This window comes from Lygodium microphyllum, chromosome 14 (assembly GCF_053477565.2).
Source record: "Lygodium microphyllum isolate KBCC chromosome 14, Lygodium_microphyllum_v1.1.10, whole genome shotgun sequence".
NCBI classification, from domain to species: domain Eukaryota; kingdom Viridiplantae; phylum Streptophyta; class Polypodiopsida; order Schizaeales; family Lygodiaceae; genus Lygodium; species Lygodium microphyllum.
In genome coordinates, this window is record NC_141148.1 from 98,642,481 (window position 1) to 98,714,569 (window position 72,089).

Below are 72,089 nucleotides of genomic sequence, written 5' to 3' on the forward strand. Positions count from 1 at the left end.
TGTATAGATGATTAGCTAAGTTTGGGTGTTGACACTTGATGGCTTTAAGTACCAATGGATTGAGGCATTGACACTTAACATATTGACCATAGATGCATGACAAATTGACAATGGATGGCACCCATAGTTTTACTTGTCAAGTTGACAAGTTGAATATTTTCTTTGTTGAGAGGTTAACACTAATCTTGCTGATTGACAAGTTTTTGATGAATTGGCAATCAATAGATGAACTTCAAGTGGATGAGTGTGTGTCTCGAGTTGACAATGTTGTGTTTTAGTAAGTCAATATGTCATTTATCTTCCTTGGTGACAAGTTTGTTGGTAGATTGACAGGTTGACAAGCTAATAGATTCAAAAGTTGATGAATTGGTGGTTGCTTGTGCTAATGAGTTGCCAAGATTTCTTTGATGAGGTTTTCCTTGAAGATATTAAATTTCATTGATAGGTTCAATTTATGTGATGGTGAGTTGAGTAGTTTGTGTTGATGGATTGACAAGTTCGAGCATTGCCAAGCTGATGTGTTTCTCAATAGGTTGACCAACTTCCCAACAAGTTGATAAAATTTCCACTGATGAGTTGACAAGTTAGGTTTGGTAGGTTAAGTTTAACATGATGGGGTAGACAAGTCTAAATTGATAGTTCTAGCTTGATAATTTGGATCAACAAGTTTTGGGTCGAGAGGTTTAAGTTGATAGGTTTACGTTGACAAGTTCACATTGATGGGTTTACATTGATAATTTGTGGTTGAAAGTTTTAGGTTGATAGTTTTGGATTGACATGTTGGGATTGAGAGGTTGAGATTGATGAGCTTGGGATTGATAGGTTCACATTGATGGACTTTCATTGATGAGTTTGATCAACAAGTTTTAGGATAACAAGTTGGGGTTGACAAGTTTTCCTTGCCAAGTTGAGGTTGATAGGTTGGGGACGACAAGTTTTCGGTTTGACAATTTTTGATTGACGAGTTAGCATCAGTAGGTTTTGGTTTGACATTCTCAGTTTGATGGGTTTTAGTCCTTATATTGACAAGTTTGGATTCACAAGTTTTGGGTTGAGAGGATGGTTTGACAATTGTCATCAATAAGTTGAGATTGACAAGTTGAGATCAATAAGTTGAGATCAACAAGTTGAGATTGACAGTTGAGATCAACACTTGAGTATGCTGCATTGGTTGAAAATGACCATTGGCTGCAAATGGGGTTACAAAGTGAAATGAAAAGCAAATGGATCTTTGGAGAGATACAAAGCACTGGCGATTAGTAAAAGTTATCTACAGCAATATGGCCTTGGTTATGAGGAAACTTTTAGCCCACTTGCAATAATGGAAAACAATAAAATTTTCATTTCTTTGGCAACATCTGGGGGATGAAAATTTTGGCAAATGGATGTCAAAAATGCATTTTCAAATGGAGATCTGATTGAGGAAGTGCATATGGAACAAACAAAGGGTTATGTACATCTTGATTATCCTAATCATGTGTGTAGGTTGAAAAATACACTTTATGGTTTCTATTCAATATTGAGCATTCATTTGTGTTAATGTCCTTCATAGTTTGTGGATATGAAGAATAAGTTGTGATAAATCCGTAGGAGGCATTGTTTATGATGCTACCTAGAGAATCCATGTTCGAGTGTTCTTTTTCTTCATGTGGTTTCCTAAAAGCATGAAGAACAAGCTTGTTGGTGTGACCAGATAGATTTTTTTGTAGCATTTTTCCCATTTCTTTGGTATTCACTAGAGAGCTCCATGTTTGATGCACAACCGGGGAAGATTGCCATCAACAAGCACCTATAGAAGGCTAGAAATGAAGGAAACAATGTTGTTGAAGAGAAAAAGAAGCACAAAAGATTGTAAATTTCAAAGTAATACAAAAGAATTGGTACAATTCATGGAAAAATACACTTTCTTCAAGAGACTCATTCCCCAATGTCAAGAGCACAATGCTACCTTGATACACCTTGTGTGATGAACTATTCCCCCTACCCACAAAGCAATAGAGAAATACATTTTTGTGTCATCTATTTGGAAGAAAACTAAAGAAGCGAAAATAGAGAGAATGAACATCAATGGAAGGTTTGGCTTTCATTGAAGAGTTTCCAAATATTTTTGAGTGGGAGATTGTGAAGAAGCTCTAGAAGTCATGATCAATGGAGATCCACAAGAATAAGAAGAAAAAGAGCTGGGATTTGTTCATGGCTGCACAATAGCAAGTCACATGGGATGCCTAGTGCACTAACAACCTTCTACTTGTTTGATTGGCAACCCATGAGAAGCTAGTAGATAGATTATTTTTCACAACTTATGCCATTGAAACCCTCTGAAGTTGATACTACCAAAACGATGGCAACATGGAAATTCTCAAAAGAATGAATTTTGATACCTTCCCCTCCATAGCAATGGCATAAAAGCAAAATTCAGAGATTGTGAAAATAAAGAAGTGGAAGAAATATTGGCAAGAGAGTCTTCCAAAGACTAAATTCACTCTGTTTCCCCTCTGTGGAGCATAGCCAAATTGGAAGGAGCCAACTCTTTGATGAATGACGTGATAAAGAGACAAACACTAAAATGAATCCAAAGGTACGTGAGAAGAGAGAATGATAAAATCAAAGCTGAGGACAAGCTAGCAAAAGAAGCCTCCTTTGATGCCCTTTATGGAACTCTTCATAGAAGTCCCAATGGTGAATCAAGGTTCCCTTCCCAACCAGATCTATCCTAGAAATATTAATGGTAAGCTAGCGAATACAATGAAGACCCCAATCTTCATGTAGCCAAGTACATGATAACCTCTGTGGTCAACAATGCCAGAACCTGGATGCATTGGTTGAAGATATTTCCTGCCACTTTCAAAGGTGCAATGTTGATGTGGTATGAGAGACAAGTAGCCAAAACTTTCGACACATGCAATCAAGAACTAAAGGTGGCCTTTCTCACCAAATTTAAGTATGAAAATTTCTAATAGTGGATATGGGAGGAGTTCATGAATTTGAGCTAGTCCTCGAGAGAATAGGTAGAAGCATATGTCTCTAGAATGGAATCCATGCTAAAGAGATGGACCAGCCATAACTTGGACAAAGGCATCCAGAAGGGAGTTTTTCTAAGAAACCTATAACAAGAGATTCGAAAGTTCATGGAATTTGAGAAGAGCAACTAATTTGCAAACTATAGTGAAACATGCAAGACTATATGATGAAGTTGAAGCAAGATTGTCTATGAACTCCAAAAGAGGAGTCCTACCTCCTCCAATTCTGGGAATGGTATATCCACCAAATGCAATTCCAAGGATTGTTCTCTACCCCTACCCTCTGATGCACATAGTGCCACAATATGGTGCAATGAATCCATAGTGGTCGTAGACAGTACCTCAAATGATGGTTCCACCACCAAAGTAATGGCCTCAAAGAGTTCCCCCAATGGAAAACCAATAACAATAGTGGAACCCTACCAACTGGAATGAATAGCTAACAATCCAAATAGGAGCTTTAAATTAGAACTAAAACAAAGGCTCATGTACATTAGCCCCGCAACGGAACTTATCCGACCGTTCCCACTAGGATCGACCTGAAGTCCGGGTTCCTAGCAATCGAGTCTTCCTAACAGCCTTCTAGCATCGGTCTACAGCCGCTCCACTTTGCATAGATACAATTGGACCCAAGCAGACTCATACCGCACTTGGTTCAAAGAGAATGGGAAATGAGAGGGATGCATCGCTCGACCTCTCTACCCATAGAGCATAGTCCCATTCCGGTCCCCTAAAATGGTATGAATCAGGATTCTAACCAACATTGTCTAAGGTCATCGTCTGTCCTTCCCTAACATTCCTCTTTAACATTTCCTTTTGAGGAAAGCTCTCGGCTGACCGAGACCACCCTTTTGTAGGATAGACCCATTGGTCACATCCGTCATGCTTCGCTCAGGGGTTGTTTTAGTTATCTAATTACCTACCACGTTATGTTTGACACATAAAAGAAGCTTTCTTAATTAACCCATTAGACACAAGTTCCTTTACGTAATTTGGAACGCTGACACGAAGACAGGATAAGACAAGATCAAACACTTCCTTAACTTATCTTAAGACTAATGTTTGCCTCCTACCCATACAGGAGAATTAAGTGTTCCTTTCTGCCTCTGTAGAAAAATCCTTCCGTCTCTCGGCAATAAAACCCGAAGGTTTATCCACCCAAGATTCCACCTTGTAACTAGTATCAACGCCTCGAGATCCCATCTTGAGTCACGTAGAACACTTGTATAGGGCCTGGAGGCATTGGGATTTATGGCTAGAGCCCCCACTGGCACCGAAATGTCCTCCTACACCAAGTAATTTCCACGAAGAGACCTCTCGCGGCGAGTTCAGTCCACATTCCCGGCGCAGAATCACAACCCCCTTGGTTAGGGTTTGGCGGTTCACGGGGGGGGGGGGGGGTGTTAGCTAGTGCCATCTTTCCTTAATTATTCCTTTAAGGAATCAATCATAGCTGAAGCACCCATCTTACAAACAATTACTAAGGAAAACATCCCTTTCATTTCCAATCAAGAAAATATCATTTTCTACATCAAGCAATCACTTTGCTTATAAACCACTTGTCCTTAGTAGGATCCCTTTTCAAAACAACCAAGCATAAGCCTTGATCAACATTCCATTTAGAGTCAGCTTACTAGCCTAGCTTAAACCTGGAGGATATTCACTTCCAATAATCTAAGACAATATCCTTAAAAATAACTCACAAGCACGTGTGTTTAATCACTCAACTTCTTTTAAATCCCTCTTTCCCTTGGGTTTTACCCTAGGGTTCCAAGCTGTGAATCCTCGATTCTTTGCATGCCTTTTAACATACTTGGTAATCTTTAAAACACAATATATTGCAAGACTTATCATACATTCTTTCCATCCTCTCTTAGTGCGATGCTATGTAGAATTTTGCCATCAAACTCATCTTCCGTGCACAAGGGTCGTTTAATAAATTGACACAATCTACTATCCTTAACTCCCTTCACATTTAGTTGATGACTTTTTTTATCTTACTATGCATGTATTTGTGTGGCTTAACTACATGAAAGCCTAAATTTTCCATGCAACTGTGCATTTGCATGCTAAGAACGGGAGTTATCATTTCATGTGTTTATTGAAATCACGGCGCGATCCATGAATCCTAAATAACTGTTCATGAATTGGATTGGGTGAAAGCCTATTATTTTATGTGAAATATTTTAAAAAAACTATCATTTCATGTGTGTAAACCTGGCCTTGATTCGTGTGTGCTGCGTTGGTCGTTCTGCTCGTCCCTCCAGCATTACCAGTGGCTTAGACGCCTACGTTTCCCGCGACTTTCTTCTTAGGAGCCATTCGCCTCGCGGAGATTAGGCAGTCCATACCTTGACAGGGTTCGAGTTAATAGGTTTGATTGGGTAAGACCGCTGGACAGGGTTCGTTGGGTGACTTTTGGCGGTTACTTTCTTTCTCTCCCTTCTTCTTCTTTTTCTCCTCTCCTTCTTTCTTTCTCTCTCTCTTCTTCTTCTACCCTCCTTCTTTACTTCTCTTCTTCTCGCCACTTATTCTCCTACTTTCTCTCTTTCTCTCTCCCTCTCTTCATCTCCTCTTACTAACTCCTCTCCTTCTTCTTCTTCTTCTTCTTCTCTTGCTCCTCTTCTGTCCCTCTTCTCTCTCTTCCCTCTCCTTCCCCTTCCTCTTATTCTCCTTCCCTCTTCTCTCTTTTCTCTCTCTCCCTTCCTCTTCCCTTCTCTTCCTTCTCTTCTCCTCCTCTTCTCTCTCTTCTCTCTTACCCTTCTCCTTCTCCTTCTCTCCTTCTCCTTCTCTCCTACCCTTCTCTCTCCCTCTTCTTCCCCTTATTTCTCTCCCTTCTTCTCTTCTTCTCTCTCTCTCTCTTCTTCCTCTCCTTATTCTTTTCCTCTTCTTCTCCTTTTCTTCTCACGGCCAGTTGCCTAGCGGAATGGGGGGGGGGGTTTCGAATAACTGTCTAAGGGGGGGTTTCCCTGCCTAGACTTCCATGGGCACAGACGTTGCTACTGCTACGGGGCGTTCTGTTGTAGTGCAGTAGGGAGGGAAAATGCTTTGCAACAAAGGGGGGGACACTGCTACGTCAGTCAGAGGAGGCCAAGACTTGCAACAGAGGGGGGGAGGTTTATAGGTGGAGGGGGGAGGTGGCACGACGGTGCCACCTGCCACCTGGGGGGCTGCATGCTCCCCCATCTTCCACACATCACACACACACACACACTCTCTCTCTCTCTCTCCCCGCCATGCACACGACAGGGGGAGAGAGAGGGAGAGATAAAAAAATTTGTCAAAAATTAAAAAGGGGGGGAGGAGAAATATCACAATTCACTATTTTATTCTCCCTTAAAGATTCAAACAAAATTAAGACAAGTTACTCTCAAAGGAATGGAGGAGTCATTCTACATCATTCTAGTCTATCACCACTAGGTCAAAAAATAGCATGCCTAGATAGCAATTCATTTTAATTTACCCATTTAATGCAAGGTGAATCGAAGTTCATAACCCAATCCCACTTAGACTTTTACTCCACAAGGATATCTAAACTTTAGTTCATTGTTATAATTATATGATCTTTAGTGCAAAGCACACACATGAGTGACAACGGGGGTTTTTTCTATAACAATTTAATGTGTCTTTAGTAGCGCATTTGTGCATGCATATGTGACAATGATGGTTTATTTTTTATTTACAAAATTAGATGGAGTTTTAGTGCACTATGCTCATGCAATGATGGGGGTTTCTTTTACAAATTAATGGTCAAGTTGAATCTAATTAAAAAGTATGGGGTGTCTTGTATTCATTCTGTGGTGCATGTCGGGTTGATTTTATTTACAATTTAATTGTCTTTGAGGGTGCACATGGAGAAGGGGGAAAAAAGAACTCAGCAATGTATGGGGCATCTGCAAGCTCTAATTGGACAATGGTGGAAGGGATGTGATTCCTCGAATCTCATGACATCCAAAAAAATCCATGAAAAAATAAACAAATATGTGACTAACAACTAGTTAACCTCTTGTAAAATAATTAATAAATAACCTCAACTAATCATAATCATTCAAAATAGAAAATAATATAAACACGTATATTAATGTGTGGGTGAATTTTTTATTTTTTGGTTATTTTTATTTGATTTTGATTTTTAATATTTTTATGAGAATTTTGGTAGGGTTTTTTCAATTGTGTTATTAAATGAAAAAATAAACAAATATATGAAAAGATATTTTAGATTTTTTGAAATTTTAAGGATTTTTTTAGATTTTAATCAAATTCTTAATGATTATATTAAATATTTCAAAAAAAAGTAAAATTTTATCATTTTTTAATTTTGGAAAAATTTTATTCATATCATGAGTCTATTTGTGTGCATTTTTTTTAATGATTTTTTAAATTAAGATATTTTTTGTATTTTTAAATATTTTTTAACTTTGAAATTTGCATTTTTTTACAAATTTGGCCTTAATAAAGGTGTCTACTTAGACTAGTTACATGTGAGTAGTAGCTCCACAACACAAACAATATGAGACGTGTGTCCTCGTGTGTGAAGGGCAACAAGAAAGCCCCATGGATGTGGAGCATGAAAATCCAATGCCCGCACGTGAATAGGAGCAAACATACAAATAAGGCATAGCATGCATAGGTCTGCATGGAAACATATTCCGCAATATGTGTGTCTACAGGGTTCAATTGATTTGTTTTGCTGTCTATGTGTTATTTCTGGTGGTGAGAGGGTTTAAGTGCAAGAAAGGGGGCCTAACAAGGAGTTGGGGAAGGGGCACTTAGAAGGGAGGTTGGGAAAAGGGCTTAGGTTGCAATAAAGCTGCCATCTCATACAAGAAAATACACAAGATCTAACATCTAATGCTGACAATAACAGGAAATGCTACTGCCATAGCCAAGATCCATGTTCCATATGAGATGTACAAATGGGGAAATAGATGGTATGCTGATAATCAAGTGATGATAAGCTGCTGTAGAATACTCACCTTCTACAATGGTGGACAAGGATACTCACCTCCAAGTAGGGTGGACATGGATATGCACCTCCATGAATGGTGGGAGGATGTGACCCCAAGAGCTCCACAAGGAGTTGTATTTCAAAATGATAAAAAAGGTTCCCACATTTGGCCATACTCCACTATTTATAGCTAACCCTAATTAATGTGTCTAGCTCCTAAGCCTAGGTTAAATTTGCTTTATTACAAGCCATCCCGGCCTAAAGAAGCTTTGTCCTCAAAGCTTGAGAATATGGGAAAGAATACAATGGATGAAATAGTAGATCAAAGCATATGTGGCTGAAAAGATCCCATGATCGATGAAGCTCCACAAGAAATCTATAGTGAATTTCCTGCATGCTGGCATAACCGGGTTGCCATAGTAAAATAGGCATAACTTTCAGTAGACACATCCAAATTGGACAAATGATATGTCATATCAAATTATATGATGTAGACTACCCTCTCCAAGCAAAAATCCATGATTTTGACAAAGATAAATCATTTAATTCCATGATAGGAATTTAATACAACAAGCTGTATTTTGCAGAAAAATCCATCTTCTTCAGCCTTTCTCCCATATAAACCATGAAGAAACCATGAGAACAAAATATCATTAAGTTTTGTATGCAGGATGCCTTGCTGCAAATGACTTTCTCTTAGTATAAGACCACCCGGGTCATATGGAATACCGAGATAATAACCATCAAGAGAAGTAAGATTATCATGAACCATAAATGTCAAACCACCCAAGTCAAAAGGAAAGATAGAATCATCTCCATTATGACTACCCGGATCATAGGGAAAATATATCTCATCATCATCATAAGGCATGTCTTCATTGATACTCTCATCAAAAGTATATGCATCCCAAACATTTTTCTCATGTACATCTCCATATGCATTCCAATCAACATCTTCTAATATTGACTGTAACATACCAAAGTTGTCAATGGGCTGATAGAACCCATCACGTATTTCCTCAATATCTTCATGTGATGCCTCAATATCTTCATGACATATATGATCAACATAATCCTCTTCAACATCATCATGAAATATATGTTTGCTCTTCTTGTTGTACACTAATGTACTCTTGATCAACTTTGTCATGTGTATCCTCTTGCTCTTCATCTTCATCTTCATCTTCATCTTCATCTTCATCTTCATCTTCAGCTTTGTCTTCAGCTTCATCTTCATCTTCATGCAGTGAATGACCTTGCTGTCCATGTTCTCTTGAGATAGGAAATTTAGGACTGCTTCTACTCCATGAATTAGCACGTGGCTGAGCGGTTTCATTGACTCTAGAAGGACCAACATGTTCATAAGTCGATGGTATATGTTGATGAACTGTAGTAGATCTCACATTCCCCTGAATAAGTGGCACTTCTTCAACATGGGGTGGTGGTCTACTTTGGAATCTATCTCCCAAATTGCTGAATATAGTGATCAACTGATCAAACTTGGTATCCAATCTACTACTTTGTTGCTCCATATGAAAAATCATCTTGTCAAATTTATCATCCATGGAGTGGGTAAGCTGAAGTAAACCATCATTCATGTTGCCAAGTTGCTTAGACATTTGTTGGAAGTCGTTCGAATCACATGAGATGTTTACTTCATTCCCCTGATCTATGACATGAGGGTTCTTTGGCCATTGCACTTTGTCATTGGTCGTACTAACTCCCATATATTTCTCATTTGCATAAGGTTGATGCTGCCCATCAGTCTCATGAAAATAACCATGATTATGATCATATGAATGCTGCCCCATATGGTAATTCCCTGCATACTCTTGCTGACCATAAGGAGAATACCTATGAGATCTATCATCATAAGAACAATGCCCTTCATGCACTTGATGTCTATAGGAATGCTGATGATTGGGTTGTTGCCTTTGATTGAGCATAGGTCTCACACTTACATGTCTGTACCCCCTGTTATACATGCTGTCCATAATGACCTGCTGGTACAAAATCAGCCCTATCTTGAAAAATATAAGTCCAAATAAGGTGTATGATAGCTTGACTCGAAGCTTAAGATGTCTAGTATCAAGTAGAAATCCTGGTTTGAATTTATGAGTAGCAATACCCCTCTCTATTTAAGAATTTCCAGAACGGTCCACAGTGAGCTGCCGGTACTAAATAGGCTCTAGCTTGAGAAATATGTGTCCAAATGAAGCATTTGATAGCTCCACTCGAAGCTTGTGATTTCTAGTATCAATTCCAATTGTTCCTTTGTCGTTAGAATGATGCTACTAATTTCTGTAGCAACTTTCCCAAATCTGTCCCTATTTGGACTGCACCCTGTTTAGCACTGTAATGACCCTATTTTGCCTCATAATCATTACCTTTCATCTAGGGAAAGTTGTAAGGCACTTAAGATCAGTAAGAACACTGATTAGACATACACAAACCCTGCAAATACATCCTTGATACATCCAAGAATTGCTCTATAAATAGCCCAATTGATCCTTACTACATACTCTCAACCACTTGATCAAGCAAAAACCATAAGCATTGAGAACTCCAATAGGTTGCTTCAAGATTGAGCTAACCAAGAAACAAACTCCAATATAGCTTGAATTGGTTGCAAGCTTCAAAGTACCCAATGAATTGAATCATACCAAGTAGATTCAAAGGTAAGAAGATACCCAATTACTTGAGCTTGCTTGATGAACTCCTCAAAGCCAATCTTGTACTAAAATGCTAAAGAAACATTTATCTTTGCAAAATTATTGTGATTGCTGACATTGAAGAGCTCAAATGCATGCAAAGAATTCAAGATTTGAAGAAGAAATTCCAAGCTTAATATGTATAGTCAACCTTACTATCAATAGTTGACTAAGAGAAGAAGAGTACTACAAATCCCAACAAATGCTTGCATCTTCCAAAGAGATTGAACATAGAGGCATCATTGATTTACCTTGAACCAAAATAGTAGTATATCCCAGCATCATACTCTACTCAATAATGCTCCAATGGTTCTCCATGAGCCATAGCTTGTTGAAGAAGAACCAAATGGCACAAGACTTTGTTGAATCTTCAAGAGAAGTGTTGATGAGCCTTCCAAGAGCATAAATGGATCCAGGATTTGAAGAAGAGCCCCAAATAATTTAAGCTCTAGGCAATACCTATGGTGTCCAAGACTTCCAACCTTCAAGAAATGGTCTAATACCTTCAATGTTGATGAAGATCCTTCAAATATTGGTGACTCTTTCAACATATCTGTTTCCTACTTGCATTTCACTATCAAACTAGCAAATTCTCTCAAGGACTAGAGGCTTTCCCCAAGAAGGCTTCACACAACTTCTTTCCCACAAGACCTTTGTCCAAGACAGAGCTCTCCCGTCCCTGGTCTATGAAAAGATTGCCAAGACAGTTCTTGCAAAGCCACAAATTGGGACTTTTGCAGAAGGATTGCAAACTTCTCGGCCTTTGACAGGAAAGAACCCCATTAGCTACAATGCTTCTGCATTTCAAGACTGCAATATCGTACAAAGGTGGAAACCACAGAGCATGTTGCATCACCAAGAACCTGGGGCATCTTTTCGATGGCTGCTGAAGAAAAATAAGTGTGAAATTAAGATATGATTTGTCTTCTAATCTGTAGATTGTTCCATACTTGACCTAATGAATGAATTCGGTGAATAAGACTTTGCTTCAATGTCACTCTCTGGTCATCCAGACTGAGTATTCAATTAATGCATCAAGGTTCACACACCTCACTGTCCACAGGCTCAGACTTTGCTTCAATGTTACTCTCTGGTACCCATAATTCTCTGAAACATCTTCTTCGTGCATAACATGCTCAGCTTTTCCTGATGTAATCAATGCTTTTGCAGGCACAATTCATGATCTGTTCCCAATCTCCAAGAAAGGGTAGATGATGGCGATCATAATGAATCTCATTGGGGTTAGAGTTGACTAGAGCGGTGGATGGCTGCTCGTCCATGGGAGACTGCTTATCTGAATGAGGATGAAGAAAATCAACATGACAGCATGAGGAAATATGTCAGCCTATCACTCAGATGCTGAGACTCTTGAGCTAGGGAAAGAGAATTCTCGCCAACATCCTCATGTGCCACAAGTTGAGGTCCCTTCACAGGATCCTGGTTCTGTGAACCAGCAAGCCCATGGGTTGCCACCTGCTGCTGAATCTCTTCAGTGGACTAGTGGTGCCATGTCCCCAAGTCCACAAGCAGAGAAATCGCTTTTGTTTCAACCACCTGTTATGACTCCACCTCCCCGGTCCCTAGTAAAAGTGCAAGTCTCTTCAGCACCTGTTCAATCTAAGTCTAGCTCTTCAAGAGGAAGTGCCACTCACAATGGTGTAGCTGAAGCTAATGGCGATTCTGCTTTTCATCATAGGATTATGAAAAATGATGGCCAACTATACGCGCTCAGGGCCTCACTTGCAACTCTACTGTTTGACCAAAATGGAAGCCCTACGGAGTGAGAAACGCATTCAAACAAGGAATCTTTGAGGGGCTTCAAAGTACTAGATGTCCTCATAGATCACTCGCCATTGCTTGCCGCAACTCCCTCAACAACCCTGGCCTCTCCAAGTCATAAGTCGAGCTTGCGAGACCAGATCTTTTCCCCTTCTGATAGAGAAAACTTGTCCCCCGCCTAGCTATGGGGCTTGCTTTCACCAAGCTCTTTCAATAGCAGCTCTCTCTCGTGCCTCTACAGCTACTCATGGCGTCTGTGTTGGGATTACATGGTTTACTAATAGGGGTCACATTGCTCGTGCAGTCTTGGAGAGCATGTGCTTTCAGGCAAAGGAGAGGTGCTTAAAGCCATGCATTTAGATGCAAACAATTCCTTTGAACTTGATGATTTTCTACTGAGGGTTGATGGAGGAGCTACGGTCAACAACCTCCTCATGCAACTACGGGCTGATCTGCTAGGGTCACCAGTGCTGAGGCCTGCAAACATTGAGACGACGGCTTTGGGGGCGGCATATGCTGTCGGTTTGGCTGTAAAAGTCTGGACGGAGGAGGAAATATTTCATATTGTAGTGCAAGAAGAAGCAGCAGTGGTGGAGACTGTATTCCACCCTGCCATCAACCATCAAGAAAGGCAGTGTCGATATCATTCTTGGTGCCTGGTTGTGATTCTCTCAACAGCAACTAGCGGATCTTTCCCTGGCTTCTGCTGCTGCTTTGATGGTCTGCAAGTCCACAGGAGGCAAGGCCCCCCTGCAAGCCACCAAGGCTGCCTGCAAGTCTGCCCCTTCCATGCTTTGATCTTTACTGCCTTACGTTGAGGATCCGCCACCTGCTATCTTGCAAAATGGTGCTCCCTTTGCTCGTTGAGATGCAAGAAATGATGCTTTGTAGGTCATAGAGAGAGATTAGGTCACGAAGAGAAGATCATGTCAAAGAAAAACTCCATGGAAGCTTCAGCAATGAGGAGAAAGGAAAGTGAAAGACCCTGAGTCTCAGAAAAAAAAACTAATATCGTTGTCTCGAACTCCAATCCCCTTCTCTTTTGACAAGAAAGGCTCCAAACATGGCTTTAATTTGATGTTGACTTGTTTAAAATAGCAAGAAGACCACCATTCTTTTGCCAAGAACCTCCATAATGTCTTCAACTATAGCTATGGATAACTGTGGACGTCTTGCAATTAGACTTGACACAGCAAGCAAGATCAATGTAACCAGATCTTCCATGAAAATGACTTTTTCCATGGATCAGAAATCCATGCTCTGATACCAATGTAATAAAGCTGCCATCTCATACAAGAAAATACACAAGATCTAACATCTAATGCTGACAATAACAAGAAACGCTACTGCCATAGCCAAGATCCATGTTCCATATGAGATGTACAAACGGGGAAATAGATGATATGCTGAGAATCAAGCGATGATAAGCTGTTGTCGAATACTCGCCTTCTACAATGGTGGACAAGGATACCCACTTCCAAGTAGGGTGGACATGGATATGCACCTCCATGATGTTGAGATATCGAGCTCCACTCGTGATACGCCAGGGTGACTGTTGTGTATTTATGTCACCGACTTGTCAGTTGCAGACACAGTTGGTACACCGCCCATGAATAATAGCTACATGATAGCTATCCTTATCTACTCTAGTTTGTGGCTCAGTTAGTATGCCACCTTAGTTAGTTGAGTTTGGTTTTGAGACCCATACATAGGGTTCTTCTATTTCTTTGTACTTGAGTTCTTTTGGCTTACACAACTAAGAAGAGGAAAACTGTTTTCAGCCTCCACCTCTGTGTGTATTCCCCCATTGTGCAAGCAAGAAAGCTACAAGTGAGACTCCTTCCTTCTCTCCCACATTCTTGACATGGTATCAGAGCCTTGTTCATGGTAAGGAGCTCAAGAAAGCAAGCCAAGCTCGCGATGTTCTGGTAAGAGGAGCAGTGTTGCTTTCATTTTCTGTTTTGGGAGCAGATCTCTGCAAGTAGCACAGTCAGAAAGTGCAGGAGTGCATTGTCTCAGGTTGAGACGCCCTTCGCGGTGAAGCAAGAGGGCAGTATATGCACTCAGGGCGACCCTGTTTTTTTTATTTGAGGCCATTTCGGGGCTTGTTTTGGAGGCGGAAGTTTTCTGCACGCACTCAGGAAAAGGCTCAGTTTTATGCTGTGCAGCCACTGTTCTACAGGTCGGTGAAAAGTTACTATAGAAATTGCATCATATGCTTGTGCGCAGAGACATTGGGAGTTACAGAATCATCCCTATTGCCTGTTGATGCAAAATCGTCACTAGGAAGTGACTGTGTGGTCAAATACCACTTTCGTCAATTTTGCAGATTTGCCTTTGTGAGGCTGAAGCTGTGTTCTTTGCAGTGACTGAATTTTTTACAGTGTTCTGTAATGGCATCTGACTCTCTCTCACAGATTGTCATTGAAAAGCTTGACAATAACAACTTCCAAGCATGGAAGTTTAGAATGACGAATTTCCTTATGGGAAAAGGATATTGGGAATTTGTTGCAGGAAATGAAGAAGAACCAGTTCTTCCTGATGTTCCCAATCAACAGCAAATGCAAGCATTTAAAGCATGGCATGAGAGAGCCAGGAAAGTTATGTACTGGCTGTCTATCAACATTTCAGACTCTATGATTGTGCATATTCAGGATGTAAGTACGCCAAAGGAGGCATGGGATACTTTGTCAAAAATGTATAGCACAAATATGCAAGCCAGGAAAATGCAGCTCAAGCAAGAGTTGCATAATGTGAAAAGAGAAAATATGAGCATCAATGACTACCACATGAAGGTGAAGAAGATTGCAGATTCACTTGCTTCCATTGGGTCACCAGTGGAAGATGATGATTTAGTTTCTGTGACCTTGAATGGTCTAGGAAAGGATTATGCATAGTTCTGAACATCCATTTCCATCCGTGAAAGATTTCCTGATTTTGAGGAGTTGATTGCTCTTCTAATTTCTGAGGAGCAGAGAAATGGTGGTGCATCTTCTTCAGGAGGAACTTTAAAAGAAGCTATCTTCTACTCAAATGCTGGAAGAGGTAGAGGCAGAGGTAGAGGAGGCCGATATGGAGGCCGTGGTAGAAATCAGAATACGCAGCAAACTCAAGAAAACCAGTCCTATGGAGGAGGACGTGGCAACTCTAGAGGCAGGGGGAGCCAAAGAGGTCGTGGTGGATGGCAAAGAGGCCAAAATGCAAACAGTAATGTTGAATGCTACTACTATGGTAAAATGGGTCATATGGCTAAAGACTACTATAAAAAGCAAAATGACATCATGAACGGAAAACTGCAACAAGGGAATTATGCATCTTCTATAGACAGGGTGATGACAGAAATGAGCACTTGTTTATGGTGCAACACATGAACAATTCTGTGACAAGTGCAGAAGAAAGCAATGATGTATGGTATATTGACTCAGGTGCATCAAACCACATGACAGGTCATGCAGAATGGATGGAGGATGCAAGAAAAATGGAAAAACCAGGATTTGTGGAGACTGGTGATGATACTGCACATCCTATTGTGCAGATTGGAAAAATTCCTTTGTCTATGCAGGATGGGAAAAAGAAATACCTGTCCGATGTATTTCATGTCCCGAATATCACCAAGAATCTGGTTTCTGTTGGTCAAATGGTTGAGCAGGGCTTGCAGGTCAGATTTAATCCTCATGGATGCTTTGTTGAGGATATGAAAAATAAAGGTCGCTTGATAGCAAAAGGAAAGAAGAAGGGCAAAATGTTTACATTGGATGCAGACATGTCTGAATTGAGTGCAACAATGTTTGCACATGGGACCGGTGTAGCTGCAGATATTGATATCTGGCATAAACGCATTGGTCATGTTAATGTACAGCAACTTAAATCAATGCAGGCCCAAAATATTGTTGCAGGTTTGCCTAAATTCAAGGTTGCAGAAATGCATAAGGTATGTGAAGCCTGTCAGTTTGGAAAACAGGCAAGGAAACCATTTCCTAGACATGCTCAAGAGAGTGAGAAGCCATTGGAATTAATCCACTCTGATGTGTGGACTACTAAAGCTGCATCTCTTGGAGGCTGTCATTATTTTGTCACTTTTATTGATGACTATAGCAGAAAAGTTTGGGTGTATTTTATGAAAAAGAAAAGTGAAGTTTTTGAGCATTTCAAAACCCTTAAAGCTATGGTTGAAAAAGAAACAGGCCTGCAAATAAAATGCCTAAGGTCAGATGGAGGGGGAGAGTACCTCTCAAATGAGTTTGCAAGGTTCCTGCAGGAGCATGGCATAAAGCAGCAATATTCATGCAGTCATACCCCACAACAAAATGGAATTGCAAAAAGGAAAAACAGGCATATTGGAGAGGTATCTCGTGCCATGCTCAATGAAAAAGACTTGCCAGATTTTTATTGGGCTAAAGCAGTTGCTACAGCAGTCTACGTAATGAACAGGACTCCCACTGCAGCAATACATGGAATGACTCTAGAGGAGAGGTATACTGGTAGGAAACAGATATTTCTCATTTGAAAATTTTTGGTTGCATTGCCTATGTACATGTGCCAGATGAGTTGAGATCCAAGTTGGATCCAAAAGCTGAGAAGTGCATCTTTATTGGTTACTCTCTGCAGCAAAAAGGGTATAGATGCTATAACCCTTCTACTCGTAAGTTTACAATAAGCAGAGATGTTGTTTTTTATGAGATAAGTAGTTGGTATAAACTAGTAAATGTGATTGATGATGTAGATGCACAAAATGGTAATGCTGCACAGAATTCACAGCAGCAGTCACAAAATATTAGTGGACCTGGAGCGTCCTTTAGCAATGGTTCACATTATTTGCCATGGACAGGCAGATTGAGATCAGGAGAATCTTCTCAAAGTAATGCAGATAGTGGTATGCAGGTATCACGAAAAGGAAAAGAGAAGGTTGATCAGTCCATGTTTGATGTGAATGCAGGTCACTCTTATGTGGATGGTGAATCCAGTGGCTCAGAACAGAGCATTGATGATGAGTTGGGTATTCCTTCTATTGTTACACCTGGAGTAAGGAAGACCAGGGATGTTTTGAGAGCATCTGGGAGTGAACCTACTTTGCGCAGGTCTACGAGAGCTAGGTATCCTGTGGATAGGCTGAAATATGATGGATTTACAGCCATTCATTATGCATATATGGTTAAAGTGATACAGGAACCAGAACCCACTTCTTTTGAGGAAGCCATGGGAAAAGAAAAATGGGAGAAAGCCATGGATGAAGAAATGGATGCCTTGGAAGCAAATGCTACATGGGAATTGGTACCTTTGCCTAAAGGTAAAAATGCAATTGGCTATAAGTGGGTTTATAAGGTGAAGCACAATGCAGATGGTTCTGTGAACAGATACAAGGCAAGATTAGTAGTCAAGGGGTATGCACAAACATATGGCATTGACTATGAAGAAACATTCAGTCCGGTTGCAAGGATGGCAACCGTAAGAGCAGTCATTGCTATGGCTGCATCAAAGGGATGGTCTTTATATCAGATGGATGTAAAGAATGCCTTCTTGCATGGTGATTTGCAAGAAGAGGTCTATATGGAGCAGCCACCAGGTTATGTGCATGATGTTCATCCTGAGTTTGTTTGCAGGTTGAAGACAGCCTTGTATGGCTTGAAGCAAGCACCTAGAGCACAGTCTGACAAGATAGGACAGTATCTTGTCACTATTGGCTTTCAGATTTCCAAGGCAGATTTCTCACTTTATGTGAGAAAAACAGAGAAAGGTATTATGCTACTTATCATTTATGTTGATGATTTTATTATGACAGGTGACAGTGATGAAGATATCCTTCATGTGAAAATGCTATTGAAGCAGAAGTTTGAGATGAAGGATTTGGGAGAGCTGCATTACTTCTTGGGCATTGAGGTGATTATATCACCAAGTAGGATACAGCTCTTGCAGAGGCAGTATGGATTGGACATGTTGTCCAAGTATGGGATGACAAGCTGTAAGCCTATTTCAGCTCCTTTGGAGCAGAATGTGAAGCTGAGCATAGATGCAGGTGAGCTTCTAGAAGACCCTACTATCTACAGACGCATAGTAGGAAGTTTGATTTATATGACTATTACCAGGCTAGATTTGAGCTATGCTGTTGGATTGGTAAGCCAGTTTATGCAGGCTCCAAGGAAACCACATTTGGATGCAGCTAGACGCATACTCAGGTATGTGAAGTCCACATTGCAGTATGGACTATTTTATGAGACTGGGGTTCAGATACAGTTGCATGGATACACTGATGCTGATTGGACTGGTAGTATTTCTGATAGACGATCTACTAGTGGATATGTGTTCTCTTTTGGGAGTGTTGCAGTCACTTGGAGCAGCAAGAAATAGCGTACAGTTGCCTTGTTGAGCACAGAGGCTGAGTACAGGGGTGCAACAATGGCTGCATGTGAGGTAGCTTGGTTGCATAAGCTACTTTATGATATGCATCAGTCTACAGATGGGCCAGTTGTCATTTATTGTGACAACATGAGTAGTATACACTTGGCAAATAACCCAGTCTATCATGCTAGAACAAAGCACATTGAGGTGCATTATCACTATGTGCGAGAGAGGGTTTTACTAGGTCTTATTGATCTAGTTTATGTCAGCACAGAGGATCAGGTAGCTGACATATTCACGAAGGCATTGGGCGCAGAGAAGCTGCGCAAGTTCAGAGACCTGCTTGGTGTGCAGGAATTGGGATTGAGCTCGAGGGGGAGTGTTGAGATATCAAGCTCCAACAGTGATACGCCAGGGTGACCGTTGTGTATTTATGTCACCGACTTGTCAGTTGCAAACGCGGTTGGTACACCGCCCATGAATAATAGCTATATGATAGCTATCCTTATCCACTCTAGTTCGTGGCTCAGTTAGTATGCCACCTTAGTTAGTTGAGTTTGGTTTTGAGACCCATACATAGGGTTCTTCTATTTCTTTGTACTTGAGTTCTTTTGGCTTACACAACTAAGAAGAGGAAAACTGTTTTCAGCCTCCACCTCTGTGTGTATTCCCCCATTGTGCAAGCAAGAAAGCTACAAGTGAGACTCCTTCCTTCTCTCCCACATTCTTGACACATGAATGGTGGGAGGATGTGACCTCAAGAGCTCCACAATGAGTTATATTTCAAAATGATCAAAAACATTCCCACATTTGGCCATACTCCACTATTTATAGCTAACCCTAATTAATGTATCTAGCTCCTAAGCCTAGGTTAAATTTGCTTTATTACATAGATAGGGGTAGGTTAGGGGATAGGTGTGGGGATGGAATGAAGCAATTTAAAAAAGGAAAAAATACAACAAAATGGGCTCCTCCCTGCATCACGCGGCCCAAGTAGGGATAGGTGCAGGGAAAGGGATCAAAATATGAGGATGAAAGGAATGTTTGAGGCACGTGTCAAACCACACAAGCTGTAATATTTTCACACAATTAAAAATTAGTTGGTTAGTTCGAAAGTTGTTAGTAACATTAATCATTAAGGATTTTAAATTTAATTAAAAACATATGTTGAAAAAATCAAGAGTCGTAAATTTGATATTTTTCTCGGATTGACAAGGACCATAGCTACCCTTCACGGAAGTTACAACATGAATGAGACTTATGAGCTATATTAATCACTAGTATTAATGTGTATAGTTTGGATGGTCCAAAAATATTAAATTTTAGGTAAAACTAGCATCTTCTAAATATTTTAGATATTATCCTAAAAAGATATGGAGATTTCTAGAACTGGATGTCATTTAAAAGAAAAGACAAGTGATGTTTTAGTTAGTTTTGGAGATTTTATAAAAAGAAAAAATAAAGAGAGGGATTTGCAAAATCGTGCATGCTACAATTGCAGTCTACAGACACAAAATGCACATCGAATAGAGAAAAGAAGAAGGAGTGAACTGAGAGCTTTCTAAGCAAGTGTCTTGAGGTTTTACCCCCCTTTCAGAGCCAATGGAACCATCAGATTTATGATCTAAGCATCAGATCAACCCCCCTCCACAAAAAGCTCCTCTTCTTAGCCACAAGCCTCTTCTCTAATTCACTATAGATATGAGGCATGGGGAAGTACAAGCAGCATAAGAAGACCTCGAGAGGCTGCAAGAGAGAGGTAGAGAGAAGGATACCCCTCCAAGAGATTACGAGAAGGAGCTAGAGAGAGAGAGAGAGAGAGAGAGAGAGAGAGAGAGGTAGGTTATCCCAAGAGGTTGCAAGGGAGACAGTTGGTTCAATTTTTCCCTATCCCGATCTTCAACTAAGCCATGTTCTCTTACGCTCTCCTATCTCGAATCTATTTTTCCTTCTTTATTTCTCGAATCTACTTGTGGACGATGGCCCCCAAGCGAAGAGTGTTGCGTGCTGATGGCAATCCCATAACCAACAATGAAGCTTTGGACGAAGGCATCACTGTCAATCCAACTGCAGTACTGGTCATAAGTAATGTAATTCCAAATTGATAGATGCTTGTTTTGATTCTTGTATGAGATACGTTAGGCCCCATACTATGATGCACGAGTATAGGTCATTAGAAGGGATAAATTTCATCTCACATATTCAAAAGATCGAGCTTGCAAAGTGCATGTATCAAGGGAAGTTAATTACACCTAGTTGCATATGGCTTATTTGTTGATAGAGCAATTACAAAGAAGAATTAGTTAGGGGTTATGAATGACATAATCATGACATTAAAAATTGTGCATACAAGTGTTAAGTAAAATTTTCATAGAATCACTCTTTGATCCCAAGGGGGAGAGCAGATATGGGATGGAAATGTCATCGCGACTATTCTTGCATTGTTTGGAAAGAATACAATTGGTTTTTTGTTGGTTGATCAAACAACATCCTAAATGCTTTTACATTCCACTAGTTGTTAGTTTGTTGTTTGGATGATTGTTCCAAGTGCTTGTGATTTATGGTAAATGCATGGTAAGGGTCTGTGATGACAAGTTGCCATGGGGATAAAGGAATGTTTTCTTGGAAAATGATATTAGGGCTGAATGCCTTGTTGTGCTGGATTCCTAAAGGATTTAATTAAGGAAGCATATATTGCACGGGTGGATCACCTCCATGATCGCATCGCGGATCAACCCAAAGAGGGCACTACTCGATACATGGGCCGAAGGTCGAGTGGTGAAAAGGCCAACCATGGGAATGATGTTTCGCTCCTAGACAACTTGCGGGTCAGGTGGAGCTCTGGATACCCCTTGCTAGGTCTAGAATGGAGTTGAAGACCTCCATGGCTCCCAACATCTGGGCATTGTTGGGATATCCTATTCTAGATAAAGGATAGAATTGTGGTGCCATGTGATTTGGACAAGTTACTTCTGTTGGACAGAAGTGGTACATAATTTCTCTTGTATGGGCAGGAGACAAAGATTAACGTGAAGATAAGTTAAGGAAATTTTTTGAACTTGTTTTGCTTGCTCTATTTTCGTGCCTGTGATGTAAGTTATGTGAACAAACCCTGTTCTTTAAAAGGCTTAATTAGCGAAGTTGACTTTAAGTGTCACACATAAATGTGGTAGGACCTGATTAGAAAACTAAAGCTATTGAGGGAAACGAGTGGGCGGAACCCCCCATGGGTCTGTCAACAGAGAACTGGGAGGCTTCTCACAAGGTTTTACCATCTTTGACCTTAGAAATTGTTAGGATAGAATCCCGATTCATTCCGTTTTAGGGGACTAGAATGGGACTATTCCCTACGGGCAGAGAGGTCGAGCAATGCACCCCTCTCGTTTCCCTTTCTCTTTGAACCAAGTGCGGCATGAGTCTACTTTGGCTTGGGTATCTCTGCATAAAGTAGGATGTCCAAGATCCGACGCTAGAATGTTGTTAGGAGACCTTGGCCACTAGGAGCCCAAATTTCAAGTTGATCCTAGTGGGTTTGACTGTAACGTTCCATTGTGAGGCGGATTTGGGAAACTCTAGGCGACAAAACCAGGAATATTCCATGGGAGTGCTGGGCAGCTATGATTAGATTCGTTTCTTGATAGATAGCTAAAAGCGGGCCTAGACAGTGCGATGGGTGGGCACCTTACACAAGCGTGTGATGGAATGCATCACAAGATGATAAAGATCATTAAAAAATGTGTAAATCCTTTAAAAATTAATAAGAAATGAATCATAACCCAGAATAGGGGGTTGTAAAAGGAAAAACTAATTGGTTCAAAGTGATGAATAGACTCGTGATATCTTATTCCAATTTTGGTGAAGCAAGGATGCGTTCACATGGAAGGATTGAATAATAAAAAACCATTGAAATAAGAAAGGGGACATCCTAGAGGTAGGGTGCAATAGGATGGGTGGGTAGGGAAAGGACCCCAATAGGGCACAAAAAATAAATAACGGCCATCAAAGATCCATAAAAAGCATTGGTATGAGTTTAAACAAAATAGACGTGCAGGGACGCATCCCCACACTTAAAACCTTAACATACTGGTTTAGTAAAAGGTGAGAAGGATCGAAGCTTGCTTGGAAGAGCTATGGGCGGGAGAGCAAAAGCAAGAAAGAGAGAGACACAAAATGGGAACTTCAATAGTCACAATGTGTAACTGGGCCTTCCTTTATTCAAACTATCACTAAAAGAATAAAGAATAAAGTGACGGTGACGGGTGCCCACCACCTATAGTGTGCAGTGGCAGGTACTATTAGTGTAGTAATACACGGGTGGCTAGACAAAGGTGCCTTTACCCCCAACAACCTCCCACTTAAAGGTGAATCTGCCCTAGTGAGGAGTGAAAAGAAAAAAGAAAAGACAGTACTATGTACACATGTACAACAGGATGAGAGAAAACGTCATCTCATCCAACACCCATCAATCTCCTGAGGAAGGCAAAGGCAAAGCACTCAGTAGTGAGGCTTTTGTGAGCAGATCTACAAGATTTTTGTCAGTTGAAATCTTGACAAGGTCAACAGACCTGTCCTACATGACCCCATGTATGAATAGATACCTCACCTCAATGTGTTTCATCTTCGCATGGAAAACTGGATTCTTGGCTAGCTAAATAGCACTCATAGAATCCGAATGCAACATAGGTATAGTATCAATCCCAAGGTCATGAACCAAACGGCCCAAGCATATAGCCTCCTTGCAAGCCTCAGTGGCTACAACATACTTGGCCTTAATGGTAAAGAGAGCCGTATACTTTTGAACCCTGGACATCCAAGAGACATCACCTCCAACATAGGTGAATATATAGCTAGAAGTGGACTTTCTACTATTTGCATGTCCTGCGTAATCGGAGTCTGAGTATCCCACAACTCCTGTATCCTAGGTGCCATAGAAAATACACATATTTGCTATGCCTTTCACTTATCTCATGATACCCTTCACGGCATCCCAATGTTTCTTGCCAAGTGTAGCCATATAGCGTGCCACAACACCAACTACAAAGGCAATATCTGGACAAGTGGCTATCATGGCATGCATCAAACTGCCCACGACTGATGCATAAGGGATCTTGGCCATCTTGGTCCTCTTCTCATCTATCTGCAGACAATCGGCCTGTGAGACCTTCACAGAAGGTAATGGACAACCAATAGGCTTCATGTCCTACATGCAGAAACACTCAAGGACTTTATAAATGCACTCCCTCTATGAGAGGTAGAGTAGTCCCTGATGCATGTCGCGCTTAATGGGCATACCAAGAATGTGAGAGGCTTGTCCCAAATCCTTCATCTCAAAGCTCTTCTTTAGTTGAGATTTAAGAGCATCCAGCTCATCATGAGCTTTTCCTGCTATCAACATATCATCCACATAAAGTATTAAAATAAGCAATGAGCCATCACGGGCTTACTTCGAGTAAAGGCACGGATCCATAGCACTCCTATTGTAGCCTTGTGATTGCATAAATGCATCAAACTTATGATACCACTCCCTAGGTGCCTACTTCAAGCCATAAAGACTTTTCTTCAACTTGCACACTAGGTGCTCTCTGCCAGGTTTTGCAAAGCCCTTAGGCTACTCCATGTAAATCTCATCATACAAATCCACATGCAAGAATGCAGTCTTGACATCCATCTAATACATGTCCAAGTCAAGTTGCGTGACTAAGGCCAAAACCAAGTGTAGGGTGGTCATCTTGACCATAGAAGAAAAGACTTCATCAAAGTCAACTCCATGCTCCTGTTTAAAACCCTTAGCAACAAGTCTTGCCTTATAAGCCTGCTTGGGGTGCCCAGGGATACTTTTCAGCTTGTACAACCATTTGCATCGCAAAGCCTTCTTGCCCTTAGGCAATGAAACCAAATCCCAAGTCATATTCTTATGCAGGGAGTCCATCTCAGACTGCATAGCCCTCTCCCAGGAGTGATTGTCACCCTTATGCATAGCCTCATCATAGGTGACAAGCTCTCATGCATCTGTAACCAAGACATAATGCATCAGGGGCTCAAATCTATCAAGCGGACATCTATCTCTAGTAGACCATCTCACTGCACGCTCTATTGCATGTCCAACATCCTGTCCATGGATACTACTGCTATAAGTTGTCCAACTAGCTGCGCAGGCTATACTGGAGCACGTGGCTTCTCTTGGAATATAACCATGTGTATCTCTACCACCGTCTTATGTTGCCTATGCATCTTGTCTTCATGGAAGACTACATCATGGCTATGGCATGGATCCCAGAGGCGGTAACCCATCTTGCATGCATCTCCATAGCCAAGGAAAATGCATTTGACACTCTTAGGATTCAACTTAGTGTGCTTGTCCTTGGGCACATGGCAAAATGCCTCATATCCAAAGACACGTAAATGCACATAAGACGAAGGTTTCCCAATCCATACCTCCTCTGCAACCTAGAATTCCGAACCACTGGAAGGTGATCTATTTATGATATGCACAGCTGTACTGACTGCCTCAGTCCAAAAGCTCTATGGAAGACCTGCATGGCTAAGCATACTATGTACACGCTCCTAGATGGTTCTATTCATCTGCTCAGTCAAACCATTCTGGGGTGGGGTATAGGGGGCGGTCAATTGATGCTTAATACACCTCTCATCACATAGCTGCTCAAAGGCATGTGACACATATTCTCCCCCATTATCAGTCCTAAGACATTTCAGCCTATGTCCAGTCTGGTTCTCAACAACTGGTTCTCGACCAATACAAGACATCTTTGAAACACAACCAAGACATTTGACTTAAGCTTAATGGGATAAGCCTAGACTTTACGTAAAAAATCATCAATAAACATCGCAAAATACTTTGCACCACCCATAGACCAACATGGCATGGGCCCATAGACATCCGAATGTACCAATGCCAAGGGCTCACTCATGTGTGCCCTACCAGACTTCTTATGCGTATTCCTAGTCTATATGTCATAAAGACAATGCTCACATGAATCAAAACATGCATAGTCAAGGGGCGGTAAGTACTGCAAACCAGAAAGCATTTTCATTCCCTTCAAGGACATAGGACTCAAATGTGCATGTCAAGCAAATACATGTGGGATGGAACCTACTGACAAAACATGGTCAACAGAGGACCCATCAACTACAAGAGGATAGAGGCTACCAACCTTGGCACCGCTAGCAAGCACAAGTCTACCAGGTGTGATCTTCTAGGCAGAATCCCCAAAAGAGACATAAAACCTAGCATCATCAAGATGCCATGTAGACATAAGACTACGTGTTAGCGTAGGTACATGACGTACATAATAGAAAAGTACTGCCAGTAGAGAACTGCAACCGTACATCCCCAATGCCAACAATAGGAAGTGACCTATCATCACCCAAGCAAACTGAACTAGAGACAATGTGGTAGGAATGGAACCACTCACAACATGGTGTAACATGAAATGAAGCACTAGAATGTAAAGCTAGCACTTTGATTACATAGAGTGAACCTAGTCAACAACATAGCATCACAAGAACTAGCTGCAAGTATGTACTCCCCATCGAAGTCCTCAGTTTGCATGACATTTATCTCCTTTATTTTCACACTAGATTTCACAGGCACCATGCTGCAATTTGAGGAATTTTCTTGTACTTTATCTTCCCCCTTCTCTTTGCACTTCTCATTGCGCAACTCATGACAGTGTGGGCATATATGGGCCTTCTTACTGCAATGATGACATGTCACATTAGCATTTCTTCCACAAGACTTGTTGCATGACTTACCACGTGACTTAGACCTAGACTTCTGGGAGTCTCTGCCTCGTCCATTCCCACGGCTATTCTTTCCAGTATCATCTCTGCCTCTAACAATCAAAGCATACGGCACACCAGAGGCATCCAAGTTCTTATGGTTGATCTCTTCCTATAGAAGAGCACTCTCTACATCATGCAAGTTCAAAGTAGTAGCAAGAGTACATAAGGCAATGCGGAATACATCCCATGACCCACTTAGAGTCCCAAGCAAAAACAATGGAGTAACCTCATCATTGAAGGTAATGCCATGTGAAGTCAAGTTCTTGAGAATAGCATGGAACTGGCTCAAATGAGCAAACATTGTCATATTCTCCTTCATGCGCAGGTCCATAAGTTGCTTCAGCCAATAAATCTGACTTGCTAGACTTTTCTTGTCATAGAGGTTCTTAATCTAATCCCAAAGCTACCAAGCACTCTGTGCTTCCTCAACCACATTGTAATGTACTTGTTCAGTGAGAGACAAGATGAGGGTGGACTTGCATAACTCATCAAGCTCCATCCATTCGTCATCAATCATAGTTTCAGGCTGCACGCCACCCATCCTTAGTGGCTTTATCTACGAATTCTGCACCAATACCTACCAACTTTGCTCTTCTGAAAGGAGTAATTTGTACCATCAAGCTTAGTGATGTTGTTGTCAGTAGAAGAAGATGCCATACTGCACTCCAAAACGGTGCAGACAATTCAAAATTGTTTGCTATTTTTTAATGTGTAGATAACCAAATTACCACCAAAACCAAGGCAAAATGACCATGAACTGATAGCTAATGATGCTGCCTACCAAATACGATCAAAAGTATAAAAAGCCAGGATGATTCAACATGAAAAATACATCATAGTCTATGCATAATTTCTTGCTATAATAAATTATAGCCAGGTACAATGAGAGAAAACTGTTGGCAAAATGAATGCACCAAGTCAACCACTAAATGTCAAAGCATAACCGACATCAAGTGGGCATAAATCAACAAGTGACAATCATACAGACATCGAGCAAACACCCAAGCATGTCAAATGAATCCTTCAGTAAGCCGACACACCCCTTGTGTAATAGGGAAAAGCGCACACAACACTGATAATACCTAATACAAATAGGTGTATGCTCAAGGAGTGCAAAGCCCAAATCAACCCAAATAGATCTATGAGGACCATGGCATATCAACCATGCAACATCAAAGTGAAGATCCCAATCTCAAGTGTTTGAATGCTCAAGTAGCATAACCCACTTGCTCTGTGTCTGTCAAGCGTATCAAGATGCTCCCACTGGCACAAAAGCTATAAATGTCAAGCAAGAAAGCTCGAATAAAGCATGTAAGAGTGCACTAGTGACAAGTGTCCAAGATCAAGCATCAATGAGACATCCCGAGTATATAGAATCCATAGCATCCATACATAGCACTTGTAGACATCAAGTATATCCAAACTATAACTCTGGCAAGGCAAGAAATAGCCAAGCCCATGCGATCAAATGTTAAGCCCAAGTAAGCCATAGTAGCAATCAATTCCAAGACAATGTAACTAGCATGTATAGAGATGGCATAAGCCAAGCATGTCAAGACCGGTCAGACATAAGTGAGGTACATGCCAAAGTACATCCCAAGATGAAGATTCAAGTGCTACAAAGAGGAGCTCAAGCTCAGCCAATGATCCAAAGCAATATCAAGCTCACAGTGGATCCCCCATGATCAATACATCAAAGTACATCTCCCAAGGATGTCTTAATTGCAAGAGGCAGAGGGAAACATGAAGTAACAGGCTTTGGCCCACTATTGTACAACTGTGATTTACTATTGAAAACTGTGATTTCTTAGCCCAAAAATCAGTCCAAGATCATGGCAAAACATATGCCTTGCATCCCCCAAAAATCGGTCATCAATAGGCATCAAACTGCTTAATTAAGAAGCTCCAAACAAGCATAGGCATTAACTGCTAGTGTAGCATTGACATTTAGTGTCTGTAAGCTGGTTCAAAACTGTGCTACAGGGCCTCACATCAATATTCAAGGCTTGGGAGGCTTCAAAGCATGTCAAGCATCATTGCCAAGGTTGCCACAATGATTAGGAAGTATACCAGGATCATCAACAAGTTGAAGATGTGCTGTCCACACGGGCTACCAACAATCGATGCAAATTCATGCTACCTGGCTGGAGGATTTGCTACTTCAACTAATCTGATTCAGGGTGCTCCAGGCTTTACCATGTGTCAAGGGAGGCACACAAGTAGCCTCACGTAGCCACAAGAGGTCTATGATGAGATATGAAGCACATGAGCTTCAATGTTGATGCCCCCTTTCTCTTCTCAGACTTGTAGACCTGTGAACTCAATGAAACGATGAAACAAATGAAAAAGTACCTCTAATGCAATGCCTTAAGGGTGCCCAAAGGGGCCGGGTAGGTGCTTGAGAAGCCAAGGCGTGACAGGAGCTTGAGCAATCACAATGTGTGATCGGGCCATAATTAAAATTGTCACTAAAAGAATAAAGAATAAAGTAACGATGACATGTGCCCACCACCTCCAGTGTGCAATGGCGGGTACTGTCAGTGTAGTAATACATGGGCAGCTAGATGGAGGTGTCTTTATCCCCAACAGTTAGGACGATCAACAAGAGGCTGCATACTAATACATGATCTAACCCTTGCATCTCCACGCTTATGACATGACATACATACATACAACCACAAGGAGAGTTAGAAACACTTGGCCCATTCAGCAATTTGTCGTGGTTGAAATCATTAATGTACTAGATGTTGGAGTTGCTCATTGTCGCTTGAGGGGTCGATGTTGACTGTAGGGCGCACCACAACTCATCAAAACATACATCAGCACGATCAAGACCATGTAGCAACACCTAGGAAGGTACCCGTATAGGTGAATATCGCCAAGTTATTATCTACGAAGCATGTAACTCTCAATCTCACGAATCACTCAAGTTAAGGATGATAGAACACTCACCCATATACAAACATCACTCAAAGAGAGATGTTAGGAACCCATAACTCACACCCAGAGTAGAAATCATCAAGATTGAGGGCGTAAAGAGAGAGTATACTAGCATGCACAATTGATGGTGCATCAATGTATCCCACTCGATTTGGCATAGGCGTAAGAAGAATGGCCATGAAGCCTTGTAATGCCATGCGTAGAAGAGAGTGACATGTCATGTTATGGTTGCAGAGGCCCAGCTCATGTGTGCAAAGGGAAACAAGAACATATACGATCGCCAATTTTCATAATGTCCCTCAAACCTCACCTCTCAGTTTGTTGAATTAGAAGATTTTTTCCAATTAGCCTCTCCCTCTGTCTTACACTCTATTGATAAATATAGGAGGAAAGCCCAAATCTTGACATCCATTGATGTAATCCTCATTGTTACTTATGTGAAGATTATATGCCTTTTCACAATTGATGATGCAATTGTGCATTTCGCCATGTACTGGCATATTGTGCAAAAAGGCAAGAGCCTTATAGTATCGTGCATAGAACAAATCATGCTTTGTGCATTTAGAGGGCCCAACCCATGCATGTAACACTCCATTCACATAGCCCACCTCTCCATTAAATCAAAGAGAAATGGACCGGTCACTCATCCCACCCTTTGTCTCATGCTTTGTTGATGAATATAGAGGGCAACCCATACTCACATCCCTATCCTCTTAGGATGAAAGCTCGTATCACCCTCAATGGTCGTCGATGAAGATCAGCTTCAGTTTACTGACGACATTGAGTATCTATTGATGGGGAGGCATACCCAAGGAGGTAGCCGATAAATTAGAAACGTGGACTCGATAAAGATCTTCTCTCTATTGTACAAGTCAAATGGTCTCTGAAAGCACAGGGACACGATGCACCAAGGGAGGGTGCTTCAGAACTATATCCTAGAAGGACCAACAAAAGGTTCAATTGATTTGGACTATGGGGTGTCACCACCTTTTCCACAACTAGCTTTCTATCCAAGGGTGTTTGCCACCTTCTCTTGGAGTGAGGCCTGTTATAGAAGGAAATTTCTTAACATGTATGTAGATGCTTAACCACAAGGACAACACATAAATCAAAAGGTAAATTGTAGTAAAGGACAAGAAGTAAATGATAGACTTGTGGCGAGCAACTCAAAGGATTGAGGGTCATGAACCCTAAAAAGGGTCATAAATCTTTAAAATAACAAAAACACGAGTAGACACTTGGAAATACACACAACACAAGACTCAACAAAGAGCAAAAGATAGCTCGAAGGTCTTTAAAAAACAAAGACCCCAAAGCATATAACAAAAATTCAACCTTGTAGGAGAAGATAAAGAGATCTATTCAACCATTGAGAGCCTAACAGTGATGCACTTATGTGCAACCAATGGGACTTGTCATATATAGCTCTTTTGAGATGGTTTTGGCCGACCCACTTCTGTACCCATAGAGTTCTTGATAAAACACTAGCAACAAAAAAACCTAGGTCCTAACAAACCCCCCACTTGACCCTAAGGCTGCCCAAGGGAGTGATACTAGATCAAGGTTTAGAGATCATGCATATTGAATGCCCTTGTCCATCTAAGGATCCACTGTGACCAACATATACTATAGGACATTCAAATCATCCTCCAAATCATTACAACCTACACTAGGCCAAGTCACAACTCTGAATAAGTCAATCAAGGTGCTTTGTCGTGAATCGCTTACATACCTTTATTGGGACTAAAAGAGGTGATCTTTAAGTAAATGTAGGTACAAAATGAAGACCTTGAATAATGGTTTGAATCTCTCTCGAATAGACACGGCGGAAGCACCCTCTAATCTCATAGCACACTGGGCACCCGTATATGTAGTGCTCCTCGGTCTTTGACTCCAGTTGGTAGATCCGGTCCTAGAGGGGAAGGGAATATGCTCCATAGTGACTTGTCTCTATCTATAATTGATGTGAGGATGTGTGGATTTGACCAATGGTGCACTATACCCTATGATACATGTTTATATGCTTTTGGTAGAAAGCCATCTTTGTTCCCAGATCCTAGGTAGGTGCCAAACAAGTTGTGGTTATATGTTATTGAATATTGTCCATTCTAATCTTCTTGTTGAGTTGCCCTCAATTGAGGTCTAAGAAAGGGGAATCCAAGCTATGTTGTAGAGGTGGAAGGTGATCCATATGTAGCCCATGTGGTTGCAAGCATGTGTTTTTTTAAAAGCATACTATCACACAGTCTTGGTACAATTGATCGATAATGGGACACCAGATGGAATCTTGTTCTTTATGTGTAGATGGGTGATGATTCATGCCACAATTTTACACATTGAAAAAGTTTCCTTGTTCTTACTTGATGGTCGACAAATAGACTATTATATATATTACATGTGCCATCCATAATTGATGCCAGGAGGCATATTCCACGGTGGATTCCGTGAGGTTTTACGGTGGATTTCGTAAACTTTGATGACCGGGGCTCATACACAAAGTGGATTCTTTGTGCGAGAAGTTGATGGGGACGCCTGTCCTTTTCGGGCGTTTCATTAATTTAGTGTGTACATGGGTGATTCCATAGCGGGTGATTCCGCAAAATGCATATTAAATTAATGAATATTTATGAGTTTTGAGTGCGCACTCGTAATAAATTAAGGTTAGGATTTATTTCTAACCAGTTGATTTATTTATGTAGCTGAAGACTGCTAGGTATTCACTTTTGTTAGTTTAATTTTTTTATTTTACTAACGATTGTGAATGCTTCAATTGATGTGTAGAGATAGCAGCAGTGGCGGAGGAAAGCATTGGAGTCTAGCGAGTATTCGACTTATAGATTATATTTTGATAGGCGCCACGCCTATATTTTGTTATGTCTATTGAGGCATCGAGTATTTATTATTATTTTGTATGCGCCTATGTGCACGGATATGTTATCTCTATTTGGACGTTGTGTTGGGCGTGCCAGATTCTATGGGCACCGTCCATTAGCTTTATTTCCTATTTTTGTAAAAGCAAACTCAAAAGCTAAAAGCTTGTCATATTTTTGTAAATTGGGCTATTATTGAGCATGAAGATGGAAATATACATAAAATACATGCTTTGTGAAGCGCTCACACAAGGCATGGGGGGAGATTGAACCCAATTGGTCTCTTGCTTTTGTCGTTCATGTTTTGTTATTTGTGCAAAAAGGTAGAGTTCATTGTTCTTGGGGACCTTCCGGGATTCACTACGTGAGCATACAGCGACTGATCTGCGCACCAGTGGTATCAGAGCGGAGTTGAGATCAAGAGCTTCCAATCGCTACCCATCTCGTGCGAAGGCGGAGCTCCTGGAATGATCGGGCTCTACGATCAATCTCGTCGCGTACCGTCAATACAGGCAGACTTCTGGCGATCAAGAACCCCTGTTTCTACTCTCAGATGGCGAAGGACCAGGCTGTACAGGCGGAGGACCACGCAATCATCTCCTTCACCAAAGTCGTGAATATACTATGAGAAAACTTCATATCTCTTCTCTCTCCAAAGTTTAAGCTTGACTTAAGCTTTAGAAGAAGCTTAATTACTTCAGAAACTCATCGCGTGGTATAAGAGGACCTTCCGAAAATTTTGCGCCGTGCAGAAAACTCCCCCCCCCCCCCCCACGAAATTCAACGATTAAGCCCAAGGCTTAATCCACTAAAGCTAAGCTTACTTACCTAAGTCAGACAAGACAAATCTCCACTCTGCAAGTCAGCAACTCCAGGTCCTGCACTCCAGAAATCAAGTCCTGCAAATCAACTGTGATCAAGTTCTGCAAGTTCACTAAGTCGGCTAAGTCTGCAACTCTGCAAGTCGGCTAAGTCTGCAATTCTGCAAGTCAGACTAGTCAACTGGAGTCAGAACTGACTAGTGCTCAAAACTCCTAGAAGGGTTGTTCCTGCGCAGAAACTCTGAACTGCAAAGTTGTTCGTGGCAAGGTATTCTACCCATACGCAGGTCCGCTGAAGTATTTTCAGCATACGAAGAAGGAAATATTGCAGATTTTCTAAAAATTGAGAAAGAAAGAAATACCCAAAAACACATTGCAGATTTTGAGTGAGAAAGGTCTTTTGATTTTTACAGGATGACAGAACCACATATGGATGATCCTATGGCTGAAGACGACTTACCTGAGCCTACCATGGAACAAAAGCTAGATCTAATTATGATGCAATTGGAAGAAGAACGAAGGGCTAGGCAAGCATTGCAAGCGCAATTGACAAAATTACAAAGAGCATCTACCGACAAAGAAGAACCTCAAGCTGAAGATTTGATTCGACGTACCATAGACGCCACTCTTGAAGCTCAAACCATTCGCAAGGAATCAAAGATAAGTAAACGAAGTTTCAAATTTCGCACTTTCAATGGCATACGAGAAGGAAAGACTGTTTTATCATTCATTAGTCAGTTTGATGACTATTTCCATGAGGAAACCTATCCAGAAAAAGATAAAATCAAGTGTGTTACTAATCATTTGGTAGACAGAGCATCACTTTGGTGGACTGTAGTACACAAGAGCATAGAATGTCCTGCTACTTGGGAAGATTTCAAGAAGAAGTTCATGCAGAATTTCTTACCACCGCAATTTCATGAGAAGGCTATCAAGCAATGGGATCTACTCCAACAACGGGATCATGAGCCTATACCACAGTATACAGAGCGTTTTTGGAATGCACTCCTACAACTATGCATGCTTGAAGACGTACCAGAGACGACACATAAGCGAAAGTATATGTCTGGACTTCTTGGACATTACTATGCTGAAGTGAACATGTTCAAGCCTGCTACCCTTGAAGATGCCATCTCACTAGCTCGTGACACTGAAGATAAGTTACGCGGTAGAGACAGACGACCATAGCAATTCCAAGCCAATGGTAATTATGGATCTAAACAATTCAATTCCAATTTTAGAAGGTTTAATCCAGGTCGTTTCTCTTCACCATCTTTCCGCAAGAATTGGGCTAAACCACTTGCATTACCATCCAATGTCAATCCAAATCCTAAGCCTATTCCACAAGCAAATCCAAATGTACCCAGACTTCCAGCCATTGCAAATAATGTAACCAAAGCCAAGCCAATAGTATGCTATAAATGTCACCAGCCTGGACATCTCGCAGCAAAAGATTCATTCAAAGAAGCCACCATCACATATCAACTATCTTGGAGCCATGGACGAAGACGAACATGAGGATATGCCTGATTTCACTGAAGATGAGGACAACACTACTACTACTTCCGACACTTTACCAGGTATGCCTACTCCACATTCATTATTGACTATGAAATGTTTGGTGCATGGAAAGGAAAAGACTATCTTGCATGATGACGGTAGTACTCATGACTTTATTTCAGCAAAATTGGTAAAGGAATTGAAATTACAGACTGTACCTACGCATTATCGCATAAAAGCTGCACTTTTAGGCACTAGGTATAATGGTACACAAGAAGTACAAGATTTAGAGATTCAAATTGGTTCATACACTGAAAGACGAAATTTCTTAGTTCTTCCATTACAGTCGAGTGACATTATTTTAGGAATGCCTTGGCGACACCAGCATAATCCAAATATAGATTATTCCACACACACAATGAATATTACTTTTCAAGGAAAATCTATTACATTATATGGTATGCATGCATCTAATGTTTTTCCACTGCTTTCGCATACTCAAGCAAAACGTGCATTACGCAAGAGTAGTAAATCATATCTCATTTGGGTGAATGAATTGCAAGCAAAGGAAAATCATATGCACCCTAGGCATAAGGAATTTCTTGCATATTTTAAGGATTGTTTTGCAGAAGACCTACCACCAGGTTTACCACCTTCACGTCTAGAAGACCATAAGATTGATTTGATCCCTGGCACCCAACCACCTTGCAAAGCACCATATAGGCACAACCAGATAGAGCAAAAAGAAATTCAGAGTCAAGTTGAAGAATTACTAAATAGAGGATTGATTCGACCTAGCAGTTCTCCATTCGGTGCACCTGTATTGTTAGTCAAGAAAAAGAATAATACCTATCATATGTGTATTGACTACCGAGCTTTAAATAAGATCACTGTAAAGAATAAGTATCCTATTCCTAGAGTTGATGACCTTATGGACAAACTGCAAGGATATTCTATATTTAGTAAAATTGACCTTAAGTCTGGATATCATCAGGTGAGGCTAGATAAATCTGACATATTTAAGACTGCTTTCAGAACACAGTTTGGCCATTACGAATTCTTAGTCATGCCATTCGGATTGACTAATGCACCTGCCACTTTCAGTAGAATGATGAACCGTATCTTTTTAAAATATCAGTACTGTGTGATTGTTTTCTTTGATGATATTTTGGTATTTAGTCAAAATGAGAAAGAGCATTATGAGAATTTGTCATTAGTTTTTCAGTTATTGAAAGAAAATCAATTGTTTGCAAATCCTGACAAGAGTGAATTCTTTAAGACTGAAATTGAGTATTTTGTGAAGGAATTAAAGTTGATCCTAAGAAAATTGATGCAATATTGAATTGGCATGTTCCTAAAAACGTGCATGAATTACGCTCATTCCTTGGTCTTGCTAGTTTCTATAGGAAGTTTGTACGTAATTTTTCATTACTTGCTTTACCATTAACCAAACTTCTCAAGAAAGGAATTGTTTATCAATGGACCAAAAATCAGCAGAAATCCTTTGACTTACTGAAACATGCATTAACCAATGCCCCTGTTCTACAGTTGCCTGACTTTAATAGACCATTCTTTCTAGTTGTGACTGATGCTAGCGGACCAGGAATAGGAGCCGTATTAATGCAAGACAATCATCCAATAGCATATTCTAGTTCTAAGCTGAAACCCTCTGAGCTGAAATATTCCACATATGACAAAGAACTATTAGCAGTTGTACAAGCAGTTGTACAAGCATTAAGACTGACCAGCAAAGTATTAGACATTTACTTAGCCAACCTCAAATTTCTGACCGACATATCAAATGGGCTTCCTTTATTCAAAGTTTTCATCCTATCCTTCAATACCAACCTGGAAAAGAAAATGTAGTTGCTGATGCATTTAGTAGAAGACCTGCAATTCATAATATTTCTGTCATATCTTTTGATTCTTTGATTGCTATGAAAGATACATATCACCAGGATATTACTTTTCAATCTGATTGGAATAAATTAGTTCAAAATAATTTCATTCCTATTGATTCATTGTCATATAATGATGGATTTATGTTTTATGAAAAGAGATTGTGTGTTACTATTCCATTCCGATCTTTTGTTTTAAATGAAATTCATTGTCCCCCATATCAAGGTCATAGAGGTATCATATCTACCTTACGTATGTTAACTAAAGATTTTTATTGGCCGCATATGAATGCAGATGTATCTAATTTCGTTTCTGAATGTTTGATTTGTCAAAGAATTAAGAGACATCATGGTAAACAGTATGGATTACTAATGCCTTTGTCTATTCCATCTAAACCTTGGGAACATATTTCTATGGATTTCATTACTGGTTTACCAAATACTAAATCTAACCATGATATGATTTGGACAGTTGCAGATAGATTTAGTAAGCAAGCTTATTTCATTCCATGTAAGAAAACTTTAACAGCATCACAAGCAGCACAGTTATTTTTTAAAACTGTTTTTACTAACCATGGATTGCCAAAAGTTATCATTTCAGATCGTGATTCTAGATTTTGTAACAATTTTTGGATTACCATGTTTGCTAATCTAGGCACAAAGATTGATTTCTCATCTGCATTTCATCCAAAAACAAATGGACAAACAGAAGCCACAAATAGCACCATTCTAGATCTTTTACGTGCATATACTATCTCTAAACCTCAGACATGGGACACTTATTTGCATTTATTACAGTTTGCATATAACAATACACCGCACACATCTACAAAGAAAGCACCTTTTGAAGTCATTTATGGATATAGATTATCTACACCTGTTGCATCTTTGTCTAATAGAATTCAAAGTGCTGATGATATTGCTAGTATGCATAATAGTATTTTTGATGAGGTTAAAGATATGATTGCTAAAGCCCAGCAATCATATACCAAACAAGCCAACAAGAAAAGACAAGCTATGAATTTCAAAGTCGATGATTATGTTTGGCTGAGAATAGAAAAACGTAGACTGCAACGTGTAGATAGACATCCAGTTGTCAAACTAGCTCCTAGATTCTATGGACCATTTAGAATCATTCATAAAATTAATGATAATGCATTCAAGTTAGAATTACCATCTCATTGGAAAATTCACAATACATTTCACATTAGCTTATTGAGACCATTTAGAGGGCAATTAGCTGTCCACCCTGTTTATGAAAACCCACCTTTATTAGAGGAAGAGACTGAAATACTTGAACCAGAAGCTATCATAGACATTGATTATATGACCACTAGAACTGGCCTAAGGTATTCTAGATATCTAGTAAAATTTAAGAACCATCCTGTAGAGGAAGCACAATGGATGCACGCTACAGACTTAAATGCTTTCCCCACTCTGTTAGCTCCACATTGAGCTAATAGCAATTGAGTTCAATTGCTATCCCACCCCGGGGGTATGATGCCAGGAGGCATATTCCACGGTGGATTCCGTAAGGTTTTACAGTGGATTCCGTAAACTTTGATGACCGGGGCTCATACACAAAGTGGATTCTTTGTGCGAGAAGTTGATGGGGACGCCTGTCCTTTTCGGGCGTTTCATTAATTTAGTGTGTACATGGGTGATTCCATAGCGGGTGATTCCGCAAAATGCATATTAAATAAATGAACGTTTATGAGTTTTGAGTGCGCACTCGTAATAAATTAAGGTTAGGATTTATTTATAACCAGTTGATTTATTTATGTAGCTGAAGACTGCTAGGTATTCACTTTTGTCGGTTTAATTTTTTATTTTACTAACGATTGTGAATGCTTCAGTTGATGTGTAGAGATAGCAGCAGTGGCGGAGGAAAGCATTGGAGTCTAGCGAGTATTCGAGGATATGTTATCTCTATTTGGACATTGTGTTGGGCGTGCTAGATTCTATGGGCACCGTCCATTAACTTTATTTCCTATTTTTGTAAAAGCAAACTCAAAAGCTAAAAGCTTGTCATATTTTTGTAAATTGGGCTATTATTGAGCATGAAGATGGAAATATACATAAAATACATGCTTTGTGAAGCGCTCACACAAGGCATGGGGGGAGATTGAACCCAATTGGTCTCTTGCTCTTGTCATTCATGTTTTTTACATTGTTTTTTGTGTAAAAAGGTTAAGTTCATTGTTCTTGGCGACCTTCCGGGATTCACTACGTGAGCATATAGCGACTGATCTGCGCACCAATAATAAAGAATTTAGTATCTATTGATCAAATGGTAGAGAAAGGGCTATAGGTTTGATTTAATGAAAAATGTTATTTTATGAAAGACTTTAATGGTAAGTATAGGTTGTTGGTTGCATATTCACTTTAGATGGTGGTATTCTTACTATGAATGTTGCTATATATGCTAAAAGAAAAGGAGTGGTTACAAATATTGAAATATGACACAAGCATATTGCACATGTAAATGTACAAAGGTTGAAATTAATGCAACCCAAAGGGTTGGTTATAGGGTTACCCGCTTTTAGAGTTGAAGAATTTCATAAAGTATGTGAAGCATGTCAGTTTGATAAAGTAGACTCTTGACAACCTTTTTCTTAATGATAGAGATATGAGCATGAATATACTTGATTTATACATATAGATGTTTGGAGACCTACAAAAATCATATCTCTTAGTGAAAAAACATATTTTATCACATTTATTGATGATTGTTCAAGAAAGCTATGGGTATATTTCATAAAGGAAAAGAGCGCTTGTTGACACAACCATCTCTGACATAGTTGACCCACATTTCAATCTCCAAGCCATTCACTCTCTCCTCACAATCCCAATGCAAGCGAGAAAAAAAACGGCTCAAGAGTTTCTAATAGGCTTACGTTCTTACCTTCATGCATTGTAGTTTCAATGCCTCAGTGGGTTTATCATTGGCCTTACGATTCAAGTGGTGATTCTCAATGCGCTTCCACTACTCTAAATTTGATCCAATCCACAAGCACTCCATCAAAAATATGAAAAGGAAAGAAGGAGGAGTGGAAATCTCAACCTTAAACTCTACCTCTCACACTCCAAGATATGAAAGAAGGGGAAGAACAGACGAATGAAAAAGAGAAGAGCACTTTATTTTCCAAGTCCTTCACTCACTCCACTTTTACTCTCACTTTCTCACTCTTCATCTGTCTCCACAAGGTGCTCAAGAGGCTATGATGAAAGTCAAGAGAAGGCTTATTTTCATGGAAGAATGAGCTCTTTCATTTACATTTTTGGCTTTTATTATACCTTTGGATTAGGGTTAGGATTTCCACCAATGACTTGGGCATCTTACCCACTTTCGTGGCTTTTCATTGGCTCTTTTTCTTGAAGTGAATGCAAATTATTTTGCCCATAACCTAACATATTTATCGAAAGTGAATGCAACTTTTTTTGCCCATAATCTAACCTCCATTGCAGGTCTTCCTAACTCATTTTGTGATATGTTACAATTTTCACGAGAGTGAGCATGGCTCTCAAATAATGTCACAAAAATAAATATGCAACCACAAGAATTAGTTATTGGAATACATTATATTGCACATTGCGATAACATTATCCAACTCAAAAAGAAAATCCTTGTCGGACTAATTTAGACACTAATTGGCATGCTTCTTTACTCTTTGAGGTTAACAGTATTCCGCCTTCTATATGAGTGATAGTGCGTCAATACTCACAATTATTGAAATCATGCTTCAACTTGCTTCATAGGTGTGGAATGCTAGGAATAGTGGTTTTAGAATGGGGGATGGTAGCTACTAATGATGAAGGATGCTTATTGGTACTCACTACTTGGCGTCGTTGGTGGTGACAAGGCTTGGCGTCGTTGGTGGTGACAAGGCTATATTGAAAATTGTTGGTGTATGCTTGACTGAGAGTCCCTTTTTGTTGGATAAAACTTGAAAGTCTATTGAATTGGATATTGCAAAAGTTAGAAGAGTCATTGTTGATGGTTGAATAGGTAGTGGTTCAGATTTCTTTGCAACTTCTATACCTGTAATGAAAGCTTCACATGATTTGCTTTGTAGGGGGGGCAATAGTCTTCCATTTTCGTGCACATGACATATATTGTTGGCTTGGTAAAGGCTTTGATCTCGAAGAGAGCTAGGAGTATTGTCCTACAATTGAGGACCTAAACCATAAGAAAATGTTATTGTGAAAATACTATGTGGGTCCATTTGCATGCTTAAGTAATTACTTAGTTAGAAGACGTCTCTCCATTGGTTGTTACTGACAAAGTTGATAAAACAAGGAAATTTAGTCAATCAAAATGGAAAGGATTGTCCTTGATGAATGGAGAAAGTTCCTGAAGAGGATAATAAGGAGATCTTATTAGTAGGTCGATTAAAAGTGTTGAATTCAACTCACTACTTTTTGAAGGATCAGGTCTCTAGTGATTTCAGTAGTGAGTGTTAATTCAGATAATTGGACTTTTTCTTACGTCTCTTTTCTACCTTGCTTTTGTGGTTAGCTCGACAGCATTAAGGTGAATGAAAAAGAGAGAGAAGTGCAAGTGACTCAGGGAAACATGTCTAGCCATAGGTGAGTCGAGCTCCCTAGGTACATATCTTGTAGTGCTTGTAACAATGTCAATTGTGTTTCTTATACTAAAACGAGTCATTACTAATAAGTGGTTTTTTCTTTTTATTTTGAGCTTTACTCGAGCACGTTTTTGCTCTTCTCACATCATGCGTAGAAGAGAGTGACATGTCATGTTATGGTTGCAGAGGCCCATCTCATGTGTGCATAGGGAAACAAGAACATATATGATCACCAATTTTCATAATGTCCCTCAAACCTCACCTCTCAGTTTGTTGAATTAGAAGATTTGTTACAATTAGCCTCTCCCTCTGTCTTACACTCTATTGATAAATATAGGAGGAAAGCCCAAATCTTGACATCCATTGATGTAATCCTCATTGTTACTTATGTGAAGATTATATGCCTTTGCACAATTAATGGTGCAATTGTGCATTCCGCCGTGTATTGGCATATAGTGCAAAAAGGCAAGAACCTTATAGCATCATGCATAGAACAGATCATGCTTTGTGCATTTAGAGGCCCAACCCATGCATGTAACACTCCATTCACATATCCCACCTCTCCATTAAATCAAAGAGAAATGGACTGGTCACTCATCCCACCCTTTGTCTCATGCTTTGTTGATGAATATAGAGGGCAACCCATACTCACATCCCTATCCTCTTAGGATGAAAGCTCGTATCACCCTCAATGGTCGTCGATGAAGATCAGCTTCAGTTCACTAACGACATTGAGTATCTATTGATGAGGAGGCATACCCAAGGAGGTAGCCGATAAATTAGAAACGTGGACTCGATAAAGATCTTCTCTCTATTATACAAGTCAAATGTTCTCTGAAAGCACAGGGACACGATGCACCAAGGGAGGGTGCTTCAGAACTATACCCTAGAAGGACCAACAAAAGGTTCAATTGATTTGGACTATGGGGTGTCGCCACCTTTTCCACAACTAGCTTCCTATCCAAGGGGTGTTTGCCACCTTCTCTTGGAGTGAGGCCTGTTATAGAAGGAAATTTCTTAACATGTGTGTAGATGCTTAACCACAAGGACAACACATAAAACAAAAGGTAAATTGTAGTAAAGGACAAGAAGTAAATGATAGACTTGCGGCAAGCAACTCAAAGGATTGAGGGGCATGAACCCTAAAAAGGGTCATAAATCTTTAAAATAACAAAAACACGAGTAGACACTTGGAAATACACACAACACAAGACTCAACAAAGAGCAAAAGATAGCTCGAAGGTCTTTAAAAAACAAAGACCCCAAAGCATATAACAAAAATTCAACCTTGTAGGAGAAGATAAAGAGATCTATTCAACCATTGAGAGCCTAACAGTTGATGCACTTATGTGCAACCAATGGGACTTGTCATATATAGCTCTTTTGAGATGGTTTTGGCCGACCCACTTCTGTACCCATAGAGTTCTTGATAAAACACTAGCAAAAAAAAAAAACCTAAGTCCTAACAAACCCCCCACTTGACCCTAAGGCTGCCCAAGGGGGTGATACTAGATCAAGGTTTAGAGATCATGCATATTGAATACCCTTGTCCATCTGAGGATCCATCGTGACCAACATATGATATAGGACATTCAAATCATCCTCCAAATCATTACAACTTGCACTAGGCCAAGTCACAACTCTGAAAAAGTCAATCAAGGTGCTTTGTCGTGAATCGCTTACATACCTTTAATGGGACTAAAAGAGGTGATGTTTAAGTAAGTGTAGGTACAAAACGAAGACCTTGAATAATGGTTTGAATCTCTCTCGAAGTAAACACGGTGGAAGCACCCTCTAATCTCATAGCACAATGGGCACCTGTATATGTAGTGCTCCTCGGTCTTTGACTCCAATTGGTAGATCCGATCCTAGAGGGGAAGGGAATATGCTCCATAGTGACTTGTCTCTATCTATAATTGATGTGAGGATGTGTGGATTTGACCAATGGTGCACTATACCCTATGATACATGTATATATGCTTTTGGTAGAAAGCCATCTTTGTTCCCAGATCCTAGGTAGATGCCAAACAAGTTGTGGTTATATGTAATTGAATACTGTCCATTCTAATCATCTTGTGCAATCAAGCAGATAAGTGAACTGGGTGAGGCTAAATGTAAGGTTTGCAGTAGTGGACCTAGAGTGGGTGGGGGTGTGGATACTTGTGTGCTCAAGGGTACTCAAGTTCACATGCATGTGTCTATGCCAATGCTAGTGCCAATGCACATTTCTGCACACGAATGCATGCTAAAATTGATCACAAGCCCAATTCATAATGGGTGCCTAAAATCATGTGTGTGCACAATGTTGTGCGATGATGGCTACACAATTTTCAAATGATCACATTACAATGCAAGTGCACATGCACATAGTGCACATAGAATGCATGTTAGTATAAGTGTAAGTACTATAGTGTACACATTCTAGCTTGATGTTGTGCACTGTGTAGTGCTCTTAAAGACAGGACACAAAATTTAAATGAATTCTACTCATAGCTTGGAAACTCGATCATAGTTTGATCTTCATTAATGCCATACATGTAGTGCACCATTATCTTCCACTATTACTCAGAAGCATAAATTTAATGAAATATTGCCTCTGTTGTTGGCTTTGCCTCCCTCTGGCTCTGCACTTGGTGGCTCTTCCCTCCTTGTGGTAGCTACTTCTCATGGCTTGGTGGTTCTTCTTTCTTCCCAATTGCTTCTCTTTGTCTTGAAGCTTCTCACATAGCTCTCTAACCAAGCTCTGACACTCCTTGCAAGGTGGATGAAGAAGGGAGCAATGAACAAAGTTGTAGGTGTTCTAAGGCTAGTTCATGGCAACCATGGTTAATAATCTTGCAACAATAAATCTTGTGTTTAGTATCTTTGCTCTGCTTTAATCTTTGCTTCTTCTCCATATTATGTGGACTATGCTTCTTATGCTCATTTAGCACCCAATAGATCAATCAACTGAAGGAGAATCGATGACGGGCTGAATATGCTCTAGATGTGGGCTCTTATGGATAGGTTTGGGATAGCAAACAAAATGCGAAATTCACACCTACTTATTGTCTATTCTTGCATGTCTCCTTCCCTGTGGTGGTTGGCTTGCCTTGTGGGTAGCAAGGTCTTGCTTGTTATTGCCTTGAATCGATCCTTTCCGAGGGTGCAAAGAGATTAGTGATTGGTAGGTAGAGGGCTAAAAATAGGTGCCTACTACTGCCCATGTGGGTACCCTATTTTGCCCTCCCGTGATTGCTTCCTCCTCCCTACTTCCTTCCCTACAAACTAGAGATTATGGCTTGCTTTAACTAGAAATTGGATGGCTGAAATTTGGGAGGGCTAGAGTAGAGGTTAGGAATGAATATCAATTAGATAAAGAGTTGAAAATAGGTGCCTTTTGTTGTCCACATGGCCGCCCTGCCTACTCTTCACTATCTACTCTCTCCTTCCTGCTTTCTTCTTCTCCAAATCGATCCATCAAAGGTCTGCTGCAGCAAGAGGGCTTCATGGTTGATCCAAAGAATATGGAAAATAGGCTGAAATAAGTTGGAAATCAAGTGTCTCATTTTGCTCTTTCTCTCCACGATTACTATCTAGAAAACCAATGGTCTTGCCTCAATTAGTCTTCTCCTCACTATTTCATCTTGATCCCAATGAACTAGTTGTAGGAGTTATGTCGTTGAACACTTATACGCTAAGATTTTTCCAACCAAGTTAATCATGCAACCATTTTGCTCGACTTCTCACTTGTCTAATGTAATACAAATATGATCTTTCCCATCTATTGCTCTTGTGATTTACTAGTTAATTTGAGTTAAATAATGCATTCAACCATGTAATATTCCATTTAAATATTCCTTTGTTCCACGATAATGAGTTACGTGTCCCAATGGTCTTATGCCTATAAATGCAATATCCAAACTTAAAGAAGAAAAAATTCTATTTCAATTATGAAAAAGCAAGTCTCAAATATGCAAACACATCCTAACTATTGTGCACATGTTTCAGAGTTGGCCTTTGCATATTCCTCGTATTTTGCCACACAAGCATGCAAGCACCATGAGGTCCAGTGCCCTTGGTCCTAGCAATGGAATCAAAATGTTTGCACTACATGAGCTCAACAATGGGACTTTGGGCACCCTCTTATTTTTTCAAGAGAATTGATCTATGAAGTACAGTGGCCATCTCTCACTTAGACTCTCGCATGTATTATGAATGCCGAGATTCGCTTGTAGTGAGTGTATGCGGCTTCCAACCTTGAAGGAGGAGGCCTTTGTGAAGCTTCATGACCCTTGAGTGTGTTCCTTTCATTCTTAACCCTCTATGGCCTTTGCATGCAAGAAGGAAGCATGAGCTTAGGCATGAGAGAGTGCTCAAGAGAAGGAAGAACAAAGCTTCACCCATTCAATTCCTCACACACACACACACACACACACACACACACTTGGTCTCTCTCTCTCTCTCTCTCTCTCAACACTTTCACTCTCACTCTCTCCCAATTGAAAGCAAGAGTTCAAAATTTGCACATAGATGAAAAGTCTATTATATTCTTTCTCATCCTTTAAATTAAAAAATATTAAGGGTTTCCCCATCCCCCTTAGGCATCCTACCCATTTTGTGGTTCTTTTTAGTTGGTCATGGACCTTTTTACATGCAAGTAAGCTTTAATCTTGATGAAGGAATAAACTATAATGAAAATGCTAGTTGCTTAGTGTAGCTTGCATAGGAGGGAGCCTAGCTCTCATAAAACAACCATGCCGAGTGTTACAAAAATAACTACATTCTCCAAAATTTGTATAAAAAATTGTAGGGTTGACTTTCTTTGTCTGGCTTCTTGCTACCTTACGAGGACTCAATTTGACTTGAGTGCAATTGGACTAGAATCTAAGTGTTAGAGTTGAATGAACTTCGATACAAGTTAGGTCCGAGTAGATGGATCCCAACCAAGTTTAGGTCTATGTGGATCTAGATGGGTACTTGGATTCAAGTGGATCTATCAAATTTGAATGTCACTTGATGTAGATTATCACTTGAATGTAAATGGTCACTGAGACTTGGATGGTCAATTGAAATCGAATGGTCGTATGAGTGCTAGGTCTTGAATGGCTATGTACTTAATGGCTGTCAAGTCCCTTTCCTCTCTCTACCTTGATTGGTGTTGACTTTAATGAGGCACCCAAAATTAAATTATATTCCCTCTAACAATATCTATGGCCATTCAATATAATCTAGGAAGGAAGCTTCGTTTTGTGCACCTTTTGATCTTTGAGTGTTTCAACTAGAAAAATCTCATTATCCTCTTCTCAAATGCAGCTCAAAATCCCCAATTCTTATGTATCCTCTTTGCCTCTCGAGTACTCTTAGTAGTCAAATGAGTTGCACTCAAATCGAATGCCCTCAACACTGGAGTTAATGTAACCCACAACATACTATAGAGAGAGTTCTTTCAACCTCTTCTCCTCTACATACCCAACCTATTATTTCCTTAGCTGCACATGCATAATCTCTATTATAATAGGCCAATGGGTCATAAATTATTTTTGGGTTTTTGTAGGTTTTTATTGAATGTGGATCTTCTACCTAATCTTATCAATTCCAAACATGAAGTTGCCTTTAGCTAGTTCCTCAGAACTATATTTTCCTTCTCTAGTCTATTCTGGTAGGCATAGATTCTGGGTAAGCACAACTTGGGCAATCAAAATTTCACCTCTCAATCCGAATATTGGGCATGCAAGCTTCCTATTCCATTGCACGAGGGGAATACAAGTGTCTTAGAGTAATTGATTCTACCCATGTCTTAGTAACAAAATCAAAATGGTAAGCCACACACATGATATGGAGGACTTGGGGTTTAGCAAAAAATGAGATCAAAATGGCGAGCTACACGAGTGACACGCAAGACTTGGATGGAACTCCTCCTATTTTAGGAGCTCAGTATTCTTGGACTCAATGACCCCTCACATGATCTACTCATATTCTATTCTTGGAACCATCTACTCTCTCCTAAGCATTCGAAGCAAGCAAGAAAGAAAACAACCAAGAGTTCACGCGCGTGCATGGCAGCTCACAAACGGTTCAGCATCCCATCTGTCTGATTGTATGCCTAAGGGTTGAGCATCTCCATGCCGCCCCACCGGCCTACGAGCTCGGAGGTCCTTTGCCGGTTCCAAAAGCGGTGCTTGGGTGCATGAAGACCACGCGCGAACGCCCCATGCATATGCGAGTTTGTGACGCCTTGGCAGGGCGGTCTCTCGAGAGGAATGAGGAGACGGGAGACGTGTGAGAAGGGAGCAGCCTGCGATGCTGCATACATCGCCTCGGGTGGTTCGGGAAGAGGAGGAGCTGCCGGATAGAAAGGGAGGATGAGCACACCGCCAAGCCAAATGCATGCCGATGTGTGTCCGCAACAAAAGAGAAGTGGAGCTACCATTGACCCGTTTGGGAGATTTGGTGGGGGCTCTCAAACCTTGGTAACCCTGTAATACCAATGAAATGCGAGAAGGGGGAATTTGTAAGAAAAAAGGGAGTTTGGAAAGGAGGAGACTTTCGGTGAATATCAAATTCGAGGAGGGGGGCCTCTCTTGAGTCTTGAGCTCTGCTGCGTTTACGTTGGCGTTTCCGTCCCTTAGGTATAGCATGTAGCCTCTGGTCGTGAATGGGGTGCTTGCTGGGATCCAATGGTATCTCGTAAGCATCACATGGTATCTCGTAAGCATCACATCATCTCACGGGTGTTATTTAGTTTCACGCTTTTTTATAAAAAGAATTGACAAGCTCACTCTAAAGCTTATCATAAGCTTAAAGCTTACACAAGCTTATTTTACTCCTTTGGCCCAGTGGACATCTTCTTATCAATAGGGGGAAAATACATGAAACCTTAACAACACCCTATCATGACACAATATAAACCTCAAACCGGCCAAGAGAGGCTGCAAGTATGCTTGCTGGCTATGAAAACTTGCAAGAAAACCTTTCTTCTTCACCAAGAACACAAGATATTGAAAATTCCAAACCATCCTCACCCTCTTCCCCTTCCTCACTCTCCATTAGATTAGGCAATGAAGCACAAGAGAAAGAAGCAAGAACAAGAAGGCAAGTGTTGTGCCAAAATGGGAGAGAGAGAAATGAAGTGTGAGATGAGGAGATAAAGGAAGAGAGAGGTTGTAACCACCTCAACCTCCCACCTCCTCAAATCCCATGACTGCAACCACCTCCTTTTCCTTTCTTGAATTGAAAAATTGCATACATTTTGATAATGTCTAAAAGAACCTTCATTTTGAGAATAGGACAAAGGTATTTGACCTTGCTTTTCATTTCCATATTTTAAGATGTGAGCCTAAGGACCCACATTGTTACATTGCTTCATATTTGAATTTTTTTGCCAAGAGTTACAAAAGCAAAATACTATTTCGCAAAAGATATTCCCATGTTGAGCACATTTTGGTGCCTTTGTTTGCACTGATTTCCTGGTTATCAAAACCCCATTTTCCATTTAACCCTTTTATGATTACTCTTGTTACCTCATAAAGATAGTTCACATGTAAAGATTATGTAAGAGTTCTTGATCTATTCCACAAGAATTCTACACAAGTCTATTCATATGCACAAGAATATGACATTTTTCAATGGTGACCCTTTCCTTACACAGAGTTTTTATATTAGATCTCATGGAAGATTTGGTCCCATCATCATCTATGTCAAAAGATTTCAATGCTCCACCCCCACCACTTACCATTGATGAGGAGAGACTTGATCTTGTAGCTATTCATTTAGAAGAAAAACACAATGACCATATCCTCACTCTCCATTAGATTAGGCAATGAAGCACAAGAGAAAGAAGCAAGAACAAGAAGGCAAGTGTTGTGCCAAAATGGGAGAGAGGGAAATGAAGTGTGAGATGAGGAGATAAAGGAAGAGAGAGGTTGTAACCACCTCAACCTCCCACCTCCTCAAATCCCATGACTGCAACCACCTCCTTTTCCTTTCTTGAATTGAAAAATTGCATACATTTTGATAATGTCTAAAAGAACCTTCATTTTGAGAATAGGACAAAGGTATTTGACCTTGCTTTTCATTTCCATATTTTAAGATGTGAGCCTAAGGACCCACATTGTTACATTGCTTCATATTTGAATTTTTTTGCCAAGAGTTACAAAAGAAAAATACTATTTCGCAAAAGATATTCCCATGTTGAGCACATTTTGGTGCCTTTGTTTGCACTGATTTCCTGGTTATCAAAACCCCATTTTCCATTTAACCCTTTTATGATTACTCTTGTTACCTCATAAAGATAGTTCACATGTAAAGATTATGTAAGAGTTCTTGATCTATTCCACAAGAATTCTACACAAGTCTATTCATATGCACAAGAATATGACATTTTCCAATGGTGACCCTTTCCTTACACAGAGTTTTTATATTAGATCTCATGGAAGAATTGGTCCCATCATCATCTATGTCAAAAGATTTCAATGCTCCACCCCCACCACTTACCATTGATGAGGAGAGACTTGATCTTGTAGCTATTCATTTAGAAGAAAAACACAATGACCATATCCTCACTCTCCATTAGATTAGGCAATGAAGCACAAGAGAAAGAAGCAAGAACAAGAAGGCAAGTGTTGTGCCAAAATGGGAGAGAGGGAAATGAAGTGTGAGATGAGGAGATAAAGGAAGAGAGAGGTTGTAACCACCTCAACCTCCCACCTCCTCAAATCCCATGACTGCAACCACCTCCTTTTCCTTTCTTGAATTGAAAAATTGCAAACATTTTGATAATGTCTAAAAGAACCTTCATTTTGAGAATAGGACAAAGGTATTTGACCTTGCTTTTCATTTCCATATTTTAAGATGTGAGCCTAAGGACCCACATTGTTACATTGCTTCATATTTGAATTTTTTTGCCAAGAGTTACAAAAGCAAAATACTATTTCGCAAAAGATATTCCCATGTTGAGCACATTTTGGTGCCTTTGTTTGCACTGATTTCCTGGTTATCAAAACCCCATTTTCCATTTAACCCTTTTATGATTACTCTTGTTACCTCATAAAGATAGTTCACATGTAAAGATTATGTAAGAGTTCTTGATCTATTCCACAAGAATTCTACACAAGTCTATTCATATGCACAAGAATATGACATTTTCCAATGGTGACCCTTTCCTTACACAGAGTTTTTATATTAGATCTCATGGAAGAATTGGTCCCATCATCATCTATGTCAAAAGATTTCAATGCTCCACCCCCACCACTTACCATCGATGAGGAGAGACTTGATCTTGTAGCTATTCATTTAGAAGAAAAACACAATGACCATATCCTCACTCTCCATTAGATTAGGCAATGAAGCACAAGAGAAAGAAGCAAGAACAAGAAGGCAAGTGTTGTGCCAAAATGGGAGAGAGAGAAATGAAGTGTGAGATGAGGAGATAAAGGAAGAGAGAGGTTGTAACCACCTCAACCTCCCACCTCCTCAAATCCCATGACTGCAACCACCTCCTTTTCCTTTCTTGAATTGAAAAATTGCATACATTTTGATAATGTCTAAAAGAACCTTCATTTTGAGAATAGGACAAAGGTATTTGACCTTGCTTTTCATTTCCATATTTTAAGATGTGAGCCTAAGGACCCACATTGTTACATTGCTATTTCACAAGATGTTCCCATGTTGAGCACATTTTGGTGCCTTTGTTTGCACTGATTTCTGGTTATCATTCCTCCCACACTTAAGTTTGAAGCGTCCCCATGAACAAACTGGATAAGAACCACAATCAGCACTTGAAAAATCTTCATCTTTATCTTTGTCTTCAATCTTCATTTCTTTTCTTCATCGTCTTTGAATTGTCATTAGATAGGGAAGGAAAATAACAAACAAAATAGAATCACAACTAGGATGTTAAAGCCTAGGTCACAAACACTCCACAATAAAAATTCACCGAGCACACAAAAGATAGGGCTTTCAACAAACTTGCATGCAAAGATAACATCACACCCAAGATAGGTTGAAACACAACCACACCATCAAGCTCATTAAAACCCGAAAAAGATATAACCATCCAGCATTCCCTCACAAAAGATATTGCAATTATGCACTCCACCCAGTTTTTGTTTTGAAGAGAAAAAGGAAAGTGGTCTTATTATGAATGAAATATTTTTTTAAAATAAAATCGAGATTTATAGGAATTTTTGTGTGTATCAAGAATGGTACTGCAAAGGAGAGAGAAAATTGGAGATAAGAAGAATAAGCACATGAACTAGCTACAAAGGATTTTATTTTTCACTTATTTTAAATGCTATGAAGATAAGGAAGAAATGGAAAACGAGTGTTGTTGCAGAAGAATGAACTGCCATTGCAGAATGACAACTTCCAATCCTTGCTCGTAGAAGATAGAATATTAAAACAAGACACCATTCGCATCAAGGCAGGAGACGATTTGCAAACTGGGCGATCACGTTTCCCGGGGAGTAATACTCGCAAACATCACGGGTGTCGCCACTGGCAGGGCAAGTGATTATGCACTCTTGCAGGATCTTAATGGTCTCAATGGTAACCCACTTTGTAGGGACGATGGGGATTTGACAAAAGAATTAGGGAGGATTATCATAGAGGGAGCACCCATGTTAGATGAATGAGGCACGTCAAATAGTTGATGTTCTGCACTTCAAAAATGGCTTTCCAAATGAATATTCCATGCCATTAACTGGTTTGAACTTGTTATGAGAGCATGACTACCAATTATTTTGGATTTTTGAAGGTGCAAGCCACCTAAGCGGGATGAAATTGTGATGGTTTATGTCGCCTCCACAGAGAAAAATAGGTTGAAAGGTTTAGGAATAACGGCAATCGAGGGCAACGTGATGCTTGATACGGTGTGCATATATAGATGCACAAAGACTGGGGGGTGTAGGGAAGGTAGGCTTGGCAGAGAATGGTACACACAATGGTAGCAAAAAAAAGCATAGAATTATCGCTAGATTTAGGGGATTCGGCATGGTACACAAAATGGGCACATTGTGTTTTGGAAGAAGTCAATCATCGTGCGCTTCATCATCTTCTTCCCTTTCTTCCAAAAATAAGAGAAATTTTTGAAACCTTTGATGGACAACCTCAAAAACCTTGTTTACTTGCAAGCTCCATAGCCACCTCTTTTCTCGGCTAGTGTACCAAATGAACAACACCTTGCACGGCACAATATAAACCTCAAACTAGCCAAGAGAGGTTGCAAGTATGCTTGCTGGCTATGAAAACCAGCAAGAAAACCTTTCTTCTTCACCAAGAACCATTGCTCCAAAACGCACAAGAAAGAGAAACACAAGAGATTGAAAATTCCAAACCATCCTCACCCTCTTCCTCTTCCTCACTCTCCACTAGATTAGGCAATGAATCATAAGAGAAAGAAGCAAGAACAAGAAGGCAAGTGTTGTGCCAAAATGGGAGAGAGAGAAATGAAGCGTAAGATGAGAAGATAAAGGAAGAGAGAGGTTGTAACCACCTCAACCTCCCACCTCCTCAAATCCCACGACTGCAACCACCTCCTTTTCCTTTCTTGAATTGAAAAATTGCATACATTTTGATAATGTCTAAAAGAACCTTCATTTTGAGAATAGGACAAAGGTATTTGACCTTGCTTTTCATTTCCATATTTTAAGATGTGAGCCTAAGGACCCACATTGTTACATTGCTTCATATTTGAATTTTTTTGCCAAGAGTTACAAAAGCAAAATACTATTTCGCAAAAGATATTCCCATGTTGAGCACATCTTGGTGCCTTTGTTTGCACTGATTTCCTGGTTATCAAAACCCCATTTTCCATTTAACCCTTTTATGATTACTCTTGTTACCTCATAAAGATAGTTCACATGTAAAGATTATGTAAGAGTTCTTGATCTATTCCACAAGAATTCTACACAAGTCTATTCATATGCACAAGAATATGACATTTTTCAATGGTGACCCTTTCCTTACACAGAGTTTTTATATTAGATCTCATGGAAGAATTGGTCCCATCATCATCTATGTCAAAAGATTTCAATGCTCCACCCCCACCACTTACCATCGATGAGGAGAGACTTGATCTTGTAGCTATTCATTTAGAAGAAAAACACAATGACCATATCCTCTTAAAAGCACAACTTACCACACTTAAGAAAGTCTTTTTTTTTTGGAAAACATTTTTGATAAGTTATTTTTGTGCATGTAGGACAAATAATGAAGACTTTATGTTTCTTAATTATTATTTGGATTCTTTTCTATGGATGCAGTTATTACCAAAATTGCACAACTTAGTACTCCAAGGTGGTTTCTTTCAAAGTCTTTATCACTTACACCCATGGCCACAAACTAAATATCTTTTCATCTATGGCATAGCGGCCACAAATTTATTATCTCATCATCTAAGTCATCTATGTAGATTTATGCAAAGAAAAAACCTTTTCTAATGACCACCACACCCACTTTCAACTCAACATCTATTATCATATCTTCCAAGGTATATTTGAGGAGCATTGCTATTCACAAATAGCATCTAAGCTATGTCCTTCAGTTCAAACTATTTACTATCTTGCAGGACAACCATTTCCTTCTCGATTGTGTTGACAACTATTTATGTTGGGTAACTTTTAAAAAAAAATGAGGATTTCCTATTGGTGCTCTTTTCAAGTATTTTCCCAATCCATTGACAACCTTCGTAGATTCATTGCATAAGGCAACACGTTTGATTTGTGGTGCAAATTCATCGCATTGAGGCAGCACCAATGTATGGTTGATTACCCACATTTATTGTGGAACTAAAAATTTTTAGAGACTCAATTTTATCAAGCAAGGCTACCAATGATATTCTGAGTTATCAGAATATGACCCATATTCCATACTCTAGTGGTTATCATTGTGTTATTTTGGGCACTTGTGTATTATTGTTGTACTCATGGACACTAGATTATCATGGATGTATTATTTTGTGAGAGCTGGGCTGACTCCCTTGCATATTGTATTTATCACCCCCAGTTGTATTTGTCACATTTACAACTATTGCATGGGTTATGCACATGTATTTGTCATAGTATTAGCATAAGCTTGGTCTATTTAGACTAAAGTACAAGCATGCTATGATAATTGATTGGCCTAGATCATGCAAAGGAGGTAGAACACTTGAAAGAGGCAAACCCTAATTCACAGTGGTAGAAACCCTAAAACGCAAAAGGGACACAAACCCTAAAATGCAAAGTGGAGCACAAACCTTAATCCTAAAACAATGTGTTGTCCTAGAGAGGTGAACTAACCCTAACCCTAATCTATGTCTATATAAGGGTGGGAGGTCTTAGTTGTATTTACCCTTTTGGTGCATCCATGGTGTGGAAGCTCTATCAGTGCAATGATTGAGGCTTTCTATTGTCTTCTTCTATTCTATCATCTTGCCTCCATTGTTGAGAGTGAATGAGAGAGAGTGAGTGAGAGGTATGTTGAGTGAGAGACAGAGAGAAGGTGAAGATCTTCATCTTCTTCTTTCTTGTCTCTTCTTCTCTACTATCTTCTTGAGCCGTTGGTGTGCTTGGTGTTGGATGTGAAGGAGCGACGACATTAGATCGTGTTGATTGTGGTTGTGCAAGTCTTCAAGATTTTGGACTATAAGGTGGGAAGGTAAGTTGGTGAGTTCACTATACCTCAAAGCTAGTCTTGTATTCTTGATTTATTGGGATAGAGAGGAGGATTCTTGGTTAGTGTAGAGTGAGTGTCAAGAGACAAGGTGAGAGATTGTTGCCGAAGTGAGTTGCAGCTTCTAAAACAATAGAAGTTTGCATCCAAAGTCCTGAGTATTGGTGCATTTGGCTCAACATTTTGGTTTTGTTTGGTTGAGATGAAGGAGAGTGCAACCACCGAGGTTCTCACACCCCTAGCATGTGGTGGAATAGGAGGCTTTTGCATAGGCATGGAATAATGAAATAGTATGGACAAATAGTTGTAGATGTGATAATGAAATAGTATGGACAAATAGCTGTAGATGTTATTTTCCTAAAGAAGCAGCAAAACTTGATAGGAAATCAATGTGCTAAAGAGGGCGGTCCATCAAGATTTAATTGTAAGTGGTGTAGTGGTCAGCACTTTCTAAGAAACTGCCCTAATGTCAAATGTGACATATTTGGGAAGTCTGGCCACCTAGCTAGTACTTACTAGAGTAAGATCAGTTCTCTTCAACCATAGGAAGTAGGCAACCAGGTCCAATTAATCATTAAGCACAAGGGAATAACCTTCAGTAGGATGAGGGACCAAAGCAAATATTGTAGAGAGGAAAACCTATCATAGAAGAGCTGCCTAATGGTAGTGGTGTCAGCCTTATCAAAGTTGTGCATGTCAACACCGGTGAGGCTTCCAATTTATGAGCCATTACAAGAGGATAGAAGGTTAAGGAAGGTGATAGGGATAATGTAAAACCTGTTGATGCAAACTCTAAACAGGATGATAAGGGGACACAAGTCCTTAACCCTAATGTGGAAGCTTGTCCTTTAAATGTTACTAATGGCAAAGTTGACTCTAATAAGGAGCTGCCAAAGAAGAAGATAAAAGCTAAGAAAGAGGCACCTAAGCCTATTTAGTGACCAAGAGAAAGAATGGTCTAGCGGGAGAAGAGAACCATTGCTAATTATCATGAAATTGACTCAGCCAAATCTTTTTGCAAGGTAAACCCTGATATGAACCTATTAGCTGATGTTTAGCCTAGATTTGGGAGAAGAAGTGGTACCATCCAATTGCATTTGCCAATCACAAATTGGGGGTGTCTAAGATTAATTATACCTACATGGAGAAACCATGCCTTGGGATAGTCTTTTCAATGAAGAAATTCAAGCACTACATCTTTTATGAAAATGTAGTATTTTATACAAAGACAGAGGGGCTAAGGAAGCTATTGTTGAATAAGTTGTAGCCACCAGACCATCTAGCAAAGTGGTTGATCAATTTGCATGAGTTGGACTATGAAGTTAAGAGTAAACTACTGAAGTTGTAGGGCAACATTGAATGTCTTGTGGATTTTGGGGAGCCGAAGGAAGTCTTGGCTATAGGTAGTGACCTCGAGGGTCCAATCAAAATTGATGCAACCTCCATTCCATCCTGATATGCTGCCATAATGCATTATCTATCCATAGGAGAGGCTAAAGCCGCTTTGTCGAAGGCTAAAAAGAGAAAAATTAGGTAAAGGCTAAAAAGAGAAAAATTAGGTAGTAAGCCTTGAAATTTGACTTGATTGCAGGAACACTATATCGACAAGAGGTCGATGATGTTTATCGTCGATGTGTCATCCTTCCTCGACGAGGTTCCATTTATCTTGGAAGAGAGTCATGACTCTGCTTGTGGAGGGCACTTTGTTGTGATTGCACATAAAGATTTGAGAACCGGAAACTGGTGGCCATCCATTTTTAGAATGCATTTGCATATGTTAAGAGATGTGATACATATTAGAGACATGACAATAGGGAGAATAGGAAGTGCCCACCACTAACTCCTATCATGGCTATAGTATCATTTGAGAAGTGTGACATTGATTTTGTTGGACCTATACATCCTTCATCAATTACATGAAAGCATCATATCTTTTAGTGATAAACTATATCATGAAGTCATATCAAGCATGTAGTATGATGAAGGATAATATCAAGGAAACAACTAATTTTATTTTGGAATACATTATTTGCTATTTTGGTCCACATAAGGAGATTATATTTGATCGTGGGACACATTTTTTGAATAAAATCATTGAGGCTTTGATGGAAGCTCTAAAGATTAAACATAATAAGACCACGCCTTACATCTCCAAGCTAATGGCAAGTAGAGAGCACCAATATGTACCTTGTGGGGATTTTATCTAAGACAGCATTTGAAGGTAAGCGTGATTGGGATAAGAAGTTGTATGTGGCTATGTGGGCTTATAACATGACATGCAAAAGAACTACATGCCACACCCCTTTTAGGTTAGTACATGAGGAAGAGTGTGTTTTACCTTCGAAGAGTGAGTTGCCTATAGTAAAGTTTTCTCTAAACCATTCTTTGGGTAAAGAGGAAGCATTGCAAGAAAAAATCGCTCCCCTTGCATATCTTGATGAGATTTGGTTACAAGCATTGCTACATCAGGAAGTAGGGAAGAACGGATGAAAATGCTTCATGACCTTTGTGCTAAGAAGTATACATTTGTTAAGGATCAATTGGTCCTATATTATGATGTCTATCATGAGCTCTTCCTTAGAAAGTTGGAACCCAAATGGGATGGTCCTTATAAGATTGTTTGTATGGAAATAATGGCTCTACAGCCCTTTTAGCAAATTTGCAAGGGATAGAGTTTAAAATTAAAGTAAACTTCAATAAACTAAAGCCCTATAACGTGTAGGACTGGGAAAATCATTTCTTATCTTGAGCATCCATATTTAGAGCAGTGTTATCACCAAGGCAAAGTGATCTAGTGGAGTAAGGGCTATCACATTATTGAGTAGCAAGACGGCTCTTTCATGTGGGATATTTGAGTCCATTTCCATCATTGTCATAGGGTTCTTACTAGCATCCCTATTGAGTTTAGTGAGGAAAGAGGGATTGTACTTGTCTTACACCATCTCTCTTGATTGGACTTTGATTATCATAAGTATGAGTAGGTTGATTGCCATGGCAGGTTATATTAATGAAGCCTTGGTTTATACATTATATTTTGATGGAGCTTCTTGAGGACTTGCTAAGCATGCGAGTGTTGGGGTTGTCATTAAATAACCTTGTCACATCGAGTGGTTTTACAAATGGAAGTGTATTTAGACATTACTTTTACTAATAAGACAATGGAATACAAGGCCTTGCTATCAGGACCTAAAACGAGCCCCACATTGGCTATAGGCACTAACCGGGCCTCTCTAATACTCACAAGACAACCCTACATGGCCTCGCAGCTAGGAGCATCCAAGGGACCTAAAATGGCCCGGACACTAGCTATAGGCACTAACCAGGCCTCTCTAATACTCACAACACAACCTACCAAGCCTCTGCAAGGAGATAATCAACTACTTATAGAAACTTTCTTGTTTTTCCTTTTCCTTTTCTTATTGAGGGGTTAGAACCTCTTTTTACACACCTCTATAATTTTTATTTTTAGATATATTTAGAACTTGCTCTTTTTTAATATTTTGGCAAGCTTCTCTATTAGCCTCACACTAGCACGGACTCCTAGGACAGCTGCTTAGCAAGGAGGAAGGACGTGGTCACAAGGACTACCCTTTATCACAGGTCTTTATCACTTGACAATGTCCTAATAGGAGGTAGAAAACTTACTCAAATCTCCCCAGATATACCTAACCCAACCCTAAAACTTCATGCCTGGTTTGCCAGTCCCCAACAAACGAAAAGAAATTAACCCCTACATATACATATAACATTATCTGCTTAAGGGAAAAACTCCAAAAGGGGACGATACCACCTGGAATGGCCATAAGAAGCTCCTTTGTAGCAAAGGCTCCCTCCAGTGACTTCATTAACTTGTGTGATGCAATCACTAAAATAGAAAACCATTTAATGTACCTGCACAAAACAAACATATGGCCCGCTTGACCTAAGGAAATATAACATTTCACACCCAACAAAACTAGCCCTCTTGACCTTATGAAATAAAGCACTTAAACTCGACAAAATCGGTCCTCTTGTGCTTAAGAAATAAAGCATTTTACTACCATTCGGCATAGCATATTGTTAAAGCAATCCCTTGGTCCTAACGTTACTCTACTAAAGCACAAAACCCCGACCAATGATGAGGCCTCGTGGGCCATACACTAATAAGTACATAGGTTATTAGCTAACCCCTTGCATAAATAGCAAGGGGTGTTCGATGAATATGATGATACACAATCATGTGCGTCCATGACAGAGTAGGAAGGTGCTCACTTGCTACCTGACTCATGACCCAAACTAACCATTGACATCCAAAATATGATGTTTCAGCAAGAAGACCCCAAAGTAGTCCAGAACTGATGTTAGGAGATAATTGCAAGGGCTCCCTTGGACCACAATTGAAAAATACATCCTCCACAAAAGCATAGTTAGCCAAGGAATCCACAAAGCGATTCCATTGTCGAGGAACTAATTGACAAGTCACCGTCTCAAAGATATGCAACATATCCAAGGCTACACGATGGTACATCTGTAAGATGGGATCCTACACACTATAGGTCCCATTTATCTGATTGATTACTAACTAAGAGTCACCTTTAACCAATAACCAATGGATACCACCACATCAGGCTATGTTTAGCCCCATGATCAAGGCCTTGTATTCTACTATATTATTAGTAAAATAGGGTCTTAAATAGACTCCCATCTTCATAACAACCCTATGTCAGGGATCTTTAATGACCACACCAATGCTCGCATATTTAGTGGGTCCTCTGAAAGCTCCCATCAAAATATAAAGTATAAATCCATGCTTCATTGATAGGCCACACCATACTAATCAGCTCACTTGTACTTATGATAATCAAAGTCAAGCCGAGAGAGAGGGTGTATAACATGAACAATTCCTCCTTCCGCGTTGAACTCAATAGGAATACTAGTCAAAATTCGTTGACAATGGTGGCAATAGACCTTAACTTCCTAGGTAAAACTAATCGAGAGGCCATATAGAGCCTAAAGCACATCATAGACCTATCACTAGACTGAAATCTAGAGCAAGTAGTTCAAAACTCGGCTATGAATGGTCCTTCAAATCGCACATGGCATTTACTATAACGGCCCTACGGGCCCGGGGGGACTGCCCCCCTAGACCCCCACAAAGGGGGCTCTGCCCCCTCCGCACCTCCCCCAAGTAGGTTGGAGAGAAAATGCATGCCATGAGAGGTTCTCCAAATTAGACCCTAGTGTAGTAATGGCTCTACGGAAGTATGAATTCTCACTTGCAAAGGAGCAACCAAAAGCCCATACCCAAACAAAGTCAAACAGAGACCCTAGAACCTCAATGGGCCAATCTAACCAACAAGGGAAAAAAGGCCACATTGCAAAAACACGTAGGTGTTGCATTCGGACTGCATCTAGTCAAAGCGGAAGGCAACAACACCAAGCTACAACTGCAAGGATGACTAGGTATGATAGACTTGATGATAGATGCACCTTGAATAGCACTGCACAGATGATCCAAACATCAATGGAGAATCCACATCTGATCGTGCAGTTGGGGACTCAAGGGCATTCGTCAGAAGACTTGAATTTATGCGTGCTTGACAAGTAGATATCAGATGTAATCGTTGAGGATATGAAAAAGCCACTAGTGCCCAAGGAGCCTTTGATTTCCCAAGAGGATAACAAGCATCATAGGCACAACATTTCTCATGGCAAGGCTAAATGTTCAACAAGGCAAAGGGCAGAATTATCTAATAGCCACGAGAAAATCTTCTAGCCAGTGTCAAGCCCACCTAAGAGTCCCAGATCTCCTACACCCTCTTTCCCTAAACAGACACAGGAAGCACAACATTAGTCGTCAAGTGCAGTTGCTCAATCCCAATCTCTATTTCCAACTAAGCTTCCAAATGCCCAAGAGGTGGAACATGACACCACCCATGGCTCTCGACCCAAGGATATGCTTGTGCAATCCACCATGGCTAGCCCAACTGATGCTCAATCTACACAAGTGAATTCTCAAAGGGCAACAAAAGACACTATCACTTCTGATCGGCCTAAGGACTTGACACCGCAACCCACCAATCATAGCCAGTCTACTGAACTAGCTACTACTACTTCCAATTAGGGATCACAACAGTCATAGCCCTTAGCCATGACAATGCCCCTTGCAGAACATGTCCTTAGCAGTTCACGTGTGGAGGAGGTGCCGCAACCAGCATCCTTGACAACTCCAGCACTTCCAAAGCACCTAAAGCCTAGGCTTGAGGAGAAACCTCTCAAAGATGTGGCCAAGGAGATGGCGCATCCAACCAATCAACCTAGCAAAGCTATTTAGCAAGTCGCAGCTAAGTCCCATGAGAGCACACCAGAGAAAGAGGGTGCGAAGGCCCAACCAAGCACATCAATGATTGACCTAGTTGAGGGTCCTGAGTCCTTAAGGGAGACACTGCAATTGTCCAAGAAAAAGAGGACAAAACAACGGAAACAATGGCAGTTGCAAGTGGTGGTAGACCCCAAGAAGATTGAGACCAAGAATGCCGAAGAGCTAAGGAATAAAGCATCGAGTCCATCCACCAATGAACCCATTGATGTCTCTCCCAGTGAAACCTCAGACACATTCATGTGTTCAAAAAAATCAAAGCAACCGTAACCATCAACGGTTGCTTGCAATACTCAATCCAGTGACAACAGAACTCGCATTGACCAATCAAGAGTGGATACAACACTGCCACAATAGGGTGACAAATTTATACCAGTCACATCCAAGGAGAACCTTGACGCAATAACAAAGCCTCAAGAGAAACATGGAAACCCCAAGAGCATAAGCAATCCTAGCATTGACCAATCTTGCTCATCTAGGCCTGAGCCCCCAGTTATGCTAAAGCCTAGGGAAACTCCTAGAACCTTGCATGAGATAGCAACCGAGCAAGCCCTCATTGAACATAGAAGTGTTGAAGAATGCTTAACTGAGTTAGATGCTAAACTCAAAGTATCCCCACATGTCTACATCCTTGTAGACAGGGGCACATTCCCTAGGGAGCAACTTGAAGAATACTTGTCATTTCCCTTATCCTGAGAAGAGCAAGAACATCTTGACAAGCACTATGACACGCTCCTACATGAATGCATGTGAGTCACCTCTAATGAGTAAGCCGACGAACTACGCTTAACTATAGCATTCAATGATATGCTCTGCCAACCAAATCTCTTAGAGATAGAGAAACTAAAGCGATAATCAGAGGGTCGAAGTCAATTTGAAAAATGTTGGTTTGGAAATCGTGTTGCAATGACTGAACTAGGAGCCCAGATTATGACAGTCTTAGAGGAGCAACTGGCCAAATGGCAATTTCAAAGAGACCCGACCTATGAGGCAACAACTTCCTTTCGAGTGCTGATTGCCATTTGGGGTACGGACTTAGCCGAAACTAGCCAAGACAACTCTCTAGCTGATAAGGTACTCATTGAGGAGGAGTTACATGTTGCCAGTAGACTCGGACAAGGTACCATGCTACTCGATGTTGCAAAATATATATTGTTATTGAGTAAGCTGCCACAAGTACTAGATGTGTGTGCCACGCTCCAGTACAATCATGAGTTCTACAATTGGTTTTTATCCTCGTGAAGTGACATGGACTCATAAATATGTACATAAATATACAATGAATTTTGCGACCCTGTATAGATAAGTGTATAGATAATATCAACACACACAAGCAATGATAGTCAAGCGTAGGGAGAAGAGTTGGGTTCGACAGGTTGAGCTCCTCAGGTCCTCCTCTCACCACACATTTAGAAGTCGTGTGACCATTCCTGCCTCCAGGTGGAGGGCATGCAACCCTCATTACCACCATAGGAATCCCTGACCAACATCTCTGATGGTGTAGATAGGGCACCGTCCCTTTCTCTACACCTTTTCCCTTTCTGGTCTATCCTTCTAGGGATGAGCCCTGCTCCAATCCACAACAACCAGTCCACGCAGCTTAGCATAAGCCAAGATCTGTTATAGCTGGGATATGCCTTAGTCGAAGTAGGACGAATACCTTCCCCACCCAGCCTCACATGAGCCCCTCACCAGCAGACCCTCAGTCGCCCGACCACCTAGACTCGCCCCACCTCGTACAAATAGAGTAGCCCCATGTTACAAAGGCTTATCAAATGCTACCTAGCCATGACTTTTTGTCTAAAATGATTAAGTGATGACAGATTCTCCAATTGTACAAACTTTTCATATCTACATTTAATATATTTCATGGCTTTAGCAGAAGAATAAGACAATCAAGCACAGGTGATAAGTATCTAAATCAACACCATGGAATTCAGATAAGTGATGTCTCCTTGAGTTGCATTGGTTTATTATAGTTGCGGCATATGTCGTGCATGTACTCTCATAAAGTGACAAGTGGATGCAGGATGATGCAAGTCTTTGTGCAAAAGTGTTCAATGCCCAAGTCACCGCAAGACCATCAACCTCACAAAGAGCCGTGACAAAGTCGCGCTGCCGAAAGTGAAAATCACCCTTGCCGATCGCCCACATCGCATGGCCCAAGCATGATCATAACCACTTTCTCTTTTTGGGTTACACTCTACACCGGGCACTTAAGGCAGCTGTTACCTCAATTGTACCAACATCACACATCCCAAAGAGGGCTGCAAAACCTCAAGTGTATCTCCCCATTTCAATAACTGCTTCTCTAACAACGAGGCTAGGGCACAATCATCACTGTAATATCCGTTTCCTGAGCCTTCGAAGCTCAACATTTCCTAACCTATTGAAAGGCTGATAGTCTCAACATATTGCAATGGTTGTACTCATACAAGTTTTTTAAAAAAAGAAAAGAAAAGAAAAGAAACGAGAAGCTAAGAAGCACCCATGATCACAACATAACTCCTAGGGGGTCTCAAACTAGGTACGTCCAGTGACCTTGGTCGACTGGTTCTACCCTAGTCCCCTAGTCCTCTAGCATCACCCACAATTGTTCAGGGCACATCAAGGGCAGGACATACCTAGGGAGCTTATCTTGCCTATGGTTAGATCTGTCACCCTGACCCATTCACATGATTCTCTCTTGCACTCTGCCTTAATACCATTGCAATCAATCATGGTAAGTATCGCACTAATGGCTATGAAAAGTACATTGTCCTCATCAAGCAAGTCTAATAGCTACCAACTACCGAAAGTGTGGTGTCTCTGTGTTCAATTATGCTACATCGTGCAGTCACAATGCAAAGGATGTCTCATAAACCTTCACATGTACTTCTTCTCAACATGGATAACTTTGCTTCATCCACACGACGTTACAAGAAACCAGCATGCGGTCTTCTAACTACGTAATATCTAAGTATGCACGAGCACTCACATAATATCTGCACCGAAATATATACACAGTTTGGGTCCTCAAGTGCAGGAGAATACTCTAAGCTTGCTTCGAGTTTGACCTATCTCCCAAACTAATTGAACTACATCTTTTGCACGATAAAGAAGACTAGCACTACTTTGAGGGAGAGACCACATATGAGAGGTTTTCAATTGCAGGTATTGAAGACTCCAACGAAAGTGTCATTCGCTCTTCATCGATACTCAACTCTAAATTCTTATCCTTTATCATCCTACAAGCCCTCCAAGAATCGTCATGTGCAGAATCCCCAAAAACCAATACTTGTGCCAGCTCATCGCAATTCCCAATGGCGAACAACCCTACCCCCAACTCCTACCACCCTACCACCAGCACCCCATGCCAACAATGTGGCCCCAACAACCTTCATCTGACCACTACCAGAAATCCTCCAAGGCAACCACAGACATCCTTTCCAACCATGTCTTCAATGCTTGCTAAAGCCTGCTACCTACGATGGTGAGTGCCATGGGACTGTCACTCGTCTAGGAGGGGGGTAATGTTAGCTGTCAGACGAACAAGGTGGAAAATCTAAAGAAGAAGACAAAGGCCAAGCCAAAAGTGAAACGGAAGACCAAGGCACACCATGAAAAATATGGAAGCACAAGAAGTGCAGAAAAGTCCTAAATAAAGGAAAAATGCACACAAGAAAAAGGGCAAGTCAATACTTTTGTAAAAAGAGCGCAAGCGCATCATGGTTTGATTTAAAGAGCGTCGGGCCCTCACCGGCAATTTGTAAAGGTAGATGGGTGGTAGGAAGGAAGCTAGGAAGATATAAGGACAATGGGAAAAAGGGCCTAGGCCACGGCCGGCCATGTAAAAAAGGGGATAAGGGAGTGACCGCCCAAAAGGGATTTAGGGTTTTGTATGTAAAGTTGAAAAGTGAATGAGAAGCTCATTCTTGTGTGTGGCCAAACGTGGCTCTCTTCTCCTTCTCCTTCTTCTTGTTCTTGCTTGCTTGAGCTTGTGCTTGAGAGAGGAAGTGTGAGAGTGTAAGGGAGTGAGTGTGTGAGGGTGAGGGATCGGGGAGGAGAAGCTCTCCATCTTCTCCTCTCTTCTTCTCTTCTCTTCTTTTCTCTTCTTTTGCTTGTGGTGGCAATGGAGCTTGGAGCGTGGAGCTTGAGGATGGAGCTTGCTTCAAGCTTGCACTTGGATCGTGGAGCTACCGGAGTGCGCGAGAGATGAGGTAACTCGATCGGCATAGAGGTAAGCTCACTATACCCATAGAGATGGATGGCACGTCAGCTATGTGAGAGGTAGCCATTAGTGCTCGGCTTGAAATGCTTGAAACAATAAGCGGTCCGTGGGTCTTGGCGGTTGAGCGAAAGCTCCCACAACGGGGTAGTCTTGTTGTGCCTAATCTTCAGAGCTTCAGTCAGAGCCACTATAACCTTGTTCAAGAAGTGTGTCCCTCGATCAGACAATCTCCTTCAGTGGGCCAAAACGGCAAACAATTTTCTCCATAATGAAACTGGCCATCTCCTTAGCATTGTCCTTCATTGTCGCTTGAGCTTCAGACCACTTTGTAAAGTAGTCCATTACTACAATAATATACCGCTTTTGTGTAGTTGATGAAGGGTATATTGGTCCCACAAAATCAATATCCCATTTTTCAAAGGGTAAAACCAAAACAGGATTTAGAGGTTGCTTATGATTTTCTCTTGCATCATGTCTTTGATAGACATCACAATGCTTCACATAACCAAAAGCATCTTGGAAAATCGATGGCCACCAATATCCATCATGAAGAGCTTTTTGGGAAATAATCGGGTTAGAAAAATGTCACCCACATGCTGAATCATGGCACTCCTCAAGAATAAAAGGCACCTCATCATGTACTACACAACGTCGATAGATGTCATCTACTCCTCTCCGATACAAGACATCCACTATGATCTAAAAGCGTAATGCTTGTTGCTTAATTTTTTCTTTTTAGACTTCGATAACATAGCCCCAAATCCTCCTGTAGATAAATAATGCGTTATCGCCACATACCAAGAAGGGATGGAAGCTGTATCGATTCTAAACAAACCCTTAAGATCACTTCCCTCAGCCATGATTTCTTTTGGCTCCTCGAAATCCACAAGGCATTCTACGATACCCTACAACTTTGGTGGCTTGCTCATAATCTCATAATCAAACTCTTGCAAAGTGATTAACCACTTTGCTCAACGATTAGGTTGCTACAACTTATTAGTCCTTCCGCCTTCGTAAAGAATACTACCTTCTCATAGGGACTATAATGCCTGAATTTTTTCACCGCAAAGACCATCCCAAGGCACAATTTCTCCATGTACGTGTAGTTAACTTCAGATATCCCCAATTTCCTACTAGCGAAGACAATTGGATGGTACCATTTCTCCTCCCAAATTTGGACTAAATAGCAACTGATGCTATGCATTGTGGCTACTAAAAATATGTAGAAAACTTCACCTCTTCTGGGTTCTTCTAGGATTGGTGCTTTTATTAATTCTTGCTTCACATCCTCAAAGGATACTTGACAGGCTTTATTCACTCAAATAGATAGTTAAAAGATGGGAGGTTTATCAGTGGCAATGCACTTTTTGCCAGTCCATTGATAAATCTTCGATAATATCCCACTGATGATAGAAAGTTGTGCACCTCTTTTGGAGTACACGGCGGGCTCATAGAGACTATGACCTTTATCTTTTCGGGGTCAGTCACAATACCAACTGAACTAACCACATGGTCGAGTAACAACCCATAGGGCATTCCAAATGCACACTTTTTAGGGTTAAAAGCAATGTAAAATTGTCTACAACTCTCAAAACACTTTCTAAGAATAATTAATTGTCACTTCCTTATGGTGGTTGCTCCCAGATCATCAATAAAGACTTTTAACTCCTCTAGGGAGATATCACCAAAGGTCTTATCGGATGTTCATTGCCAAGATCTAGGCGCATTGCATAGACCAAAGGCTATCACATGATACGCGAAGATGCGGAAGACAATAATGAATGTCATTTTTAATTTGTCTTCCTCTGCAATGGCCATCTGATTATATCTAGCAAAGAAATCCATAAACAAATAGATTTTCCTACTCACTAACTGGTCCAAAATCTGATCAATGAAATGCAACGAGTAGTAGTCCTTAACTGTCTATTTATTAAGCTCTCTAAATTGTACACAAAGATGGATTTGATTATTTTTCTTCTTCCTGATAACAATAGGTGAACACCATTCAGTGTGCTGAACAGGGAAGATTAAACCAACTTTTCGCAATTTCTATAACTCCTTGAACATCCCATCCCTCAGTTCGAAAGGCATATGCCTTACTTTTTGACGCATAGGACGGCTACCTTCCTTTATGGTATGGACATCAGGCTGGGAGGAATATCTCTCAGCTCATCATAACTCCAAGCGAAAATATCATGGAATTCTTGAATCATGGACACATAGTCCTTTCTTTCTTGTGAATTGAGCATGGACCCTAATTTGATTGGCCGTGAATCATTCATTGCACCAAGGTCGAGCTTGATTACATTCGCATCCCTTATTCTCTCTTGAGCCTCTATTGGATCATTCAAAGTCACTTGGTAGATATCCTCAGTAGTGGACCCCTCATTGGATTTATCACTTGATGACATCTCACTAGTAGATGGAGCATCTAGTGTATCAATCTTTGTCGAAGACAAAGGAACTCTCTCACTCTAAGTAGATTCACGATAGGCATCTACTACTGCATGTCTAGCACCTCGACCAAAGATCAATTGATCAGTAGGTATATCAACCTCATAGTCACCTTGTAGGTTCCATGGCCTACCTAGCAACACTTGACAGCTAGGACACCCTACAAACCTCATGACCCTAAAGTCCAAAATTCATTCTACATTGGCAACGGTCACATGGACTTTAGTGATGCAACCTTTGAATTGTCTTAAACTGTTATCAGCCATTCGGAGGATTGTGGAGGCATATTTTTTTATTTCTAATCCTAGTCTCTCCACCCATCAATTCCGAACTCATCATGTTAACAGAAGATCCCGTGTCCATAATAGCATGGTCCACTAATATTCCATCAACATATGCAACTACCCTTGGGCAGTGCTTTTTAGCATGCTCAAACCAATCATCTCCTACTCCCGCTATTCCCAAGGGCTCAAGGATATACCCAGTTTGTAGGATCTTCTTAAATTCCTTGTGCACTCATGGAGACAATTTAATTAACTATAGAAGATTTACATCTGGCTTAACTTCACAAAGAGAACTCACTAAATCGAATTCATGATAACTAGCAAGAGCTCACTTTTATCACTAGACCATTCTATCTTTTGGTCTTTGAGCTAGCTTTCGTGCTTCTCTCTTGGCTTTTTCCTTCTTCTTTGGCGACTCCCTATTCTGCTTGGGGTTGGCTTTACCATCCACCGATTTGAGAGGTCCGCCTTCCATGTTGGGATTAAGGACTTGCGTCCCCTTATCATCTTGCTTAGGGTCTCCCTCAACAAGTTTTGCCTTAGCTTTGTCGACTTCTTTACCCCTTTGACCTCTTGTAACAACTGGTAGATTAGCAGCTTCAGTGCCATTGATGCAAACCGCTTCTATAAGGCTAACTCCTCTGCTACTAGGTAGCACTACTATGATAGCCTTCCGTCGTTGTAATATTTGCTTTAGTCCTTTATCTTGTTGGAGATTATTCCCTTGCGCTCAATGATTAACTGAACCTAGTTGTTTACTTCTAGCTAGAGAGAGCTAATCTTACTCCAACAGGTACTGACTAAATGGCCAGACTTCCCACATATGTTGCATTTGACATTTGGACAATTCCTAGGGAAATGTTGACCACCACACCACTTATAGCTGAATCTTGAGGGGCCACCCTCTTTAGGGGGTCGACTCCCTATCAAGTTCTATTGCTTCTTAAGGAAATTAACATTGACGGCTATTTGTCCATATTGTTTGCTAATCATATCAGTATAGTGCTTCATCATATCATTAACTTTGCCAAGGACATTCGAGGCACTTGACTCATAGTTGCAATCGTCTACCTCTCGTTCCATTGGCCTAGCCACTTGATTAGGGATTGACTGTTGATTCCTTGAAACAACGATAGGATTTATCGTTGGACTTCCAACAATCGGTGGAACCATTTGACTCATCATCTGTAAAGAAGCTAATTCCCACAAGAAGCCATTAAACTAAAAATACAAGAAATAGACATAAAATGCCAAGAAACCATAGCCAAGGTGGTTAGGCATGAAATGATATTACCAATGTTGGTTGAGAACCGAATTATGAGTGGTTGCAGCATGGTATACATCCCAAGCTATGGTGGCCAAGAGTATTCACCCTCTTAGATGGTGGGAGATTGAGACCTCAAACATGTAATGTTGTAAAATGGCAAAAAGATACTTCACAAGTTACATCTCCACCTTTTATACTTAACCCTAGCCTACCCTAGACTAAGGCATTTATGCTTTATTATAAGCCATCCTGACCTAAAAACACTTTGTTCTCAAAGCTAGAATTGGGACAATTTACAAGGAAAGATTACAAGGATAACTTTATAAGTATGCTAAAATGAAACTCCAAGTTGAAGAAGATATCATATGTCAATGAAGTATAGGTATGAAATCTGAGTATACTTCTCGAAACTGTCCAAAACAGGGTGTTGCACAAGAATGGCCATAACTTGAAGAAAAAGTGTCCAATCACCATGTATGAGCTATAGAAATGTAGAGGACAATTCCTAGTATCCAATCATGCGATAAAAATCCAATTTGGATGACCATAGAGCAATTATTTTTATGATAGAATTTTAATACAGCAAGCTATCATGTTCAACTTTACTCTATTTCCTACAAAAGCCATGGAAAAGAATCAAGGTATGATGATGGTTTCCAAGTAGACTCCTCCATGGGAAAACCTCGCCATTTAATAAGGTATTCTAGTAGTGAACGGTTCCTTAAAACCTTTTCTCTTTTGCCAATAATCTTTTCAAGCTCATAAATGATGAGACCATCTTCATCTATGGTAGATAACTCCTCTAAAACCTTTATGGCTGGACCCACATATTTCCTAAGTTGGGAAACACGGAAGGTAGAATGAATCCTTGTTGAAGAAGGCAAATCAAGCTTGTATGCAAGCTCACCAACTCATTTGAGGATTTGATAAGGCCCATAGTAATGATGAGCTAACTTATTATGATCACCTTTGAGAGAAGTATACCTAGATTTAGGCACCTTGAGAAATACCCAATCTCCTTCTTCAAACTCCAAAGGCCTCCTCTTTTCATCAGCATAAGCCTTCATGACATCTTGTGACTTTCTAATGTTTTCTTTGCATTGATGTAAAAGAGCTTCCATTTTCTCAACTTTAGCCTTGGCTTGTGGATTCACATCTTCATGAAAGAGAGCTGAAGGTATTTGCACTTTGTATCCATAAAGCACTTCAAATGGTGACATGCCAATGCTCATATGATGAGTGTTATTATAATAAAATTTAGCAAGATGTAGCCTATGATCCCATGAATCTTGAGTGTCAAGGCAAAAATGTCGAGGATAGACTTCCAACCACTTATTGACACACTCCATTTGGTGATGATATGCTGTGCTAGGAGTCAAAATTGTTCCCATAGAAGTGACCAAACTCCTCCAAAAACTTCTCATGAACTTAGTATCACGATCGAATATGATCTCCAATGGCATTCTGTGAAGCTTGAAAATATATTCCATAAATTGTTTAGCAACTTGCTTTGCTATAAATTGAGCCTTGGTAGGGATGAAATGAGCTAATTTAGTTAACCGGTCTACCACCACATAAATGATATTCCACCCATGCTTTGTTGTAGGTAATCCCACAATAAAATCCATCGTAATATCAATCCACTTTCCTTGTGGAATAGGGAGTGGTTGAAGTAAGCCGTCGGGTAGAAGAGAGGAGTCCTTATTTTGTTTGACATAGAAGATACTGCATAACATAATCCTTGACATCCCTCCAAATGCCCTTCCAATAGAAACTCTTATGGATATTGTCAAATGTTTTGAACAATCCATGATGTCATGCTAAAGGCGAAAAGTGCATCTCATGCAAGATACGGTCTTTGAAAGAAGATTGTGGTGTCAAGTAGACTCTATCATGATACCATAAAGGACCATTATGCCATTTGAAATTGGGATACTCTTCTCCTTTGCCTTGCTGAAATTCCTTCATCATCTTTGATGCTTGCTCATCAAGAAAATGCTTTACTTGAACGTCATAGATCCAATTCTTATGCATGGTTGAAATAGTAGATATAGAACATGCCCACATTCTTGATAAGGCATCTGCCACCACATTGTTTTTTCCAGCCATATAAGATACCTCAAAGTCATATCCTTGAAGGGTAGCTAACCATCTTCGTTGCTTGGGAGACAAATTCGGTTGTGAAAGAAAGTAATTCCGCATACGATGATCACTTTTGACCTTGAAATGGTTGCTATAGATGTAATGATCTCACTTTTTGATGGCATGCAATATTGCTAACATCTCTTGCTCATAAACATGTAATTGACACTCCTTGTCATCAATCTATCGGCTCTCATAAGCTATGACTCCATGGTCTTGACATAAAACATCCCCAATTCCTCTTCCACTAGCATCCACACATATGAAAAACTCCTTAGAGAAATCCAGGCATACAAGGATAGGTGCTAAAATTAAGAGAGATTTCAGCTCATTGAAACTTTGATCGGCGACAAAGTCCCAAAAGAAAGCCTCCTTTTTTAGTCTATCTGTCAATGGAGCTGCCACATGAGCATAATTATTGATGAACCTCCTATAGAAGGATGATAACCTAAGGAATCCTCTCAAGGAGATTGCATTCATAGGAGTATGCCATTCTTTAACACATTTTACCTTTTTGAGGTCCACTC